The sequence below is a fragment of the Sorex fumeus genome, unplaced genomic scaffold, assembly GCF_029834395.1.
Source record: "Sorex fumeus unplaced genomic scaffold, SorFum_2.1 ptg000098l, whole genome shotgun sequence".
Classification (NCBI taxonomy): Eukaryota; Metazoa; Chordata; class Mammalia; order Eulipotyphla; family Soricidae; genus Sorex; species Sorex fumeus.
Genome location: NW_026606155.1, coordinates 45,929,709 through 46,000,406, shown reverse-complemented (window position 1 = coordinate 46,000,406; position 70,698 = coordinate 45,929,709). Strand labels below are relative to the sequence as shown.

The 70,698-nt window shown below is 43.7% G+C and overlaps 5 protein-coding genes across 6 annotated transcripts; 2 read left to right on the top strand and 3 right to left on the bottom strand.

Annotated features, from left to right (window-relative positions):
- Nucleotides 1-32,156: 32,156 nt before the first annotated feature.
- On the bottom strand, nt 32,157-33,727 carry RPS29 (ribosomal protein S29). Its single transcript, XM_056134163.1, has 3 exons — nt 33,569-33,727; nt 33,221-33,320; nt 32,157-32,255 (listed from the first exon to the last, which is right to left on the bottom strand). The coding sequence occupies exons 1-3, from the start codon at nt 33,628-33,630 to the stop codon at nt 32,247-32,249; spliced, it is 171 nt and encodes a 56-aa protein (XP_055990138.1). The 5' UTR covers nt 33,631-33,727; the 3' UTR covers nt 32,157-32,246.
- A 2,901-nt stretch (nt 33,728-36,628) lies between these two features.
- On the top strand, nt 36,629-48,767 carry LRR1 (leucine rich repeat protein 1). Of its 2 annotated transcripts, XM_056134112.1 has the most exons (4): nt 36,629-36,893; nt 42,239-42,337; nt 45,211-45,932; nt 48,503-48,767. In XM_056134112.1, exons 1-4 carry the CDS (start codon nt 36,699-36,701, stop codon nt 48,741-48,743), a joined length of 1,257 nt encoding a protein of 418 aa, XP_055990087.1. In that variant the 5' UTR covers nt 36,629-36,698; the 3' UTR covers nt 48,744-48,767. The 2 variants fall into 2 exon arrangements, with proteins under 2 accessions (XP_055990087.1, XP_055990088.1); XM_056134113.1 differs by lacking the exon at nt 42,239-42,337.
- A 3,305-nt stretch (nt 48,768-52,072) lies between these two features.
- RPL36AL (ribosomal protein L36a like) lies at nt 52,073-53,401 on the bottom strand. The gene is made up of 3 exons (XM_056133696.1): nt 53,370-53,401; nt 52,785-52,867; nt 52,073-52,663 (listed from the first exon to the last, which is right to left on the bottom strand). The coding sequence occupies exon 3, from the start codon at nt 52,648-52,650 to the stop codon at nt 52,330-52,332; it is 321 nt and encodes a 106-aa protein (XP_055989671.1). The 5' UTR covers nt 52,651-52,663; nt 52,785-52,867; nt 53,370-53,401; the 3' UTR covers nt 52,073-52,329.
- Nucleotides 53,402-53,510: 109 nt separating this feature from the next.
- Nucleotides 53,511-56,080, top strand: MGAT2 (alpha-1,6-mannosyl-glycoprotein 2-beta-N-acetylglucosaminyltransferase). The gene has a single exon (XM_056133695.1). It carries the CDS (start codon nt 54,064-54,066, stop codon nt 55,384-55,386), a length of 1,323 nt encoding a protein of 440 aa, XP_055989670.1. The 5' UTR covers nt 53,511-54,063; the 3' UTR covers nt 55,387-56,080.
- A 1,784-nt stretch (nt 56,081-57,864) lies between these two features.
- Nucleotides 57,865-68,231, bottom strand: DNAAF2 (dynein axonemal assembly factor 2). Its single transcript, XM_056133820.1, has 3 exons — nt 66,393-68,231; nt 60,117-60,260; nt 57,865-58,744 (listed from the first exon to the last, which is right to left on the bottom strand). Exons 1-3 carry the CDS (start codon nt 68,151-68,153, stop codon nt 58,238-58,240), a joined length of 2,412 nt encoding a protein of 803 aa, XP_055989795.1. The 5' UTR covers nt 68,154-68,231; the 3' UTR covers nt 57,865-58,237.
- Between the last annotated feature and the right edge of the window lie 2,467 nt (nt 68,232-70,698).

Below are 70,698 nucleotides of genomic sequence, written 5' to 3'. Positions count from 1 at the left end.
CAGAATCTGAAAACAACCCAAGTGCCCAAGAACAGACAACTGTTTAAAAAAAACTATGGTACATCTACACAATGGAATACTATTCAGGTGTTAGGAAAGATGAAGTCATGAAATTTGCTTATAAGTGGATGGACGTGGAGAATATCATGCTAAGTGAAATGAGACAGAAAGACAGGATAGACTTAAAATGACTAGACAGGATAGACTTAAAATGACTGCACTCATTTGTGGAATTTAAAATAATACAGTGAGACTGACACCCAAGGACAGTAGAGACAGGGCCAGGAAGATTGCTCCATGGCTGAAAACCTGCCTCATGAGCTGGGGGAGAAGGCAGTTGGGCTAGAGAAGGGATCACTAGGTCAATGATGATTGGAGGGATCTTTCAGGATGGGAGATGTGTGCTGAAAGTAGACTAAGGACCAAAAATGATGGCCTCTCAGTATCTGTATTGCAAATCATGATGCCCAAAATTAGAGAGAAAATAAGAAGGAAACTGTCTGCCATAGAAGCAGGGGGTGGGGTGGACTGGGGGTGGCAGGAGGGGTACAGGGGACATTGGTGGTAGAAAATGTACATTGGCAGAGGGATGGGCATTCCATCATTGTTATGACTGAAACTCAATCATGAAAACTTTGTAACTGTATCTCACAGTGATTCAATTTTTTAAAAAATGATCCTTGAGCTCACGGGGGTCACACCCACCAACTGGCCCCCTGGCACTGTGTAATCCCATCAACGGCTAAGACTCAGAGACTATAAAAACCAGCTCCCAGAAGAGAACAGTGCAGTCTTCTGCCCCCGCGCCTGACTGCCCTCGCCGGGGCCCCTTGGAGGGGAGCAGGTTGAGCTTTCCTCCCCGCCCCGACCAGGGCTCCGGCAGCCGAAGACCTCCAGGACCAGCCACCACCATGCTGAGACCACTCTCCGCACACATGAAGGTACTGGCAGAGGGACAAAGCCACGTGGGTTCCAGGGCCAAGATCTCCAAGCCTACTCGGATTGGGGCCAAGCATCCTCCACCCAGATCCTCCAAATTCCAGTAGGCGGGGGTCACACCCACCAACTGGCCCCCTCGCGCCATGTAATCCCACCAACGGCCAAGACTCAGAGACTATAAAAACCAGCTCCCGGAATCGCACGGCTGCAAGGGACATCTTATTATGACATCTTATTATCTCATTCCTACTTTGGACAAACTGGTAGGCTACCGAATGTAGCCTGCCCACACGGCAGAGTCTGGCAAACTCCCCGTGGCGTAACCAATATGCCAAATACCAGTAACAATGATGGGTCTCATTCTCCTAAAGAGCCTGAATATAATCTCAGGGCTAGGATTAAGGAGACGTTACTGGGGCCTGCTCGAGGCAATCGACAATCGTGATTCGTGATTCGTGATTCATGATTCGTGATCCTTGAGCTCAGAGCAAGAAGTAAACCCTGAGCACAGCCAGATTTGGCCTGCTCAAAACAAAACAACAAACAAACAAATGCTAACAGCAAAAGAAGATAGATTGGTTACTAACTTTATTCTATTTTTTAAAAAAAATTCAGAGGCAGGGAAACCAACTAAGAAAAGACCCTGCTTCCCAATGACAATCTGGGGAAGACAGATCACTGAAAAACAATCTCCTATTTCTGACAATAGTTGCAACCAAAACACAGTCCACCAATACAGATCAAAAACTAAAACTGAGACATAGTGGTTAAATTACTCAGTCCATAATGTCCTCCGAAGTGACCGAAGTCATGTGCCAAAGGATTGATCTTTACTATCCAGTCATGACTGAAGTCTACTTGGTGACTTCCCTCTCCTACCTCCTACCCTACACTCTGATCACTGAACCCAGAAGGAGGCAAGATCTAAAAGCCTTTGGTGTAGTACGTACCAGTGTCCCAGGGATGATTAGGAAGAAAGAAGAGTGAATCTGGAAGAGGAAACAACAAACACTCAGCAGAGTTAACAAAGATGGAGAAGAGCAGTGGTAGGACCCCAGGACGAGTCTTTAGCTCTGACACACTGGTTTAAAGACCCACAGCTCAGCAAGCACACCGAACCAAAGCAAAAACTCAACCCAGGGGACTAGTTCAGCCTGCTGACAGCTTTTGTTTGGACAATAGAACACATGCTTATTTATGCATTCCACTCAAATGGTCCATGTTTCCATATGCTTTCCAATTAGGAGAGATGACATAAAACTGTAAATATGCCTTTTCTTTAAAACTTACAAGATCTAAAAACAACAGATTCTTCTTAAGGTGCCTTTCAGTTATTGTGAAGTAACTGCAGCTCTTTATATAACTTGTTCAATTTTCCTCAGGCCTAATCATAGTCAAGAATGAGTTTTCACACCAAAGTTGTTAATCAGTTGTTCAGGAATGTTCTCTTATGATAAAAAGTATTTTTTAGGGCCAAAGAGACAGTACAGGGGCCCAAGCAATAGTACAGCAGGAAGGATGCTTGTCTTGCATGCAACCCATCCTGATTCAATCACCAGCATCCCATATGTTCCACCAAGCACCACAGGAATAATTCCTAAGCATCACCAGATGTGACCCCAAACTGAAATAAAACAAAGAGTACAGCAGATACTTCTCTTGCAAGCAGCCAACCTGGGTCCAATTTCCAAGCCCCACCAAGAGTGATCTCTGAGTAGAGAGCCAAGAGGAAGCTCTGAAAACTATTGGGTGTTGCACCAAAACAAATAAACAAAAATTATATTATATTTTTGCTTCTACATAGAAGACGGAAAACAAAAGATAGATTAAGAAGGCAGAATTTTTTCAGTTGGGGGGTGGGTCCCCTCAAGGAAGAGAAAACTATTCTTGTTTTTCATATGTACACAGGGCCTCTGAGCATAGGAGCATAAATTGAGAGACCATCTTTCTTTTATTCTGCCTACCTCATTCCGTTATGTCACCTGTCATGGAACAGTGTTGGGCATTGCAACTTGAAAATTTGGATTACAGATGTACAAACAGAAAACAGGAAAATCATCCAACTTCATTTCACTTACCCACAGTATTCTTTATATGTATTGCTGTTTCCTGACACTGGTGCTAAATCAAGTATCTCTCAGCCTAGATCTCCACTATAGGAGAACTTTGTTCCTTCACTTAGCCCAAGGCAGCTATATCTCAAAGGTTTTGAAGCTTCACCAGGTGAGAACAAGCTCAAAAAGGCAGAAAAATCATACCAGAGACAAGGGTCTGTGAGACAGAGATGTTGATTGAAGGCATAAATTGGTGAGTTTACTTGATTGAAGGAGGAAAAGGGCGAAGGTAAAATATAAGCTACAGACATCAGAGCTATAATATAGCAGCTAGGGTATTTGTCTTGCAGGCTGCCAACCTGGGTTAAATCCACAGCAACCCATGTGGTCCCCTGAGCACCTCCAGGAGTGATCCCTGAGTACAGAATGAGAAGTAATCTCTGAGCATCATCGGGTGTGGTCCCAAAACCAAAAATGTTTAAAAAAATATAGCTACACGGCTTGAGAGATAGTACCAAGGTTAAGGTACTTGTTTTGCAAAGAGCCAATCCTGATTAGAGTCCCTCCAATGCATGGGCTCCCAAGCATTGCCAAGAATAGTTGTTAACATCGCTGTGTATGACCCAAAAACAAATAAACAAGAAAGAGCTATGAGGCACAAAAAAAAAAAAAACTAAACTTGAGGGAGGCAGAAAAAGCAGGAATCGAATATTAAAAAATCGGTATGCAAGTACTGCAAAAGCTAAAAGGACAATAAGGCAACATACAGATTAGCAAGAGCAGATTTTATCCTTCCTCAGGCTGGCAGAACACACAAAGGAGATGCTGATCTGGAGCCCAGAAGCCAGAACTGCCAGAGAGGATTAGAACAGGAGGGAGGTCATCAATCCTGAACAGAGCCTACAGGGAAAGAGCACCGTCTGCAGAATCTAAAAGGACGGACGAGACTGAGGCGCCACCTGAGAACCATCAGAAGTTCCTGCCACCTGCCAAACTCAGTAGAATGCAGGCTTGATACAGAAATAACAGGAAAGTAATAGAGAATAAATGTGGAAGCAATCATAAATAACCAGGGGGAACTCAGATTCTAGAGGACTTAGAAGGAATGGAGAAATGGAATGATGAGAAATGGAATCAATAAACACAGACCCCGCACTGCAGTTGTTTGTGCTCTTACAGGGTTTGAAGCAAACTTTGCCCTGTTTGCATTTCTGAGACTTTCAGGAAACTCATTTCCCAAAAACTTACAATTAAATAGTTCCATTTCAAGTTACTTTTCCCCAGATGGGATAACTTTTCCCCTTGTTTCTCTCTCCTCCTTTACTGCTAAAATTTATCATCTGTTAACCTGCAGTTCCCTTTCTTCCAGAATATTAATGAATATAATAAATAATTGTACCATTTTCCCCAAACAACATGCCAAATTGCCTCCATGCGGAAGCTCTTTTTTTCCATAAGTTTTACTTCTGCAATCAAGAATTTAGCAGCAGGATGCTCTTCGTGTTATTACTTTGCAATTGCAAAACAGTAAAGCCTTTCATTTGAGAGATAGCCAGATTAAACTAATATCTAGGGGCCAGAGCAAGACTACAATGGGAAAGACACTTCCCTTGCACCAACAGACTGGGGTTCAATCCCAAGCAGCCATGGGGTCCCCACCTCCACATCAAACCCAGCAAGAGTGATCCCTGAGTGCAAAGCCAGGAGTAAGCCCTGTGCACCACCAATGTGGCCCAAAAGACAAACAAAAGAGTAAACTGTAACCAGAGCAATAATACAGAGGGTAGGGTGTTTGCCTTACAAGTGACCAACCACTGTTCAATCCACAGCACCCCATATAGTACCCAGAGCCTCACGAGAAATGATCACTGAGTACAGAGCCAGGAGTAAGCACTGATAAGTGTGACCCTTCCAAAAAAAATAGTAAATAAATGAATAGCTAAGTAAAATCTAGAGTAACTCCCTTATTGACTAAGTAAGGTTTCCCATTTCAGTTGTATGAATAGCTTAGAGTATAAATATATGTTTTAAGTTAAATGCTCCTGAATCAAGTGATACTGTTTTAGTCATATGATTAGTGAGACAAACTCTGGTAAAGAGAACAAGACATTGTAGGATAAAACCTATCCTAGAGGGTCTGGATCAATAGTTACAGCAGGTATGGCATTTGTCTTGCACACAACTAACCCGGGCTCAATCTCCAGGATCCCATATGGTTCTCCAAGGTTGGACAGGAGTAATTCCTGAGTGCAGAGCCATGAGTAACCCCTGAGCATCACTGAGTGTGACCCAAATACAAAACAAAACAAAAGCCTAGCCTAGAGACTCTGGAGAAATAGTAGAGTGGGTATGGCACTTACCATAAACACGGCTTGCCTAAGGCACCACATACAGTCTCTGAAAACCTAAGCAACACTGGGTGTAGCAAAAAACAAAAAACAAAGAACACAAAACCTGATCAAGATTTTTTTTTCCCTAATACTAGGTCTATCAATCCTGGTACCACACAATTCCACAAACACCCCTGAGCACACAGCAGGGAGTAGTAGCCTAAGCACCACCAGGATGGCCCCAAAACACTAGATAAAAACTTCAATTTTCCCATCTGGATAATAAGAATAACCCTGTAATTCTGACTATCTCAAAGAGTTTCGAGAGGGGACCCAGGATGCAGCTCATCTGAAGAGTACTTGCCTTGCATGTATGAGGCCCCGAGTTCAATTCTTGGCACCACACACTCAAAAATAATATTAATAGTTTTGGGGTGGTAAATAGTTGAGTATTCCTTACAAATGTAACATAAAAACAAATGCAGAGGGCCAAAGAGATATCACAGAGGGTTGGGCATTTGCCTTACACATGGTCAACCCAGGTTCCATCCCTAGCATTCCATGTAGTCACCAAAAATCCCCAGGAGTGATTCTGAGTGCAGAGCCAGGAGTAAGCCCTGATCACCACCTGGTGTGGCTCAAAAAAAAAAAAGTGCAGAGCTGGAATGGATCCAAAGCTTAATCCCACCACTTTCTGATCACTGAACTTGAGCAAATGGAAAGAGTAAAAGGACCTTCACCATGATTTATAATTTTTTTTTGTTTTTCATGACAACTGGATTTATTTATTATGCACATGTTTAACACCTGGCTTATATTTAAAAGGCCAACCTTGAGGAGGGGATGCAGAAGCCCTGCTCTTCCTCAATGATAAGGTAAGGTACAATTACAATTCCAAGCAAATCACTTGAAATCCCAAGAGTATAATCTCTTTCCAACTACATCTCTCCCTCACCATTTTTTATTGTTTGGTTGATATTGGGACCATACACAGAGGTGCTCAGAGGCTTAGGGCCTGGTCCAAGTTCAGTACTTAGAGGTCACTCCTGTGGTGCTCAGGGAATCATGAGGTTACCAGCAATGGAACCCAAGTCTCCAAGCATGCAAAACAAGGGTTTTAGCCCTATGAACTTTTTCCTGATAAAGTTCCCCAGCAGTTTTTCCTAAAAGCATCTTCTTAATAGTCATGATAATGATTGGAAATTATTCTTCTATCCCAACAGGTAAAGATCTGAGCTTGCTCTTCAAACCTGTGTTCTCCTTTGAACTCACATTTTGTTTATTTGTCTCTCTTTCTCTGTTTGCCTATTTCCACTCTGGAGAAGCTTATGTTTTCTCTTGAAACACACACTTCTAGCTTCCTATTCCCTCACATCTTTCTAAATAAGTTTCAACAAAAAACTATATTGCTTCAAGAAAAAAGCTGCCTAAACTGAAAAATTAATAACTCCTCTTAAGTGTGTAGGATTTATTATCATACAGAACAAACCATTGTCCCCTAAATAGGAGAGATGGCAGAGAATCACAACTTAACATAGAAGAAACCCATAGGCAGAAACCTCTGTGAAAACCAAGGGAACAAGCGTAATTTAAAAAGTGATGTACAATTCCCAGAAATTTAAATTTAAAACAAAAACAAAAGCCAAACATACTTCAGGGGACCCAGTTACAAAGGGGAAGTGAGGATGTGGATAAGAAATATTTTGTCAGTTTCACCTTCAAGAACCCTTCCAGGATCACACAGACAATAGAAAAGTCTCTGGTTTTCACTGTTCCTTTTTATTTTTTGGTGGGTCACACCAGGCAACGCTCAGGAACTACTCCCCATTCCATGCTTGTGTTAGCGAGAAGGTATATTTTCTGTGCTGGAGGGTCTCTCAAATTGAACCCATTGTTCCTGTCATCAAATCCCAGCTTTCCTTATCTCTTGCCATGACAGTGGTGTGCATGAGTGAGATTCCTGTGATCAGCACCTTGTCACTACCTGGGTGTCTGAGCCCTGCCTGAACCTGGGCTTTCCTGGGCATCTGAGCCCTGCCTGAATTCTGCCCCCATCTGGGCCTATGAGGCTGCCTGTACTCAGCCATCTGCCCAGGGATGCAGCCCTACCTGATTCTGCAGTCAGCCCGGGAGTATGTAGAGAAAGTGCAAAGAGAGAGAGAGAGAGCACAAGAATGATTGGGGACCTCCTTCTGTCTGCTACCATCTCCCACCCTTAGACTTCCCTTTAGCTCTTTTGATTGGCTACCTATTCCATGGGTGAGATTTAAAGTGATCGACTAAATTCACCTGGCATTCCACACTTCTGTATGCATTGCATCACTTGGAGCTCACTCTCAGAGGTGCTGGGGATGGAACCCATGCCTCTTGCATGCAAAGCCTGCCCTCCAGTCCTTTGAGCCATTCCTCAGATCTCCCTCTGGTGTTTTCTGCAAGAAGAAACTAAAAAAAACCCTTGTGATATATACCTGCGAATTCTGTTCTTCCTCACAAGGCCTGCCCTCCAGAGGAGCTATTTTGCCAGAGTCTCATTTATTGGGCACTTATCAAAGCCTGAGACAGCAGAAAGGCAATGCCCAACTCTAGTCTCCTCTGACCACTCTGTCCCCCACTAAGCTGGGCCAGGAGGACTGAGAACCACTGGTGACAGTCACAGCCCAGGGATATAAGCTCCTATCACAAGAGTGATACCTGATCATGGGTCCAGTATCCTGACCCTTTTACAGCACCTCTGGTCCATTTACCCCGTGCCTCTCACACAGTATATCATGAATCACTTTGAACGGAAGAATTACCAGGTATACTGGAAAGCCAAAAACACCAGTCTAAGATAAGAAAAAAACTGCTGGAGTCATCCAACCAGAAATTGAAAACCAGAGTTAATATGTTAAGCACTTTAATATAAGGTAGTCAACATGCAAGAACAGGTGGGAAATGTGAGTGGACAGGTGGAAAATCTAAAAATCAAAACGTGATCAAAACACAGTGACAGAAATGAAGAGTGTCACCCATGGGCTTATTAATAGTAGTAGGTAGACTGGACACAGCTGAGAAAGAATCTCTAAGCATAAGAATGACATTGAGGACAGAAAGATAGGCCAGAGGTGAAGGTGCTTGCCCTGCATACAGCTGAGTCCAGTTCAGATTCACATGGTTTCTGAGCATCACAGGGCACAGCCCCTGCATCTCCCAGCATCACCACCCTTCATCAAGCCCTTGCACTGAACCACTGTCTCTGGGCTATTGATGCAGGTGACGTGGTGATGGCAGATCTCTGTTTGTTCACGATTCCCAGATTCTTCAATATTTTCAAGAATGAAAATATTGAATAATAGATGCTCAGGTTCAGAGTTGGAAAGTAGGAAAGTGTATTGGAAAGTAGAAGAGAAAAGAAAAGAAGGTCTCCAAGTGGGAAGGAACTTCGTATCGGACCAAGTTAAGGGAAGGGAGTTTTGTGGAGGCCTTTTTAAGTCTCCTGGCATCCTTTATCAGTTGGCAAGTATTTACAAAAGATACCAGAAAATTACAATGATGTCTAGCTGGTCTAAATTTGGGGGGGAATTTTTGCCTCTTGTCTTAGTCTCCCTGTCAGCCTAGGCTCCAGCACAGAGTTTTATGTTTCTGGGAAGCCCTGGGAATGCTGAGACTGAACCGTGGGGGTGAATATGTGTCAGGTTGATGGGGGAGAGATGGAATATCTAGAGAGAAGAAACTTTGGCTTTCCCTCTCACTCGCAAGGGGAATTGAGGCTTCCTGTTTCACTAAGAATTACTGGAAGGAATCTCCAGGACCCCTCAGTACCACCTGGGAGATTTCCCCACCACACACAAAAAAAGGAATAATAACCTGAGGGGCTGGGGAGATAACTCAGAGGGCTGGAACAGAGGCTTTGCCTGCAGGAATCCTGGCAATCTCTGGCACTTCATGAAACCTTGAGCACCACCAGGTATGCCCCCCACCACGAACAACCAAAAAGTCTCTTTGAGAGTATGTCAATAGGAATTTCCAAAACTGAAAATCAAAGGGGAAGGGGGAGGGGAGAGAAGATTTTTAAAACCAGAGCATGGGAATAGATTGCTTATTTTAGGGGGGGGAAAGAAAAAGGTTTCTATTTTCCTCTAGCACCTGTGCTCCAGATTGACTAAAAAGCGTCAGCTACCATATCAGACTTCCAGGCTGACATTAGTAGAAAACTAGAGAAAAAATAAGTTTCTGAGAGTGACTCAGGGGAAGCAGGAAGACTGTGAACGGGCTGGGCTGGGCTTCAAGTTACTTGTATGTATCTGCAGGGCATTCACAGACACCCATGACAATATGCAAACATCAGCATGGAAAAAGCAGAAGTATGAATCATAAACTACAGTGCACTGGATCCAAACTCACTGAACTGGCTCTGTTACAGCTGGGAGGAACAGAAACTCAAACTTTTTCTACAAATGCCAAGTGCTTTTTATTAAGGAGAGAGTGAAAACAGTGGTATAGCTATTTATCCAAAGCACTAACTCAGATCTAAGCTGCAACCTCTGCACTTTGTAATGTCATGGTAAGGGAAGTGTGGGGTCAACGAGTCAGAGCATGGGATTCCTGGTGGAGGGAAGCTCACACTGGCGGGGGGATTGTTGTTGAAATATCGGATGCCTAGCACTCAATTATCAATAACTTTGTAAATCAAGGTTCTTTAAATTTTTTTAAGTGTTAAATAAATGTTTAATGTCTCTTCCTTTGGGAAAAAGGAGAAAAGGCTTTTTTTCTTTTTTTTTTTTTTAGAGAGGCCGAAGTATATTTATTATTTTTGTTTTTTGAGTCACACCCAGCAATGCACAGGGGTTATGCACTCATGCACTAGGAATTACACCTACTCCTGGCCGTGCTTGGGGGACCGTATGGGATGCTGGGAATTGAACCCGGGTGGCTGCGTGCAAGACAAATCCCCTTCCCGCTGTGCTATCACTCCAGCCTGGGCTTTTTTTTTTTTTTTAAGAAAAATTTTCCCCCAAGAATGAATGTTTTACCCTTATGCTGCTAGAACATGGAATATCAGATCAGTCAAACTCTGTATTCAGGATTGCTTTTTCTGATTGCCTGAATATAAATTAACAAGATGTGTCCTTGTGAATGCAATCATACCTGGAAGGTTTTTCAGGAGATTTTCTAAGTTATCATACACTGACTCTGCAGGCATTTTCTACAGGGTTTAACTTTTCCACAGCTCCTTTCCCAGCCACAGAACATTTTGGGATCACCCCTCATGAGCATCTGGCCCTATCGTCAGACCAAAGTATAACAGGATTCAGCTCTAGTCTGGGTTCTCTCCAGTCAGTCATAGGACCTCAAAATAGGTCCTGAAAATGAAACAAACTTCCTCTGTTGTCACTGGTGAGGCTAATGCCACACTTCACAGCAGTAATGCCAAAATAGAACCTAGGTTTAAAACACATGTGTATACACACACACACACACACACACACACACACACACACACACACACATACACACACACACACAAATTGTAAAGCACTGGACTAACAGAAAAGGAAAACCCCTTTTAGCAGTCAAGTTTAAGAAAGAAGAGTGCCTTCGGCTACTGTCTACTCCTCAGTCATTTCAGACCTATTATTAGCAAGAAATGCTTCTCTCTAAGCTAGCCATCTCTTCAGTGAGAGCAGTAACAACATTGTTGTGTTCTCAGTGCACCAGCCCACCTCCTTGTCTGGCCTGTGGTTCCCGTTATTATGTCTGCAGCTGCTGGCTTTCTTTCACTCCCGCTCTGCAGTCCTTCACCTGGGAGATTTCTCTCTGCAAATGTTTCAGCCCTGCCCTTGCGGAAGATGCCTGGAGTTACTCTGTTTTCATTTTCTGGAGCCAGGCTACCTGCTGAGCAGGGCCTCATTCTCCAGTATGTGGTAGCCCTCAGTATCAGCTCGGAATTGCCAGTGCAATTCTGGGCTACCTGAGAACCAGGGACTCAAATTCTAAACAACACTTCAGTTTCCTAAAGCACCAAAATTCCCTGTGTGCTCAATTTTAGGATATTTTCTCTCTCACCAATCTGTTCTACATCCCTTTACCCCAGAGAGACAGAAGTTCAGAACATGTTCTTCCAACCTGTTAGTTCCCCCCGAAGTATGTAACGTAAACCCCCGAGCTTTGTGAGGACATGCAGGTTATAAACAAGCACTACAAGGATAGAATTTAAAACTCATGCCAGGCAAGCTGGAGAGACAATCAGCAGGTGGGGCATTTGCCATGCACACAGTCAACCTGTGTTCAATCCCCGCATTACAAATGGTCCCCTGAGCACCTCAAGGTGTGATACCTCAGTACAGTCAGGAGTAAGCTTGGAATATCACCAAGTATAATTCACCCTCCCCCCACTAAATAAATAAATAAATAAATAAAATTATGCCAGAAGGGGCAGAAGGGCAGAGAGGTGATACGGGATCTGGGGATTAAGGGTTTGGGTTAGGGTTAAGGAACTTGCTTGTTGTGCAACCAACACCAGTTTGAATCTCTGGCACCACATATGAGCACTACCAGAAGTGATCCCTAAATAGCCCCCTGAGCACCATTGAGTATGACCAACCCTACCACCAAAAATTTGCCAGGCACAGATAGGTTCAATAGATGTTAACTATTAACCTATTATCTCCTGTGCAACTCCACAACTTCCCCTTCCTGCCCGTCCTGATGGGCCCAGCAGGACCTTTGCATGGCCATTATCAATACCCTCCCTACCATGCCCAATCATCTTCCTCATTCAGACACCAATAACCCTGTCTCTAACACTCATGGATGGAGAACTGTGGCATTCTGTTGCATGCACTATTCATTATATTTCTATGTGTGGAGTCGTTCAGGCCAAGCAGGCTTTATTTGCTGACACTGTGATTTATTATAAGTCACTTTACCAAACTGACAGTTTGCAGGCCCAGTAATCTGAATGCTGAATTTAAAACAATGTCAATCGGTACCAATGAATAACCCTTGCAGGAGAATTGTTGGTCATTTACAAGGTGCAGGAACAAGCCCAAAACTAACCTGGAAGCTCCCTTTGTACTTTCAGAGATGTTCCTTTTAATGAAGAGGATACAGTTGTAATACAATACAACTTTATCAGTGAAAGTATCAGAAATTAAAATAAAGTGAGCGATAAAGAGTTGTGTATGAAAAGGTGGGGAGAGGAGTCTAGAGTGAGAAATCATTAGATAAGAGTCATTGGATTCCAATTAAGGTAAGGTCAACTAGTGGGCATTAGAGGCAGAGAAAAGCTGAGGTGATATAAGTAAAGCCAAATAAAGGCCAGCCATGGACAGCAAAGACGGGCAAGTGGGGAAGAGAAGTAAGCCACCCCCCCTTGGACCTGTGCCAGGACAAGATGAGATCCAGGTGTGGATTTGCAGACGTTCACAAAGCTGGTTCCCTCTAGAGGGGAGACTATCCCTTCCCCTCTCTGCTGGCCCTGTCCAGAGACCAGAGAGGATTGGAGAGATAGAACAGCAGGAAGGTATTTGTCTTGCAATTAGCTGAGGGCTGTCAGCTAACTCCCAGCGTTACAGGTGGTTCCCCCAGCACAAGTCAGGGCTCACTACTGAGCACACAGCCAGCAACAGCCCCTGGGTACCACTGGGTTGGTCCAAAAACAAAACAAAAACACACAAACCAAAGAGACCAAATAAAGGGCAGCTGAAGGACAATAGTGAGGTAATGTGATTATTGAGGTGATCAGGTGACCCAGAGAAATCTCTTCCTGCCAGTCTGCTGGTTCCCAACGAGTCGTTCTTTGGTAACTAGAGATTGAAACTTCAAAGGTGAATGCTGTTCGAAGCGCTGACTAGATTATCATTTAACAAATGTGATTATGTCATCCCTTTAGGGGGTTATCTGGGTAGAATGGAAACCAGAAAGATCACCAGAAAGACAGGGAGGGCCTGGTAAGGACCCAGCAAGAAGTCAGCCAACCATCTGCACACCATAAAGAAAGAGACCTCACCAGAAACCCCACTAATCCTACTCCCTCTTTGACCTTCAAGTTGAAGTCTCCAGAACTATTTCTTTTAATGTTTTGCATTTAAACCACCATTCTGTGGTATTCTGTTATATACACAGGAACTTATAATACACACACACACACACACACACAACACACACACACACACGCACACTCAGAGAAAGAGAGAGAGATCCACCAGTGGTGAGGTAGGTAGAAGAGAAGAGAGCAAAATTGCAGGCATGTGTGCGGTCCCAAACACAATAACAGCATAAAAAATTAAAAATTACACTTCGAGAGAGAGAGAGATTACACTGGACAGTAATAGAGATACACTTTTGCTTTTTTTTAGGTTCACACATAGAATGTTCAAGGGCTATTTCCAGCTCAGTACTTGAGGGTTGCTGGCAGTACTTGGGGGCCTATATGAAGCTGGGGATTGAATCCAGGCCTGAATATAAACCACGCCTGTGCTCCAGCCTGTTAAGCTATCTCTTCAGCCCTGAAGAATTTTTTTTCTGTTTAGGTCACAGCTGGGTGATAGTCATGGGTTACTCCTAGCTCTGCACTCAGGAATTACTCCTTGCAGTGCTCAGGGGACCACATGGGATGATGAGGATTGAACCTAGGTCGGCTGCATGCAAGGAAAACACCCTACCTGTTGTACTATCACTTCTGCCTCAAGAATTCTTTTGATGATTTCCAGGGTCCACCTATGTGCTTCAACAGAAGTCCACAAGAGTCGTAGTAATTTTTATCCCATTCCAGTACAGTTGTTATAATAGATGGACTATCTCTTCCTAAAGTTTTAATGCACAGGGGTCCACAAACACTTAGGCACTTATTACACCAGTTCTAGGTTTATAGGGGCCAAAGATGATGATGTCTGCCTTCCAGCAGGCTCACCAAACACCAAGACCAAGAACACCAAACTGGCTGAACTCTTTCTGGTTACCTTTTGCTCACTGCACCTGTTGGTTGCAGATTACACAACTAAATGATAGGTTAAGGCACCCATTTTGCATACTGTTGACCTAGATTCAATCTGAGCACCACCAGGAGTGATCTCTCAGTACAGAGCCAGGAGTAAGCCCTAACCCAACAGGCCCCCAGATTTCTTGATGGATTGGGCATGAATATCAAGCCAGTCTTGAGATATTTTTATACTAGCAATGTCCAGATTTGTCTGCATTTCCAAAAGACTCCAAAACTCATTATTTGCGGTTGTTTTTATTTCTAGAAAGCAGAATAGTGACTGAGAAGAGTCCTGAATGTGAGATTTAAGTAAATTCCATGCCACCCCACTTTAAGCAAATAACCCAGTCTGGCACAGTGTCCACTGTAGATAAATGAAAATGATAACGCCTTACTTCAATGAATTCTGTGAAGATGTAGAGAAATGTGTGTATTTATGTGTATAGCTATATAAATAAGTCAGAAGTAATCATAAATATATACAAACTGTCTGCTATGCACTAGGATATATGCCAGCCCTCACAAAAGCCATAACCATAGCAACTCTGCACCATGGGCACAATTATCATCCTCATTTTACTAATAAGAAAATCAATGCTTTGGGGCTGGAGAAATTGCACAGAGGTTAAGATACTTACCCTGCATGCAACTATGGACAACAGTTTGCATCCTGCAACCAGACATGAACTCTGAGCATAGAGCCAGGTGTGCCATCCCCCACCCCCTCGCAACAGCATCTCCAGATGTGGAAGAAAGAAAAGAACACATGGAAGGAACTGAAAACTAAAGAATAAAAGAAGGAACAAAGGAAGAAAAAGTCTTAAGAAGCTACACAAGTCAAGGCCAGAAGAGTAAGAATTTAAACCTTGGCAGTATGTAGGGTGGGAGTGATAGTACAGCAGATAGGGCATTTGCCTTGCATGTGAACAACTGGGTTCCATCCCTGGCATCCTATGTGGTCCCGTGAGCGCCAGCAGGAATAATTCCTGAGTGCAAAGCCAGGAGTAATCCCTGAACAATGTTTGTGTGGCCCAAAGACAAAAAAAAAAAAAAACCTTGGGCAGTGTGACTCACAGTCGGTTTCAGGATATTAACCCTCCCAAGGTTCCCACAGTTTTTTGATCATTGCCTTTCAAGTCATTGGCATTTGTTAGAATCACAATTTAAAGGAGTTAATGCAAACTTTAGAGTTGATAGTTATGAGAAAGAGAAAGGGATGGATAGAAACTTAAGTAATGTTGATCTTTAGAAGGGCTTGAAAGACAATTCTCATCCAGGATGCTGCCAAGTCTATGCCTCTAAACATACACCTCCTCCGTCTGTCAAAGAATCCTCATGCACTGAACTGACTATGAAGAACAAATCTAAAGAAGTTTTCTTGACTTTTTGCTAACTTTAAAATTTGTATCAGGTGAGTTGTAGAGATAGTACAGCAGGTAGGCACTTGCCTTGCAACGAAGTCAACCCTGGTATGATCCCCAGCACCCAATATGGTCCCTTGCAGGAGTGATCCCTGAGCACAGAGCCAAGACTAGGCCCTGAGCACTGCCAGGTATGGCCCATAAACCAAACAAATTAAATTTGTCCCAGGTGCCATAGAGATAGTAGAGCTGATAGGGCACTTAGTTTGAAAAAGCTGGCTTTGGTTTCATCCCTGTACTGCATATGGTCCCTTGAACACAGCAAGCAGAACATCCTGAACACAGAGCCAGGATACATCCCTGAAAACAATCAGGTGTGGACCAAAGTACAAAAATTGTAATTAAAAAAAAAGAAAGAAACAAACAAAATCTGTCCCTAGACAAAGAGGTGGGCTGGAGCGATAGCACAGCAGTAGGGCGTTTGCCTTGCACGCAGCCAACATGGCCGACCCGAGTTCGATTCCTCCACCCCTCTCGGAGAGCCCGGCAAGCTACCGAGAGTATCTCGCCCGCACGGCAGAGCCTGGCAAGCTCCCCGTGACGCATTCGATATGCCAGACACAGTAACAACAAAGTCTCCAATGGAGACGTTACTGGGCCCGCTCGAGCAAATCGACGAACAACGGGAGGGCCTTTACCTTTACCTTTAGTCAAAGAGGTGGCACAAAAGGCTGGGCTTCATGTTTTGCATATTTGAGCCCCAGGTTTGATCCTCAGCACCACATGGTCCTCCAGTAAGAGTGATCCATGAGCTCTTCAAGGTGTGGTCCAAAGAACAACAGCAACAAAATGTTTCTCTTAGGGATCAAGGGCATAGCTCATAGAGTGCTTGACTTGCATGTGTCAGGCTCTAGGTTCTGTCTCTAGTACTCCCCACAACAGTTTCACCACAAAAATCATTCCTCTTAAGAACAGGATAGAGAGGAACCGGAGAGATCATACAGCAGGTAGGGTGTTTGCCTTGCATGCAGCTAACCCAGGATTCATCCCTGCCACCCAATATGGTCCCCTGAGCCCACCAGGAGTGATCTGTGAGCATAGAGCCAGGAGAAAGCTCTGAGCACTGTTGATGTAACCCCTGCCCCCACCCCTCCCCACCCCCAAAACACACACACACACAAAGAAACAGAGGATAGAGAGCAGTGGGCATACCAGGAATTGGGGGGTACAGAAATGACAAGCTATTGATTGAAGGGCACAAACTTCCAGTTAAAAAGATTAGCACGTATTAGTATATTACCTGGTGTTATAGCTAATAACATTTTCAAATATTTGAATGCTGCTCACAGAATAGAATTTAAGTGTCCTCCTCATTTGTGGAATATAAAATGACATGAGACTAACACCCAAGCACAATAGAGACAAGGACCAGGACGAATGCTCCATGGTTGGAAGCCTGCCTCATGAGCTGTGGGAGAAGGCAATTGGGCTAGAGAAGGGATCACTAAGTCAGTGATGGTTGGAGGAATCACTCAGAATGGGAGATGTGTGCTGAAAGTAGACTAAGGACCAAACATGATGACCTCTCAGTATCTGAATTGCAAACTATGATGCCCAAAAGTAGAGAGAGAATAAGAAGGAAATTGTCTGCCATAGAGGCAGAGGGTGGAGTGGGCTGTGAGGGAGGAGGAATACTGGGAACATTGGTGGTGGCGAATGTACACTAGCGGAGGGATGGGTATTCCATCATTGTATGACTGAAACTCAGTCATGAAAGCTTTGTAACTGTATCTCACAGTGGTTCAATAAAAAAAAAAAAATTAAAAAAAAAATTTTAGGGGCTGGAGCGATAGCACAGCGGGTAGGGCATTTGCCTTGCACACGGCCAAGTCAGGTTCAATCTCCGGCATCCCATATGGTCCCCCAAGCACCGCCAGGAGTAATTCCTTAGTGCAGAGCCAGGAATAACCCCTGAGCATCACTGGGTGTGACCCCAAAAAAAGTAAAGTAAGGCCCTCCCGTTGATCATCGATTTGCTCGAGCGGGCCCAGTAACATCTCCATTGGAGACTTTGTTGTTACTGTGTCTGGCATATCGAATACGTCACGGGAGCTTGCCAGGCCCTGCCGTGTGGGCGAGATACTCTCTGTAGCTTGCCGGGCTCTACGAGAGGGGCGGAGGAATCGAACTCGGGTCGGCCATGTTGGCTGCGTGCAAGGCAAACGCCCTACCGCTGTGCTATCGCTCTAGCCAAAAAAAACAAAAAAAAAATTTTTTTTTTTAAATATAAGTGTCCTCTCACAGAAATAAATGATCTTGACATAATCTGTCAAGGTAGTAGGTGTTAAGATGTTAATGCTACAGTGGTAATCAAAGTAATCAAGTAACATGAATTGTATCAAATCAACATTACATATCTAAAACTTATCCAATGTTATATGTCAATATTATGTCAGTAAAGGTGGTAAAAAGAATAATCCTCTTAAATCCCCACGAAAGAGTACCTCTTTTCTATCTTTCAGACAGGTAAGCAGGAAAATTTTTTTCTCTTAAAAAAAAACCAGGTCGTTGCTTCTGTCTGCAACAGCCACAAAAACCTCGAAACTGTGTGATGACTCTGCCATCTAGCTTCTTAAGCATATATCGCTGTTCACGGAAATCTCCAAAGGACTTTAGAGTTAAGCATTGTTCAGATTTTAAATTCTTTTGCTTGGGGCTGAGAGAGCTCCAGGCGAAGTGCTGCTTTGTTTACGGATGCTCAGCACAGAGTCCCCCTGCCTTCACCCAGGGGAGCAACCCCAGGGAACAGAGCTGGTAGTAGCTTCCAGCAACGCTGAATGTGACTCACAAAACAAAAATGAACAATAAAATGTATTCCATTAAGTTTGGGGGATGAGGGGATGTGTTGTTTGGCTTTTTGCTCATTTGTTTTTATTTTGATTGTTTGGGCCACATCCTGGTGTGAGACCATAAGTAGTGCTGTAACTGGGACTGAACCTGGTAGTTCTCATGCAAAGCAAATGTCTTATTTGCTGCACTGTCTCTCCAACCCTAGTTTTAAGTTTTAGCTCACTTAACAATATTTAGCGAGCTGTCTCACACACAAACAGCAATAACAGGAAGCATGATTCTCCTCAATAGAAACCTGTCCTTGTTTGAAAGGTCACTCTACAGTATTGAGAGACACCTGGTCAGTTGACATTTCTGCTTGTTAAAAAGTCAAGATAACAGCACTGTTAGTTTGTGTTAAAATCAGGAAATTACAAAAAAAAAAAAAAAGTGTGGGGGGGAATTAACACAAAGAGGAATGGGAATTTACTGTGCCCTGTTCCCAGAACAAAGGAACTTGCAGCACCTGTTTTCAGGATAAGGTTCCAGTAATTACGCAGTAACTGAGTCTGCTTGGGTCAAGATGAAATTCTTGCTGCTATTTCTCGCTTCTGTAACCTGCTTGCTTGCTTAGTAAAATTCTAGGATGTGGTTTTGCCAAATTAAAAAAACCTTGCTTTTTACTCTCAGGGCTCCCTTTCTCATCTAGGCTGCGTTTGAGAGAACAGTTACTGGCCAGCTTATAAAGACTCCATGACTTGAGACAAAAATCTTGACTCTGTGGAGTATTTGGGGGTGCCTGCCTAACCTATAGCATTTGTTTATCAAGAACCTGGATTGAGGGGGCCAAAGAGACAGCACGGTTTTCTTGCACACAGCACCCTGTATGGGCACCCAAATCCAGCCAGGAGAGATCCCTGAGAGCTGAGCCAGGAGTTAGCCCTGAGCACCCCAGGGTGTGCCCCCCCACCCAAATTATATTATCATCATGTCTTTATTATAATTAGTCTACACCTCTTATATGTGAAACATATAACTATATCTAAAAATAATAGAAAGCATAGCCTGTGTTTTTTTTAAAGAAAAAAAAGATTGATCAAAGATACAAAAAATAATAATAATAATAAGATGGGCTAGAGAGATAACTCAGTGAATTGACACATTCTTTGCATGTAAACGAACCCGAGTTCGATTCCTCCGCCTCTCTCGGAGAGCCCGGCAAGCTACCGAGAATATCTCGCCCGCACGGCAGAGCCTGGCAAGCTCCCCGTGACGTATTCTATATGCCAGACACAGTAACAACAAAGTCTCCAATGGAGATGTTACTGGGCCCGCTCGAGCAAATCGATGATCAACGGGAGGGCCTTTACTTTCACTTTACTTTGCATGTAAGAGTCCCCAGATCAATCCATAGCACCTCATGGTCCCCTGAACACCACTGCCCCTGTCCCCAACACAGAGCCTTCCAGCATTGCTGGGTGTGTAAACACAAAAAGGGGCAGTAGCGGTGGTCTATCTCTCCCGCCGCCCGCGTTTGGTAGTTTCTGGCCGCTTCCCCCATCCCGGGGAGGTCGAAGGCGATGGGCAGGTGAAGGAAGGAAACAAGGGCCAAGCTGGTTGGTGTCAGTTGCAGTTTATTCCACTTTCCTCTCCATTCTCCTCTGATTCTCCTCCTGATTCTTCCTCCCCCATGCTACTTCATTCTCTTTCTCTATCCCCCTTCATTTTCCTGCTTCCCTCATTCTCCTTCTCCTCCTAGCTCTAGAATCTGAATCTGGATCTGGACTCCCCAGCTCACTCTTACAGTCTAGTTAAACCCCAAAACCATGAGGGGCTGGGCTCACACATAGGTGTGGTCACAATCAATAGGTCTAAAGTTCTTTCCCTCAAAATAAATAAATAAATAAATAAATAAAGTTCTTTCCCTCAGGGGATGCTTCTAGGATAAATTCTCATTCCCCAGGATGACCCACCCTAGAGCAGAATCCTGTGGATATGTTTCTCCTCTCCTTGTCCAACAGACATATAAGCATTTTTAATATTAATCATTTTGTATGGACACAGTAAGAGAGGCATTAAGCTTATAAAATTGCTCTCCTGGGGTGATCTCGATCTCAGTCTACAGTGCTCAGGCCATATTAGTCTTTCCTATCCCTAGCAGGGTCATTACTTTTGGATCATGACAGCATTTGTCCATGATCAAGCTCTTAACTTATAGTTAAGAATCATGGCACTTTGGCCTGGCCCATTTCGATGCCAGGGTAGCTCACAGCTTGCCCTGGGTCCATCCAGTCCCTGATTGGGACCATGCTTTTGAGGTGCTAGGAACTAAGGGCAACTGCGGCTTAAGTCAAGAAAACAGATGCCCAGGAGTGAATGATATTCAAAGCCAATTAAATCCAAAATTACAAAATCATAAGATTAACTGTCTTCCTGTATCTATACAAAAGGAACTTTGCTTTAAAGTAACATTGTCCTGTCCTGTCCTCCCATTGTTCATCAATTTGCTCAAGCGGGCCCAGTAATGTCTCCATTTTTTGAGACTTGTTACTGTGGTTGGCATATTGAATACATCACGGGTAGCTTGCCAGGCTTTGCCGTGCGGGCGAGATACTCTCGGTAGCTTGCCAGGCTCTCTGAGAGGGGCGGAGGAATCGAACCTGGCTTGACTGGGCTGGCTGCACACAAAGCAAACGCCCTACTGCTGTGCTATCAAAGGGCTGGGCTGGAGCTTTAAAAGTAAACTATTCAAAAGATATAACGAGAGGAGAAAGGCAATATTAGCTTATGATACAAGTTCAGTGTCCTAGAAGGATCTGACCTTACCGATTAACAGAGTCTGATTAGGAGGAAAAGCTAATTAACTGGTTGGGGAAGAGAGCATAGAGAAGTGGTTACAGATAAACAAAGGAATGGGAGTGACTCGGGAGCACTGTGATGGGTGTAACCTGTTAAACCTAAGCTCCTTGTGGCAAGGGAGAAAGGGCAAATCAATTGTTATCCTACAGCTGGGTACGGCCACCCAAAAAATAAAAACAAAGATACCAATATTAAAAACTTTGGGGGGAGGGTAAGTTTTGAAGCAACACCTGATGATGTTAAGGAAGTGCTCAAGTGATCATAATGCTCATGGAACTATAGAAGGAGAACACAGAATTCAGATATTTTAAGAAACTCTGTTTGTTTGTTTGTTTGTTTTAATTTTTTTCTTTTGGCAGTGGGCACATCCAGCAATTCTCAGGGATTACTCCTGGCTCTGTGCTTAGGGATCACTCCTGGAGGGGACCATATGGGATACCAGGGATCAACCCCAGTCTTCACTGTACTATATCACTACATCCCCATCTTTGAAAAACTCTTAAGGAGTCAGAGGGATATATTAGACTAGGTGTAAGAGGAAGCAATCCCATTTCCCTGTGAGAACAGAGAGACAGAAAACTGCTGGTATTTGGGGGAGAAAAGAAAAAAACGCTTCCTCTATTGTCCTAGATTCAGTGACTGGAACTACAAATCAAACTGATAAAAGATGTATTCACAAGAGAAAAAATAGATTTATTTGTGTACATAAACGCACAGGAGTTCACAAAGAAAAATGTGGTTCAAAGAGGCAGCCAAACCTTGAAAATTTATATATGATCTTGGACTACACAAAGGGAAAGGCATTTTTTTGGCTAGGGTGAGAGGATGGGAGCATAAATTATGGGAAACTGGCCAGGAAATACACAGTAAAGAAGACTTATTCAGCAAGGATTTTAATAAAGAATTAATCAGTGCCTTCTGTATTGGTAAGCGTTGAGTCTTCTTGAGTCTTCTTCCTCATTCATAGCATGGAAGAAAGAAACACCTTTACACATAGTTATTTCCCTAATACCTGCAAATCTCTCTCTCTCTCTCTCTCTCTCTCTCTCTCTCTCTCTCTCTCTCTCTCTCTCTCTCTTTCTCTCTCTCTCTCTCTCTCATGTTGGATGGAGGGAGTATACCCAGCAGTGTTGAGGACTGTTCCTGGTAGGGTGCTCAGAATCCACGCCCAGAGGTACTCTAGGGACTATATGGTAATAAAAAGGCATTTTCTCTTTTGAGGATGAGGGTTGTGGGGGGTGGGGGCAGGCACACCCAACAATGCACAGAGGTTACTCCTGACTCTGCACTAAGGAAATACTCCTGGTGGTGCTCAGGGATCCACATGGGAGATTGGGGATCAAACCTGTGTCAGCAGCATGCAAGGTAAGTACTCTACCCATTATACGACGGCTCCAGTCCCTCTGATTTTTGGATTTTGAGCCACTGTGATATTCAGGGATTATTAAGGAGTCTGTGTTCAGGAGACACTCCTGGCAATGGTGCAGTGATTTACAAGGTAGGCCAATGCAAGCAAAGCAACTTAACCTCTATTATCTCAGGACCCCCGGGTTTTTTTTTCCAAGAAACTTTTGTGTAAGAGGACCAGAGGTATAGCTCAACTATAGAGCTATATCTTGATATAGCTATATCTATATACAAACAAAAAAACCACAAACACTGTTCTCCTGTTGTTCATCGATTTGCTCAAGCGCGCCCAGTAACATCTCCATTTTGAGACTTGTTGTTACTGTGTTTAGCATATCAAATACGTCACCAGTAGCTTGCCAGGCTTTGCCATGCGGGCGAGATACTCTCGGTAACTTGCTGGGCTCTCCGAGAGGGGCGGGGGAATCAAACCCGGCTCGGCCAGCTGGCTGCGCACAAGGCAAACGCCCTACCGCTGTGCTATCGCTCCAGCCCATATCTATATAACTAGAACTATATATTGCCTTGCCTGTGTGAGGTCCTGGGTTCAATTCCTAATGCTGCAAAAATAAATAAATAATTGTTGGGGGCTTGACCACTAATACGGCAGGTAGGGACCTTGCCTTGCAAGTGACCTACCTTGTTTGGATCCCCAGTACCCCATATGGTCCCCTTAGCCCGCCAGGAGTGATTCCTAAACACAGAGTCATGAGTAAGACCTGAGTACCACCGGCATATTCCCCCTGTCCCCCCAAAACAAAAGATTTCTGTTAAGCCTTATGGTAACCACAGAGATATGTTATATAGATATATAATCTACAATAGTAGATTCACAAAATATAAAGAGAAGGAAATCCAAGCATAGAACTTAGAAAAATCATCATTATGAAAGAATGTTGCAAGGGGATGAAAGGTACAAAATAGAAAACAATAAATGGTATAAATGAATTCTTATCAATCATTATTCTAGAAATAAATTAATTAACTTTTCAAATCTAAAGGTATAGAAGTCTTGAGATGTGTCTTAGCAGTGGAGCCCATGTCTTTTACATGTGAGGCTCTGGATTCCCTCACTACCACAGCAGAAAAAAAATAGGAAAAAAACATTAAATGATTGAATTAATTGAAAAAACAAAACTGGGCCAGACAGATAATAAAGGGGTTGGTTAAGATACTTGCCTTGCATGCAGCTGTTCCCAATCCAATCCTCACCAGGAGTAACCCCTAAGCATGGCAGGGTAGCACTGTAGCACTGCCCTCCCATTGTTCACCGACTTGTTCCACCCAAACCCAGTAACGTCTCCATTATGATACTTGTTATTACTGTGCTTGGCATATTGAATACGTCACGGGGAGCTTGCCAGGCTTTGCCGTGCAGAGGAGATACTCTTGGTAGCTTGCCGGGCTCTCCGAGAGGGGCGGAGGAATCGAACTCCGGTCGGCCATGTTGGCCGCGTGCAAGACAAACGCCCTATCACTGTGTTATGCTTTGCATCTACCCTAAGATTCAAAACTAAACTAATACAGCAGCACATGTTTGGCATAAAAGATAGCAAGTGATAGTCCTGTCTTCAAAGGCTGGGTGTAAGGAATAGAGTGTTCTGAACTTCTAACGGACTTTTGTAAAAATCAATTTAAGACTTGTGGAGCTACACCACAAACTTGCAAGGTTCTGTGGATTGGTGGGGGATGGGTTGGGGGGGATTTGGGGGAAGCGTGGGGAGAAGGGGAAAACTAGGAGATGGTAAGAACATTTAGATGGTAGAAGTTTGAGGGACAGAAGACCTAATTCAAAATAGGAAATAGGGGTAGGGGAACACAAGAGAAAGGGTGGCTCAAGATCCCCATTTCAAGAAGGGTCCCCAAGCTTGCTTCAGATCCTTTTACCTGGTGCAGAACCTTGTGTCAAAGATGCTTTGACTATTTTTCTTATACAAAAGTTTTGTAAACAATAAAACCCCAAAATAACAAGGAGAAGACCAACACATTATATTTACACAAACTAGGCTACCTAGAAATCACCAAATTAGCTACTCATAAGTTCTACAAAGTACAGACAAATACAATAACTAGAAGGGGCTGCAAGTTGGGGGAAGACAAGAACCCAGGATCAGACATGAAACACCCAATGCAGTCTATTGCATTTGCCCCTTTCAATACAGTGAGGTAGAGGTTTGCAAGTGCTTCTTGATGTCTCCTTTTTGGGGCCTAGAGTCATTGTCCTGCCCTGCAGTATCAGTGATTCACGTCATGGTAGCCAAAGGAGAAAAGGGCGGGGGGGTTCATTTAAGTTCTGTGATCCCTGCAAACCTCTACACGGCAGGGTATGGTACAAAATTCAAAAAAGATAAAGACGTGGTGGTGGGAAATGGGCACTGGTGGAGGGATGGGTATTTGATCATTGTATAATTGAAACCCAAGCACAAAAATGTGTAAGTCTGTAACTGTACCTCATGATGTCTCACTATTAAAAAAATAAAATAAAATAAATTAAAAAAAAAAAAAAGATAAAGAAAAAACAAGACCCAGTCCAGAAAAATGGCTCAAAGGGCTAGAGTACAAGTCTTGCAGAGGTAGCTTGGATTCCTATCCCATCTCCTCATGGTCTCCCAAGAGCCATATTGGGGCCATTCGTGGAACCCTTCCAAGTATGCCTTTCCCCAACAAAAAACTTACAGTGTTTCATATGAATTATATTTCTATTCTTTTCTAATGAAGCCTGAATGAAATTGAAAAGATAAAAGGAAATCATGACAAAACAATTAAATTCTTGTAACAGCTATCTTCATTACTAACATTTTCAACTCTAACCTTTTACAGTTTGGTGTTAATTTTTTCATTTTTCCTCAGTGTGCTTTCCTGTGTGATCAGTCAACTTGGTATGCGAGAACTACTCCCTCTTTTTGCTGGTCTAGTCCCCATTCTCTGGAGTTTGCATGAAACCCTGCACCACCACAAATCACATAACTCCCGTGCATTTTTTTTGTTTTATTTTATTTTTATAAAGTTGTTCACAATAATTCATTACATTTAATATTCAAACACCAGTCCCACCACCATGCACCTTCTTACCATCGTAAGAGGAAAGTGTGTGAAGATTATTGTGTTTCATCCTGGAGCCATTTAAGCCCTTGTACAGATTACAAGCAAGTATGTTAAACCCAAACAAATGTGTGCTACTTTTGGTACATCAGTAGGCCAGAGGTTGCTCCAGGAATTCTGAAATTTAGAATATGATTATAGAGCAGATTCACTCATGGATAAGGCCTATGTCATGCTCTTCTTGGCTGTTGATGAGATTATATGGCACCAGGGGCAGTTTATAGGTGTGACTGCCAAACTACTGGAAAACTTGGGAGCTGGAGAGAGGGAACCCAGTTCCACTCCAAGGGAGCGTGGAGATTTCAGTGTCCTGGGCATTTTGGTCCTTTAGTTCATTTTGATTCAGACAACATTTTAGTGAGATAGACACTATGGTTATGCTTATTTTCTAGATAAAGTTATTATCATATAGGTTGGTCCACATTTTATTATGGAAAACAATCTAATTAATATGTTTAAATACGAGTGGAAATTTTTCACTAGGTCAGCAAGAACCCACGCCTCCATTCGGAGACCAGACACAGTAACAAGTCTCAAAATGGAGACATTATTGGGCCCGCTCGAGCAAATGGATGAACAATGGGGTGACAGTGACAGTGACAGTAACAGCAAGAACTAGTTTGAATAATCAGATAAGCTGTAAACCAACTATTCCCCACATATAAATGAAAGAAAAACTGAATCTCAATATTAATCAAGAAAAGCTTTGGGGAGTGGAATTGTTATTTTGTTTAATTTTGAGGGGTCATAACTGACAGTGCTCACGGGACCATTACATGGAGAGACTTGGAAGCTGCCGCAGCTAGATTAAACACTGACCTATAATTCCTTATATGCTCTCAAAAAATGAGCCAAGGCTAGAGAGATAGTCCAAGAATCTGCAATACATGCTTTGCACGTGACCCAAAAACAAAAGAGGAAGAGAAATATGGAAGGGAAAAAATACAACATATACACATACAACGCAACACACACATAAAAACACAGCAAATACACAACACACAAAAAAGCACATAACACATACAACACAACACACAAAATATACAATGCATAGCAAACAATGCACACCAAAACACACCAAACACACACAACAGTATACAACACACAAAACCACACAACAGCACACAATAAAACACACACAAAAAACACACCGAAACACCACACATATACAAAACACAACACAAACAATAAATAACATAAAACACACAACATAGCACATGCAAAACACACAATATACAAAGCACACACATATAATACAACACACAAAACACACAAAAAACACCACACAACACAAAACACATAGCAAAATACAAGACACAAAATAAAACATACAACACAGCATACAACACACAACACACAAAACAAAATGTAAGATAGAATGTGGGGATTCAGAAATTCAAATGATGCCCCCTTTGTTAGATGTTTATTATTTCTAACTCTTACATAATTTTCTCCTCTGCTACTTCTCACTGTTCACATTTCTGTTTCTCCATCAATTGTCATAATTAGATGGATTAATAAGTGATTAATCCACTAATAAGTGACTTACACTTTAGTAACTGAACAGCCAAGTTAGGTGGTCAGTGGTTGGGTGGTTCAGGAAGCACTTTATGGTAAAAACACATGAAGCAAAGTCAAAAACACTGGTTGAGAACTGTTCTCTTAAGAAGACAAGTCCTCAAGGGGCTGGAGTGATAGCAGAGCCAGTAGGGCGTTTGCCTTGCATGCGGCCGACCTGGGTTCTGTTCCCAGCATCCCATATGGTCCCTTGAGCATTGCCAGGAGTAATTCCTGAGTGTAAAGCCAGGAGTAACCCCTGTGCATCGCTGGGTGTGACCCAAAGAGAGAAAAAAAAAAAAAAGAAATCTTTTAATTATTGGAGTGGGAGTGGATATTGAGTCCTTGTCTGTAAGTGAATTCCTTAAATCATCAAGAGTTGCAGATTTGGGAACAAAGGACATGGAGACTCTCAAAGGCACTGCTGCTTCCTACCTGCCACATCTTTCCTGAAAACAAAAGGGTAAAGTTGATCATTTTCCTGAAGAGAGAAGAAAGGAAAAGATGAAATATCCATAATAAAAAAAAATTGCAAATTGTACCAAACTAATAAAAAGTGCTCTTAGTTTTCTGTGAAATCTACTTTTGGAACACATTTTATATTACCCATAGCTATTTAAAAAGTAATTTCAAAGTATTTCTAGGAAGGTACACTGAACAGAGCGATCACGATCATCCTGTTGTTTGTCGATTGCCTCAAGCAGGCCGCAGTAACCTCTCCTTCATCCTAGTCCTGAGATTTTAAAAAGTGCCATATTCAAGGCTCTTTCAGGGTTAGGCGAATGAGACCCATCATTGTTACTGGTATTTGGCATATTAGGTACGCCACGGGGAGTTTGCCAGACTCTGCCGTGTGGGCAGGTTACATTTGGTAGCCTGCCAGGTTGTCCAAAGCAAGAATGAGATAATATGTCGCACGGCCGCAAATGCAGCTGCGAGCTTCTGGGAGTTTTGTTTTAACTGAACAGAGAATCAACTTTAATGCTTATTTTGTTATTACTATACTTGTATGGTAAGTATACTTGGGATATATAATTACTTGGTCATGTTCAACAATAATGCTCAATATAACCTACTGTGCCGTTATTTTTAGTGTTCTGAATAAAGATGTTTCCCTTATTTTTCCTGCCACATCCACCGGACTAACCTTACACTATTGGCATATCCTCAATATTTTTAAAATGTTAATTCTTAACCAACAAAAAATTTTAAGCTTTAGGATGTTGTGACTGTGGAACTTCGATGTATTTAGCTTTCTAGTCTCCGCAATACACATGTGTATTTCTCAATGTCTCCTAACCTTGGAGTGCCCAGTATAAATTGGGAGTGGGGGGGTGGGGGTTGAAGTCTGATATAGTCAAAGACCTGTTCTAGAGCCCTTTTCCTATCATATACCCTACTTAAGCTGACTTTTTTTTTAACTTATTTATTGAATCACTGTGGGAAAAGTTACAAAACTTTCATGTTTAAGTCTCGGTAATGCAAATATCAAACACATTTCCCTTTACCAATACTTATCTTTCACCACAAAGAACCCCAATAAACCACCCCCTCCCAAACCTCCCAATGCCTGTGAGGCAGATGAATTCGAGCTAACACTCTATCTACTTTGATTAGATTCATTGTTTTGACAAAAGATGCACCATTATACCTAGAGTTTACACCCCCCAAATCAGACATGCTGAAATGGCATTGTGAAATAATTTGTTTTCTACAACTTGTCACAAGAATCAATTGATATCATACAGCCACTATTGCGGCCGTGCGATTTTGGATTTCTGGTATTTTACTTATTAAGCCTGGAAGTATTTCTGCTGAGAGTCAGATAATTATGAGATTGGTTTCTGTGTTCTGGAGCCATGGCCGTGCTGGAGAGCTGCTCGTGGGGGGCAATTTGTGACCTCGGTAGGGCGTGAAGGACGAGCCAGGAACGACCCCCGTTCCCATGAGGTTTCAGTCGCCCCATCACGACCAGCTCATACCTGGCTTTCCATAAAGCTCCGAAGCGGATGCCATCTTTCTTTCCCAAGCTGACATTTTTTTAAACTCCTTTTTTTGCGTGTATATAAAATCTTTTGCCCTGTAAGCCTGTAGTTACTATTCAGGAGCAAGTATTTTAGCTGTTTGACATAGGTGTCCTCTCAGCTTTCCTATGAAGATAAACCTAGTATGTAGACATTTAGAGATGAGACTTCTTTGCTGGCTTGAGGTACTTATAGAGTTAACTGTCTAGCGAGCACTCTACAGAGCTATCAGCAGGCTGATAGAACAGAAATAGCTGAATTCTGAAAAGGAAGCCATGGGTTAGAATTGCTATGCTGGTATGACCCAAATGAGACTAAAAAATTTCTGTCTTCCCTGTCATTACTGTCCCATAACCAGAAGTCAAACACACTCCGTTCTGGTACTCACACAGAATTTTAGTTGTCATGATTGTGATACAGTGAAGATCTACACTTTTTTATAGTGCCAGAATCACAAACAGTACTAATGAGAATGCACTCTTTGAACTCATGGCCTCATGCCTAGAAGGCAAGCACTCTACCACTGAGCCCAATGGGACCTGTTGATCGGAGATCACACAACAGTTCAACTTGCTTCTTTAGTTCCTCCAATACTCCTACTGCTTCCAATACTGTTGCTCTTAATTCTGAGGTTACTCCAGAAGCTCTCAATTCCCATCAAACTCTGAATAGTTATATTGCTGCTCTCAAGATCAGCATGAGTTTTGTGGCTAAATGGGATTTTCTCACCATCAACATTCAAGTTACCATCTTCCACCCATTATAGGCCCCAGGATGCTAAAGACACATCAATATGGAATCATCAGAATTGTATTCAAATGAGTCTTGCAACTCAATGAGCATTCATGAACCAGTTACCAAAACAATCTGTCATTATTCCTTCACCTGTAAAATGAATACAAACTTACAGGTCTGTAATAAACTTCAATATTTTGTATTAGTGACACCTGTTGCACATTTTAGTACTAGTAATAAATTTTATTATAGCTGCTATATCCTTGAGAAAAAAGTTCCTGACTTTATTTTCTTCACTACCACACTTCATTATATACAGAAAGATCCTAGTGCCTTGCTGTACCATTCAATTTCTCAGATTTCTCTAATATAATTTCTAAATAGATTTAGACATGACTCTCAGATGTTTTTTTTAATTGAATCACCATGATAGTATATTACAAAATTGTTAATGATTACAATGTTACATCCATCCATGTAATTTCCCAGACGTAAGTGTCTTGATGGTGCTCATAGTGCCGTTTGGGGACTTAATCAGGCAACCGGAATTTTCCTCTTTAGTTAGTGAGCATCACAGAACTCATGTGCCTTGAACTGAAACTTTTGCTGTTAATATTCTAATTCTGCTATCCAACCTACACGATGCACAACAAAACATTAAAAATGAGAAGAAATGAAGGCAAGTGTTAAAAAAAAAGTAAGCTAAAAATATACTAGTTTCCAGACTTCTCCAATTGCGAATAGTGCTGCAAAAACAATTTAAAGATTTTAAGTTCCAACAAAATTTTTCACAAATTTGAGAAAAACATAGAATTACCAGTGAATATACACCTGCAACCCAATTACAAATAAGCTGGTAATTCACAGCAATTCAATAAATTTACAAATTATCAACGGGGCCAGAGGCAGTAGTGGATAAGGCTTTTTGCCTTGCATGCAGCTGACTCAGATTCAGTCCCAGAAATCCATATGGTCTGCTAGGTGTGGCCATAGAAGCATTTTTCTTCTTAGGAGAAAAAATCCTGAGAAGCGTCAAATGTGTGTCAAGCCCTCAAAAATAAATAAGCAACAGTAGAGTTGCAATAAGTAAAGCTAGTAGAATGAACATTAGTTTTGAGGAAAGATGGAGAAAAAAAGTATGACAAATCTGCAAATGCAGAATTTAAAGACAAAAAACCAATAAATGTGGAGATAAATGAGGTAAAGGCAAAAGCAGCTTGATAAATTATTGCCGATTCATATTTTCCCAAAACCGGTTTTGTATTAGCCTAGCATTCCTTCTTGCCTTTCAGTATGCTCCGGTCAAAAAACCTTTAGAGCTACTTCTCACTTTCAAGCAATGATCGGTAGCCTAGATGGAAAACTTTTCCTATTCTTACCACTCATTCCCAAATGTAAACTCATCTCAAATCATTTACTTTTATCAGCACTGGTAACAACCAACCTAGCTTTCAGGTTTTCAATTGTTTTACTGACCATTCTGAATGCTAAAGGTTTCAGGAATTCTTCCCACACTGCTGTTGCCTGATAATGAAGACATGTTTTTACAATCTTTATCACTGCTTTCAAACCCATCTTATTCAATATAAAAACTCATCTTCACTCCACTCTCAAAATGCTACTTCTGTTCTCAGAAATTTGATGCCAAGAGTCCTTCAATGCAGCCATAATTCCCTTTACATACAAAGGAGAAATTTCCATCTCTATTAAGTAGCCCATTAGCCAGGGTGGATTAACTTCTAGAGCAGGTTTTAAAGGATCCACCCTTCACACACACCCCTCCCTCTCCTGTGCCAAATCCAAACACACACATACACACACACCCCTCCCGCTCATGTGCCAAATCCAAATTTGCAAGTTTTATTCTTGCTGCCACCACTGATGTTTTTTGATCAGGAGTCTGTCTGAAACTATATGCTAAGATTTTCTATACAGCTTCCGTTAACAGCTAACGAAAGATAAAACCATCCATCACACCATACGTAATACGAACACACTGATAACTGAAGTCACTTTATTTTATGTACAAAGAACATCTGTTCCTGCTGCCGGGTAGATGTTTCTGATGACCAACTCCGGAAGTTCATTTAGTCCAACTAGGAGGGGAAAGCAAGTGAAAACAGAAATTAATTTAAGATGCTTTAATATTCCTTCTATTTTTCACATAATTGACTCTTGGAGGAACTGAGGCTAAAACTGGAGATTTCTTCCACCCCAACTATCAACACTACAGCCTAGTACACAACTTGCTGTGCAACCACCCAATTGTAGAACGAATATGGCAACGTTCCCTTCCCATGCAGTAACTGCCCATTAGGCTCAGTAAGTAGGCAAACTAATCATATGGCAAGCGTTCTGTTATCCACTATCCTCTACCAGTCCCTGAGATTGGGGGGAGGGGACTTCCTCCTCCCAACACCCAGCAAGAAATCCCAAGCCGGATCCGACTGCATCCCCAAAGGACGGCGTTGGCGGTACCTATCTTCAAGTTGGTTCCACTGAATATCCGCAATAAATTATGAACCAGGAAGTAAAGAGTTCAGACATTCAATACAAGGAACTCACGCCCACCTTTTTTGAGGTGCCCTGTCCTACTCTGCGCTCGGGCCTCACTCCTGGTGGGCTAGGGGGTGGGTCCTGGAGTCAGCGGCCGTGCAAGACCAGAGCCCGACCCGCTGTTCTATCACTCCTGCCCTCACTTCCACTAAATAAAGGGTAGAAAACCCAGTATCTGCCCCAAACCTCAAGCTCACATTCCACCTATACAACGCTATCAAAACATTTCGGGCTGGGAAATGGTGAAACACATTTACTCGGGTTTAAAAATCTCCCAAGACTACAGGAGATATCGGAAGACCAAAAAAAAAAAAAAAAGGTACTTTATAGGTGGCGGGTAAATTTAGAAAAAAAAAAAACCACGTTTCAGCTAAACCAGTCAGAGGAAAGGCGCGGCCGGAAGCACCTCCTCGAAGGTCTCTCTCCCTCGGCCCCCTCCCCACTCCCCTGGTCCGCAACCTCCCCGCGGCGCCCCCAGATAGGGACACGCGCCCGCGGGCCGTACCTTGATGAAGCCGATGTCCTTCGCGTACTGGCGGAAACACTGGCGGCACATGTTGAGGCCGTATTTCCGGATCAGGCCGTGCCGGTTGGAGCAGACGCGGCTGCGAGAGCAAAGGCGGCGTCAGTTCCCGGCGCGGAGCCCGCCCGCCCGCCTGCCCGCTCGCCCGCCCGCCTGCCCGCTCGCCCGCCCGCCTGCCCGCTCGCTCGACCGCCCGCCGTGATGGCGGCGGCGGCCCTCAGGCTCCTAGTTGGCCCCCACACACACCGCCACACGCCGCGCTCACTGGGCTTCCTTCACAAGAATCCCTCCCAGCAGCGGCCCGGGGCACCCCGCTCAACTCTTACTCACCAAGAGCGCGACCCCTGGCCGAATTTTCTCGGATGGCTCCAGTAGAGCTGCTGGTGACCCATCTTGCTCGCTCAGAGGCAACGACGCAAAAGGAAGGAGTGGGCCCACGCGTGCGCTCTTGAGAATTCTGGGCCCGGGATTTTACCCAGAATGCAGCGATGACAGATCACGCATGTGCAGTGCGGCGACCCAGTGAGTGCTGCCGCGCGGAAAATTGATCTAGAGTCCAGGGAGGGAGGGAGGGAGGCGGGGCGGAGCCGCGGTGACGTCACCGCAACACTGCCTTTAGAGCACTAATGCGCGGCAGTTCCCTCGCCGGGCGTGGTGGCGCGCGCCTGTAGTCCCAGCTACTCGGGAGGCTGAGGCCGGAGGATCGCTTGAGTCCAGGAGTTCTGGGCTGTAGTGCGCTATGCCGATCGGGTGTCCGCACTAAGTTCGGCATCAATATGGTGACCCTCCGGGAGCGGAGGACCACCAGGTTGCCTAAGGAGGGGTGAACCGGCCCAGGTCGGAAACGGAGCAGGTCAAAACTCCCGTGCTGATCAGTAGTGGGATCGCGCCTGTGAATAGCCACTGCACTCCAGCCTGGGCAATATAGCGAGACCCTGTCTCTTTTGAGCCCCAGAGTGGAATCGGAGATAATTTCTATCTAGTTTTTTTTTTTTTTTACTTTTAATAATTTATTTATAAATTTAAAAGAATTTATTTATAATCACCGTGAGGTACAGTTATGGACTTGCAAACTTTCGGGCTTGCATTTCAGTCATACAATGATCAAGTACCCTCCACCAGTGCCCATTTCCCACCACCAATGGTCCCAGCATCCCTCCCACATCCCTCCCACCACCCCCACTAACCAACTTTCGTTCTTTTACTTTACATTTACTTTGGAAAAAAAGAATTTTTTCTACCGGACTCAGCACTGACACCTACTGGGTACATTTATAAAATAACTTAAAATAGATTGTAATCGTTAGGAGCCAACAGTAGGGGGCTCTATGTTTTTTTAAAAAGTACTGTTTTCAATTTTTTTTTTAACTTGACACAATATTTGAAATAAACACACCATTCCAGAAAAGTAAAGGTGTTCTATATGCCTTCCCCCACCACTCTTGGCTTCGGGGCCAGACCCGGGGTTGCTCAGGGCAGTCCTGACAGGTTCCAGACCATATTAAGATTTTGCCATAGCAGCAGCTGAGGTCCTGGGGCCATCTTCTGGTAAACTATTCAGCTTTCCTCTGCAGCAACGCTACTGCAAGATCAAGATTGCTCAGATACACACAATCCTTTGCAGGCTGGCCAGTCACTGTGGTTCTGTGCTTGTGGAGCCTCATCCCTGTACCCAGAGGCATTGGCATAGTCTTGGACCCTTTGTCCAAGAGTCTATTGCTGATGGTTGGTACAACACAGCTGCACTGTCGCCCTGGAAAACTTAAACAAGGCCACCTTTGATGTCATCTTGTGGAGGACCTCTGAAAGAGTTGGCCAAGTGCCCTAGGAATTCACTAGCCACTCTGTGAGAGTCTCCGTGTAGGAGGCTTGAGCTCCATTTGTAGCCAGCACAGTTTTTATAGAAGAAAAATGAAGTAAATAAAATTTGTTTTTTAAAAAAGTGTCTTGTTTATTTCCATAATCAGTTTGCATGCAGGTTTACTTGAGACCACTGAAGGTTGTGACGTCAGAGGTTTTATTTGTGTAAAGAGTACAACTAAGTATTCAACTCCTTTGGTTTTTAGATAGTCAACTATGACCAAAATGAATATCAAATCCAAGTATGTCAGTCATTGAAAGTGGATGCACTAGAGAAAGGTTAGGATGGGAGGATATCAAAGTGTTACTTTCATTTTACTTTCAGCTCAATGTTATCTTAATAGTCAATAAAATATCTGACTTGAATAATTTGTGAATCATGTATTTATTTTCATTTAGTTATTAATTTTTGGAGACTGGTAGTTTGGGAGGTATTTTTTGCAGCATATATCATTGTACCACTCTGAAATCAGGTTGTTTGTAACTTGTAACTTTCATCCATTTAACACTTAATTTCTGAATCTGTGATAAATCACAACCCATGCTATAAATACCAAATAAAGGTTTGAGTCCCTCCTCGTGTATTCTTGGTTTTTCTATGTTCTTACCAACAGTCCAAAGATTTTCACATTTAAGAATTTTTCCAGCTCCCAACTATCTATCCCTAGTAGTTTAAAATACTTCTAGTTTTATGTTGATTTAGGCTAGTGTTCTTATTACAACTTACTCTTCTACATTACCTATTCAACAAAACACAGGCAACATAGTTGTTGCAAATTCTAAACTGCCAATTTTATTTTGCTTCTTTCTAGCCATTGATTAACTACCCTTTGTTAGATGCAGAGTAGTGTTGTCATGCTCTACATGCAAAATACCAAATGGGGGGGGGAGTAATTTTCATTACCTTTATTATAACAGTCAATGACATAGACCCAGGGTAGGAAATCAATGGATAACACTTTCAGATTCAGTAGCTTTAACAGGGATGCTTATTTAAGGGAAAACTTCACTCTGTCACCGTTGAACTGAAGATCGTTATTTCTGGGCACCATTTCACAAGCACGAAAGCCCAACCCAGGCAAAACAGAGTGGTAAATGCAAGGCCTGGGCCAATGTGGGGTAAGGTGCTCCCGGGTGCAACGTTTAAGGCATGACTAGCACCCAGGAGTGAGGAGAAAAGGTAGGGCCGTGACACGGGAGCTTTCTTTTCGACTCCGCCCCAACTCCCACTCCCGTTCCGCGCGCTCCCGGAAAGGGACGTTGCGCCCGGTCGTTCGCCTGTTTCGGAAGGTGCAAGCCGGGACCTCGAGCGGCGTCTCCGCAGGCCCGCACGCAGGGCCAAGACTCGGCTCCGCCGGGGAGAGGGGACGTTATTGGTCTCCGGAAGACGCGGAGAGCCAAGTGTCGGGGAAATCGAGATGCTTTGCGCCGATAGGGCAGGCACATCCGTGGACAGCTCGAGCTCCAGGACCCCGGCGGCGGCGCGGCCGGCCGGAAGATTGAATTTTCACCGCCTTAGTGGGAGCCGGCTGCCAAAAGAGGTGGGGACGAGGCGCTTTCACACTCCCGAGCTGGTGTCCCTGGTGGCCCGAGTTCCAGCATGAAGCTGCACTGCGAGGTCGAGGTGGTCAGTCGGCATTTGCCCACTTTGGGGTTACGGAGCCGGGGTAAGGGCATCCGGGCGGTGTTGACTCTGTGTCAACCGCTGTCCCGCGCCGGTGCGGAGCGCGGCGACCCTCACCCCGCCTGCCTGTGCATCGCCACCATGAAGGACAAGCGCGGGACCCGCTATGAGGTAAGGGGTGAGCGGGGGAGGCGGGTGATGCTCGGGGCGCCTCGGAGGCGGGCTGCTGGGGCATTCTGAGTGGCCAGCTCGGAGCTCCTGGACGGCTTCTGAAGCGCACTTTTGCTAGTCTAGTTCCGCGCCCCCCCCCCACACACACACACAACACAAAACAGCACACCCAGACTGTTCATAGATATCGTACCTTATTCCTTTATGTTTGAAAGTTACTGATCACACACACCCCCGACTGTTCATAGCTCTCCCTTTGAAAGTTACTGATCGTTCGACCTGCCTACACACACACACACACATACACACAGCGACTGGGAGTGACGTTCACGCACACACACCCCGACTGTTCATAGCTTTCTACCCTCTCCCTCTGAAAGTTACTGATCACACACACGTACACACACACACACACGACTGTTCATAGCTCTCCATTTGAAAGTTACCGATCTTCGACCTGCCTACACACCGCACGCACGCACACACGCACTTTTGAGGAGTAAACTATCTTCCTAGATTTTTTTTTAAAGACGCTAAGACTTTTGGAGTATGAGGAATGAATACAGAGATAAAACAGTAAATGCTGTGAGTTGCATGGTGATATTTTAAAATTTCGATTGCTTAGTATCCTTTGTCTTTTTTTAAAACGTCTGAATCTCGGGCTTTTTTTTTTTTTTTTGGTTGTTTTGTTTGGGTCCTGGGCTCTTTGCGATCTGTGTAACAGCGGGAAACTCTAGGAGCCATTGAAATTAACTTACAGGTGTGTGTGTGTGTGTGTGTGTGTGTGTGTGTACCTTTGGAGTATGTGCACCACGCTGCATTATATCGCGGTTTGTAAAGACCACCAGGGCTGCACCCAGCAGTGCGGGGGCTGGAACTCAGGTCTTTGAGTGGAGGACATGCAAATGGAGAGAGCCCTTGGAGCTCTCTCCAGCCCCAACACCAACATAGAACTTTGAAGGCAAAAGTATTTTGGGGTTTGTTTGTTTGTTTTTCTAGAGATGCATGTATGGTCCAACATATAGAGAGTAATTAATGTATTCCATCATAAATAAAAGGAAAGCGGACATACATATACAAACAGCAATAGATCCATTGAAAGAATTTGACAATATTCAGCATCTATATCTAACAAAAACTCTGAAAACTTGGAATAGAAGGAATATACTTCAGCAGATAAAGACAATATACACAAACCCATAATGATCAGATGAAAATACACAAAACCAAATGTCTAACATTCTAATGACAAAGATGAATGTTTTCCTGTCAGGTTGGGTATAAGGTGTGCACTCTCACTAGTATTAAGCAACATGGTAAAAGAAGTCTGAGCCACATTAATTGTGGCTAATAATAAAAAGCAAAGACAATAGAGGAGAAAATTGGAAAGGGAGTGAACGATTAGTATTTGCAGATGATATATATGATATATGTAAAATTCTTAAAGACTTCACCAAAAACCATCTATTTGAAACAATATATTTTTATACTCAGTTGTAGCCTACAAAACCTATCTATATACAAAAATCTGTTGCATCCTAATGCAAATTAGAGGAGAAAAAAACAGAAAAGTAGTCACTTTCATAATGTAAAAAATAACTATAGATTGGGGACTGGAGCGATAGAACAGCGGGTAGGGCGTTTGCCTTGCACGTGGCCGACCCAGACTCGATTCCCAACATCCCATATGGTCCCCCAAGCACTACCAGGAGTAATTCCTGAGTGCAGAGTCAGGAGTAACCCCTGAGCATTGCTGGGAGTGACCCAAAAAAGCAAATAAATAAATATAGAAATAGATTTGAACCATTAATTTTTTTTTAAGTTTTTCTTCGATATCAAGATTTACAAAGTTGTTTGCAATAGGATTTCAGGTATACAATGTTCTCACTTTCAATCTTGTGACCCCATCCCTCTACCAATACCCCCAGGTTCTATCCCTAACATCCCTTTCATACCAGGCATTCTGACAGGATTCGCTTATATTAAATTGGAGTATTTCATCACCCACACTTGCATCAAGGTTGAATTTTTTTAAATGACTTTTCAGATTCTTCCCCTTACGATGCATACTCTTTAAGACAAGGAGGTTTTACCCAGAGCTAGCTAAAATTGAATATAATTAGGTTAAAATCTGTATTAACTTCCCTCATTCATGGACTCAGTGTTTCAAATTCAAGTAACTTAAAATTTGCTTTCCTCCCATCAGCACAGCAGAGCCTGACAAGCTACCTGTGGCGTATTCAATATGCCGAAAACAGTAACAATAACAGGTCTCATTTCCCTGCCATGAAAGAGCCTCCAATACTGCAGCGTTGGGAAAGATGAGTAAAGAGAGGCTGCTAAAATCTCAGGGCTGGGATGAATGGATACGTTACTGGCGCCTGCTCAAGTAAATGGATGAACATCGGGATGACAGTGATACAGTGAACAACCCTTAGCAACCCTAACAACCTGCTATTTCTGGTAGTATTTTATAAGCCATTACATAGTATTTTACTCTATCAGAAAAACTAAATCTTTGTCTCCTCAAATCCAGTATACTGTTGAATCCTTTCCATTCTACTCCTGGGAATCTTTCAGGTTGCCATCCCCTCCTTCTGTCCCTGCCACCACTATTCTTTTCCTGTCTGTTCTTTTAAGGGATCTCCCTACCTCTACATTTGTCTTTGTCTCATCTCAATTTTCCTCTCACCAAAGTTCTTTACACTGAGTTAAAGGGAACTTTTCATTTTTTCACATGTTTTTCATTTGGGGCCACACCTAGCAGTGCCCAGAGCACTGTGCTCAGGGGCTCAGGGACCATATGTGGTGCTGGAGAATCAAATCCAGGTTGGTATGTGCACAGCAAGCACTTTGTCCCCTCTATTATCTTTGGCCCCAAAAAATATTTTTCAAAATGTAGATATTATCTTGTTTCTATCTTGAAGTCATTTCATGGATTTTATTGTTCTTAGGATAAAATCTTGATTGTTTTGTTTTGTTTTTTGGTTTTGGAACGTACACTTGACTATGCAGGGATCACTCCTGGCAGGCTCAGGGAATCATCTGGGGTGCTGGAAATTGAACGTGAGTTGGCCTCATGCGGTGCAAGTCGCTATCTCTGGCCCCTAAAATCCTGTATTCTTAACTTGGTTTACTGATTGCTTGCCTGTCATGTTACTTCTGATTCACCTTCTCCTTTTACTGCCTTACAGCTCTTCAGAGCTACCAAGCTCTGTCTTGCCTTCAAGGCTTTGCGCAAATTATTCCCTCTTGGAATTCCATCACCTCCTTAGTCAGTGCTTTGGAAATATGTAGTGCATAGTACCCAGGATTGTGGTTATACCTCTGACTCTGAGCTCTCTCACCATTTAAGGTCACCTTCATAATCTTCACTTGTCTTAATCTTTTCTTAAATACCTTGCAGTGCTCAGGGCATACTCCCTGATCTACACTCAGGGTTCACTCTTGGTGGGCTGCTGAGAGACTGACCATATGAAATGCCGGGCCAGTCACATGCAATGCAGGCTTCCTACTTGCTGTACTGTCTCTCCAGACCTCTGTTATGCTTTTGTTTTGTTTTGGTTTGGTTTCATTTTTTTTGGGGGGGGGGCCACACCTGGTGGTGCCCCAGGCTTACTCCTGGCTCTTTTTTCGGGGATCATGCCTAGAGGGCTTGGGGATCATATGGAATGCCAGGAAGGGAACCTGGGTTGGCTGCCTGCGAGGGAAACATCCCACCTATCATTTTAATTATATGTTCAATAATTATCTTTTCATAAAACTGACAACTTTAGAAGTATAATTTCCAATTGATATTTGTCACTATTGTTCCAAGTTCTCTATCATGCTACCTGGAATAGTGGTTTCTCAAATAATTGTTGAATTCTGAAACTGAAGCACCATCAGTTGTTTCGTTTTTGGGGGGGAGGGGGTCATACCCGGTGATGCACAGGGGTTACTCCTGGCCTTGCACTCAGGAATTATTCCTGGCAGTGCTCAGGGGACCATATGGGATGCTGGGAATCGAATCTTTGTCAGCTGCGTGCAGGGCAAATGCCCTACCCGCTGTACTATTGCTCTGACCCCCACTTGTTAAAAATTTTTGAGCACCTATTATGTGTGAATCACTTTTAACACCCTGGGAAACTTTGTTTGCAATAGTGAACAAAAGGAGGTGCGATTCCTTTCATGGAGTTTGTGATTTTGTGGGAGATGTAAGAGTGAAGTTAAGAAGGTAAGCCACTGCTATTGACAGTTTTTATGATAGCCATATAGTTGTGTGGGTAGTCAGGGGACACACACTTCCATTTTTCCCAGAAGGGAGGAGGAGAAAGGGGATATTCTGTTCTCAGTAGAAGAATGTTACCAGATATAATAACATATACCACAAACTAGATAAGGAGTGTAACCATTTCGATCACGATCACGATCATCCTGTTGTTCGTCAATTGCCCTGAGCAGGCACCAGTAATGTCTCCTTCATCCTAGCCCTGAGATTTTAAAAAGTGCCATATTCAAGGCTCTTTCAGGTTTAGGAGAATGAGACCCATCATTGTTACTGGTATTTGGCATATTGGGTACACCACAGGGAGTTTGCCAGACTGCCGTGTGGGCAGGTTACATTCGGTAGCCTGCCAGTTTGTCCAAAGTAAGAGTGAGATCATAGATGTCACATTTGCTGCCGCGCGCATCTGGGAGCTGGGTTTTATAGTCTCTGAGTCTTGGCCGTTGATGGGATTACAGGGGGCCAGTTGTTGGGTGTGACCCCTGCCTACTGGAAGATGGAGGATATGGGTGGAGGATGCTCAGCCCCGATCCAAGCAGGCTTGGAGATCTCAGACCCGGTACCCGCATGCCTTTGTTCCTCTGCCGGTACCTTCATGCGTGTGGAGAGTGGTCTCAGCATGGTTGAGGCTGGTTCTGGAAGTCTTCAGCTGCCGGAGCTCTGCTTGGGGCTGGGAGGGAAACTCAACCCGCCCTCTCCAAGGGGCCCTGCCGAGGACAGCCAGGCGTGGGGGCAGGAGACTCTGCGCGGTTCTCTTCTGGGAGCTGGGTTTTATAGTCTCTGGGTCTTGGCCATTGATGGGATTAAACCCACAAAACAAAAGTGCCTGCTATAAAGGCAGTAATGGGGAGCGGAGGTTGGGGGTCAGTGCGCTGGAGAAACTGGGGACTTTGGTGGTAGGAAATGTACAGTAGTGAAGGGATGGGTGTTGGAACATTACATGACAGGGCGGGGGAGCACAAAACAATAAGTGTAAGGACTAAAAACCAAACCACAGACTGGCAAAGTGATTGGCACATCCTAGTTGTAATAAATATTTCTGGTTTTGTCCTTTTTCTCAACCCCATGGTTTAAACAGCTAAAGGAGAACATTGAGCAATTCTTTACTAAATTTGTGGATGAAGGGAAAGCTACTGTCCGGTTAAAAGAACCTTCTGTGGACATCTGTCTAAGTAAGGTACGTTGTTGCATGAATTAATGTTTATCAGAGCAAAGAAATAACCCAGAGGACTGGAGCTCATGCTTTGCATGTGGGAAGCCCGAATTCAGTCCCTAGCACATGCGTTCTCCTGAGCACTGCCAAGGGTACCCCAAATCACAGAGCAAACAAAATTAAGTGTTGTGGGATTTTTTTTTCATATTTTAAAAAAATAAAATGCAGGGCTGAAAATACAGAACTGTTGGTAAGGCACTTGCTTTCTACACAGCTGAACAAGGTTCTATCATTAGTACCATAAATGGTCCACCAAGCACCACTTAGGAGTGATACCTGGGCACAGAGCTAGGAGTATTCTCTTAGCACAGCCATGTGTGGTGCCCAAATAAATAACAACACGTGAGTTTTGGGAATGACAAGACTAAATTTATGCTTCTACTTTCTTGGCATCTTTGACCTATATTTTCATTGTTTATTCAGTGTATTACCTCGGAAGTCAATAATCTTGTTTGTTAATCATATTGCTGTTGTTTCTCATCCTTTTGGAGATGTGGGAATGAACCAAACCTGATGGTACTGAGAGTGACTCCTGGTGGTGCTCAGGGGACCATCTGCTGCCAGGGATCAAATTCAGTCTCAGGACAAAGTGTGCAGTCAGCCTTTTGAGCCTATGGAGCAATCTCTCTGACTTTGCACATCTATGGTGTGCGTGCATATACACACACAGACACCCCCCCTCCACCCCATTTAATATTTTAAAATTTGTTTTGTGGTGCTGGACGTTGAACCTAGGAACTTACACATAATGGCTAGTGTTCTTAGCACAAATTTCCATCCTGAACATTCACCCTTCTCCCTGGCATCCTTTATTCTATACCAATGTATTATTCCAACTAAGCTTTTACCTGTTTTCATATTCTGCCTTCCATATCCATAGCTCATTCTTCACTGCACTCCCAAGTCTATAAGCCAGTTCCCAGAACCTCCAGACTTTACTCCACTTGTATATACTGCTACCAAAATTATCTGCTCCTGACATGTAATTCACATGTTCAGCATCTTTCAGTGATTTCTCACAGTGTTTTCCTCCCTCCATTTCTTTCTCATTATTTTAATTTGGGGGGAGGGAGTCACATCCAGTGGTATTATGGCTGACTTCTGATTCTGAGCTCAGAAATCACGCCTGGTGGGGCTTGGAGCATCATAAGAGATACCAGGATTGAACATGGCTGGCTGTGTGCAAGGCAAGTATCCTACCAACTGTACTATCATTCAGGCACCTTTTCTAAAATAAAGCTCATCCAATGTATACTCTAATGATTTAGTCTTTTTCAAAACTTCCATATTCCATCCAAATAGTGTCACACACTTAGCTTCCCAGATTTACTGAACATTCATTAGTTCTTTATATCTAAATTTTGGGAAACTTCTAAAGTATTCTTCAAGCAGTTTTTTTTTAATTTTTATAAGGTTGTTCACAATAATTACATTCAATATTCCAACACCTTACCCACCGCCATTATTTCCAATTTTCCCAACCACCACACAAGCCTGCCCCAATAGCAGGCCCTAAATAATTTATTTTGTATTGCTTGTTGTAAATAATTCTCTGGAAATGATTTTTTTAAAAAGGGTTTCCTTAGAAGAAAGTGTGTGAAAATTGTTGTATCTCACCCTGAAGCCATTGAGCTCTTATACAAGAGATTACTAACATGTTGTTACAGGTTGAAACCTGTGTGCTAATTTTTTTTAATTGAGATTGGTTTCCTTCTACCTACATCCAGTGGGTGCTATTCCTGGTACATCAGTGGATTAGAGTATGAGAGGTTGCAGCCACTTGCTCCAGGAATTCTGAAATTTTAAGTAAGGTGATACAGCTGGAATAAAATTTTAGCTGGATGGTTACTTTGGGGTGTGAGGCATCTCTGCAGCTTGTTGATCTCTTCTGAGATTTATTTGTGAGTCTCTGGATTATGGCTGGTTAATGAGTTTATATGGCACCAGAGGCAGTTCATGGATATGACTGCTAGTCTTCCAGAAGAACAGTGTGGTGTGTGTGTGTCTGTGTGTGTGTGTGTGTGTGTCTGTGTGTGTGTGTGTGTGTGTGTCTGTGTGTGTGTGAGTAAGGGGGGCAAGGTTGCCCATCCCTGACTGTGAGAGCCTGGGGGGGTGGGGGGGCGTGTGTGTGTGTGTGTGTGTGTGTGTGTGTGTGTGTGTGTGTGTAAAAAGGGTGCGAGGTTGCCCATCCCTGGCTCTGAGACCCTGGAGATTTCAGTCACAAAATCCGCATACCTGAGTTTTTCAACAGATTTACTCATGGATGAGGCTTGTCCAAGCCTTTGGAGATTGGCCATGAGCATGGCAGCGATTGGGTTCTGGAGGTTTTCAGCTGCCAGGTCTTTGTTAGGGCAGGTGGTGGGATTCACTCACCTACTCTGGGGTGCCCCAATATGAAGTTCAGTCAGACATAGGGTCTGGAGGCATCTCTCCTTCAAGCAGTTTTATGTATTTACTTATAAATAGATTTGAGTCACACTTAGTAGTTCCAGCCTTTTGTGCTGCTTCCTTGGCTCATAGATTTTTATGTCTGTAATGAAAGCTACTTAATTTTTTTGTTTTTTGGGCCATAGCCAAATGTACTCAGGGATCGCTCCTGGCAGGGCTTGGAGGATTGGTGCTGGGAATCAAATCAGGATAGGCTATGTGCGAGGCCTTTACCACAGTACTGTCTTTCCTGACCCCTCTTGTGTTGGTTTAATCAAAATAAAATTCTGAATGGTTTATATTTGCAGCCATTTTCAATAAATGATTGTATCATTTGTATTTTATAGACTTGTATGAATTGTCATTCTTGCTTTTTCTAAAACAATTTTACAACTTATTTCTTTATCCAGGCCAACTCCAGCAGTTTAAAAGGTTTTCTTTCAGCTCTGAGACTGGCTCATAAAGGTTGTGATTTTGATGCACCACTTTCAACACAAACACCAGTGAAGACTTCAGAATTTGAGAAATTTAAAACTAAAATGGTTATCACATCCAAAAAGGACTATCCTCTAAGCAAGAATTTTCCATATTCTTTGGAACATCTTCAGACTTCTTATTGTGGTCTTGTCCGATTTGATATGCGTGTTTTGTGTTTAAAAAAACTTAAGAAATTAGACTTGAGTCATAACCATATAAAAAAGCTTCCTGCTGGAATTGGAGATCTTATTTATCTTCAAGAACTTAACCTGAATGACAATCACTTGGAGTCATTCAGTGTTGCCTTATGCGAATCTACTCTCCAGCAATCACTTCGGAGTTTGGATCTCAGCAAGAACAGAATTAAGGCACTCCCTCTGCAGTTTTGCCAGCTCCGAGAACTGACAGATTTAAAACTTGATGATAATAAATTGATAAGATTTCCCTTCAAAATCGGACAGCTGAAAAACCTTCGTTTTTTGTCAGCAGCTCGAAATAAACTTCCTTTTTTACCTAGTGAATTTAAGAATTTATCCCTTGAGTACTTGGATCTCTTTGAAAATACTTTTGAACAACCAAAAGACCTTCCAGTTATAAAGCTGCAAATGCCATTAACTTTATTGGAATCTTCTGCACGGACCATATTATATAATAGGTAAGACTTTACATGTCTTAAAATTTTAGGTAACATTCTGGTATCATCATCGGTATTGGAGTAGGAACCAGTATGCAGGTTTTTTTTGTGGTTGGTTTGGGGGCTATACCCAACAGTACTAAGGGCTTACTCTTGGCTCTGTGCTCAGAATTTGGGTGGAACCTTATTGAGTGCTGGGGATTGAATTTTGCTCAGCATGCCAGGCCAGTGCCTTACCTGCTGTACTATTGCTCTGGCTCCCAGTAGTTTTTATTACTATGTTTTGTTCTGCTGTACTGGGGATTGAATCTTGGAAATTATGCATGCAAGGCAAGAGCTCTGCTGCTAAACTGTATCCCAAGTACCATATCTTGCTTTTTCTTTTTTGTTTCTAGACTACCCTTGGCATTGCTTAGGGGCAACTCCTGGCTCAGTCAAGAATCCCTATGAGCACTGTAGCACTGTGCTCTCGTTGTTCATTGATTTGCTCGAGTGGGCCCAGTAACGTCTCCATTGTGAGACTTGTCGTTACTGTGTTTGGCATATCAAATACGTCACGGATAGCTTGCCAGGCTTTGCCGTGCGGGCGAGATACTCTCAGTAGCTTGTGGGGCTCTCTGGGAGGGGCAGAGGAATTGAACCCGGGTCGGCCAGGTCAGCCACTGCAAGGCAAACTCCCTACGCGCTATGCAACACATGTGGTGTGGGGATCTAACCCAGGTCATCAGCATGCAAAGCAAGCTCCTTATCACTGTACTGTCATTCTGGCCCCAGTAGGAGAAGAGCTTTTGAAGCATGGCCTAACTCAGTTTTTTTTTTCTTTTTGGGTCACACCCAGCGATGCTCAGGGGTTATTCCTGGCTCTGCACTCAGGAATTACTCCTGGCGGTGCTTGGGGGACCATATGGGATGCCGGGGATTGAACCCAGGTCGGCCGTGTGCAAGGCAAACGCCCTACCCGCTGTGCTATCGCTCCATCCCTAACTCAGTATTTTTAAAGTATCAAGGTATGAGGCCAGTAATCTTCTATCCCCGACATCCCATGTGGTCCCCCATGCACCGCCAGAATTCCTGAGCACAGAACCAGGAGTAGTCCCTGAGCGTCGCTGGGTCTGGCCCAAATCCCTATGAGGTGTAAGTCAATTGAGCCCAGGCCTTATATATGCAAAGCATATGCTTTAACGTACTGAATTGTATCTCTTGTTCCACAATCCTTCTTTTAAATTGCTCAGGTGATTATATTATACAGTTCTGTTATAGCTCTACACTAGGGTTTCTCAAACGTTAATTAAATATCCATTCAGAACAGCTGAGAATCTTATTAAGTACATTGTTTTAAGTCCAGGGTGAAAAATCTGCATTTCAAACTAGTTTCTAGGGGAGCCTAACTGAGCGTATACTAGCAGTCCATGGCATACCACTTTGAATACTAAGGATCTAGAAATGAGGGTGTAACTATTGTTTTTACACAGTGATTCTCAGAATTTGAGAGTGTATTTATGACTGGAGAAACAAAGTATGTCAGAGACAGAGAACATGTTTGTGTTCAGGGAGTTGGGTAAGCAATCTCAAGACATTCTTAACATCTTATGGGGAAAAGAGACTTGATTATGATTGCATTGAGTGGGTTAAAAAGAATACAGCAGGCAGGGCCAATCCATTTTCCATCCTCAGCACCCTATATGGTTCCCCAAGCCCCACTAGGAATGATTCTTGAACACAGAACCAGAAAGTCCTACGCACTTCCAGGTTTTCCCAAAAACAAACCAAAATAATAAAAGCAGGAATTCTGAATGGTATAGGCAAGATGAAATCAATCTTCCTTACCCAGTCAAGAAAATACAAATAAATTTGACAGCTTTGGGGTGTGTGTGTGTGTGTGTGTGTGTGTGTGTGTGTGTGTGTGTGTGTGTGTGTAACTATTGCTTCAGCCCTGAATTTGACATTTTTAAAAACTTAATTCTGAACAGTTGATTTCTAAGGAGTCTTTATGGATTTTTTTAAAGAAATATGTCTTGCAGGAAGAACTCAGTAATTCTCCCGTTAGTCTTAGGAGAATTAGATGACAGCTTTACGTTTAAGTTGTTATACTGGCCAAATAAAATAGTGGGTTTTTTTGTTTGTTTGTTTGTTTTTGAGAAAATGGAATGAGAAAAAGGACTCGTTCTGTTCAATAGGTAATGGTAGCTTTACTAAAAGAAACTTTATGGAGGAATATAGATCCTTTTTAAAACACAATGTATATTATTTTCAGTGTTATTTTCTCCAGTCTTATCATTTGAAAGATAATATACCAAATCATTTCATCCTTAGAAAAAGGAATTCTAGGAGTTAGTGAGATAGTACAATGGGTAAGGTGCTTTTGCCTTGTATGTGGCCAATCTGGTTTGATTCCTGGCACTCCTGTAGTCCCCTGAGCCCACCAGTTGTGATCCCTGAGGGTAAGAACCTTAAGCACAATCCAGGGTTGCTGCCCCCTCAAAAAAAGGGTTTTTATTTTCCTGTGGTTATTCACTGTCAAATAACTCATATCCTATTAAAATCCTGAATCTAGTGAAACTTTTTTTTATTTTCCAAACTTCTTTTAATAGGATACCATATGGCCCTCATATCATACCTTTCCATCTTTGCCAAGATTTGGATGCTGCAAAAACTTGTGATTGTGGAAGATTTTGTCTAAACTCTTTTATTCAAGGAACTACTACTATGAATCTACACTCCATTGCACACACTGTTGTCTTACTGGATAATATGGGTAGTACACAAGCACCTGTTACCTCTTACTTCTGTTCTCTAGCCTGTTATGTAAACTCTTCTAATATGTTGAAGTAATAAATGATACCACAAAAATAAATTAATTTTATGGAGTTCATAAAATTGTATAAAATTCATTTATTTCATTTTATAAACCACTTAAGGAATAATATGTTTCAACAATGTCAAATTGAAGAGAAGAATGTGTTCCATGAGACCTTGACGTTAAGGCCTTAATTTTATTATAACCTAATTAATTTTGTTGTGAGGGTAATTTTGTTACTTTTATTATACACAACTGTTTTATTATACACAACTGTATAACTATAACACAGTTGTTTTATTGCAGTTGTATTTATTTCAGCCTAGGGTTTTTGAATGTGGGATTATCTTTTATTTTCTTTATGATTTTTGGGGGGGCTAGAGCAATAGCAGAGCGGTAGGGCATTTGCCTTGCACACAGCCGAGCCGGGCCGACCCCAGTTCGATTCCTCCGCCCCTCTCGGAGAGCCCGGCAAGCTACTAAGAGTATCACGCCCACACAGCACAGCCTGGCAAGCTACCCACGACATACTCAATATGCCAAAAACAGTAACAAGTCTCACAATAGAGACATTACTGGTGCCCACTCAAGCTACCCATGACATATTCAATATGCCAAAAACAGTAACAAGTCTCACAATAGAGACGTTACTGGTGCCCACTCGAGCAAATCGATGAACAATGGGAGGACAGTGCTACAGTGTGATTTTTTTTTTTTGGGCGGGGGGTGTCTGGGGGACACATCTAGCACTGCTCAGGGCTTATTCCTGGCTCTGCACTCAGGTATTATTCCTGATGGTTCTCGGGGGATTGTTTATGGTGCCAGGAATCAAACTCATGTTCACCATGTGCAGGCAAGGACCATTCCACTGTGTGATAATCCCTTGGGCTTATCTTTTAATGTTAAGCAAGTATTGATCCAAATCACTTTTCAGACAGTGCTTAGCACTTATTCTTGGCTCTGTGCTCAGGGATCACTCCTGGTGGATGCTTACCTTCATGAGGTGGGATACCCTTTTTTTTTTGGTGGTGGTGGTGGGGAGCTTTTGTGTCACAACTGGCGATGCTCAGATTATTCCTGGCTCTGCACTCAAAATTACTCCTGGTGGTGCTAAGAGGACCATGTGGAATATAATGAACATAGCGCCTCAGCTACTTAAGCCACATCACTAGGGGCTTACAGAAAACATGGTCCTTGTGGGACAATGATGTGACACAGTGGTAGAGAACTTGCCTTGAATGTGTGAGGCCCTCCCTGGGATTCATTTCTAGATATACCCACCAAAAAAAGGTGAAAACAAAGTAATTTTTGTTCTGTGGCATATATAAAAAAGTCTACTTAACCACATCTGATTTTCAACAAATTTAGACTGTTAAAAATGTGTTGAACGTGTATTGCTACTCCTACACTGTACCCCTTGACATTGTGTTCTTACTCAAGTTGAGCCACCCCCATCTTAGCCAACTTAAAATTCCACAAAAAAGCTGTGCCCTTTATCCTAATCTCTCCTTTATTAGTTTATTTTTTAGTTGATCATAAAATTGTTTTCATTTCACAGGAAATTATTAGGTTCACTTGAGTTTCAACCTTCCACTGATTTCACTCATAATTGTTTATCGAGTATGTTCTAAAAGATGAGAGGGGGGATGTGGTGAACAACATTGGGTTGTCCTTGCTCTTCCCGCAGGGAGCTTACAATTTATTGAGCTACTCCCACAACAGTGCCCCTGAGGTACACCCAAATCCAACAAGCACTGTAGCACTGTTTTCCCAGTGTTCATCGAGTTGCTCGAGCGGGCACCAGTAACATCTTACAACAAATTGTGAGGCTTGTGTTGTTACTGTTCTTTGCATATTGAACACATCATAGGTAGCTTGCCAGGCTTTCCATGCGGGTGAGATACTCTCAGTAGCTTGTCAGGCTCTCCAAGAGGGGCAAAAGAATCGAACCCAGGTTGGCTGTGCAAGGCAAATGCCCTACCCACTGTGCTACTAATAATCTTATATTGCTTTTCTCTTTCCTTTATATGTCTTTTGCATGGTTTATTTAGCAATGTCCTTTTTGTATAGACACAGGAAGACAGTTCATGCTATACTTTGTAACGTGGGAGTTAACTACAAAATAATACTCCTGGACATCCATATTTAATTGACTTAAGCCTCAGTTGTCCTTAGTTCCTAGCACTCCAAAAGCAGAGTACTGACGAAGGGACTGGATGCAAGACAAGCTGTAAGCTACCCTAGCATCAAAAAGAGACAAGCTAAGCTCCATAAGCATAATAAGAGCACAGTCATGGAACAGATTCTGTCATGACTCAAAAAGAAGTAACTGAATAAGGGTCCTGCAGGGGTTAGGAAAGATTAACCTGGCATGAGGACTATGGTCTGGAATATATAGCGAGATATCCCCAGGAAGAGCCAACCTTTAGCTTAATATTTCTCACTTAGTATCTCACTCAATATCATACAAAATGACTGGAAATATAAGAAGTAAATTTATTATGATTGTTTAAATGGATTACTAGCCGAGGAAAGGAGAAAGCAGTACACCCTGGATCACTTCTATAGGTATTCAGTGGACCACATGTGTTGAGATGTAAAGCAAGTACCCTCCTATCCAGTGTACTATTTCTCCTGGAACCAGGAACTGTATTTTAATCTTGCATGGCTAGTAGTCTTTACTGAACAAGTGCATTCAGAAAAAAGTAAAAGCTCTTTTATTCAATTTGGATTCTGCCTACATAATCACAAGCCAAAGTTAAAAGTCTTCATTTCCTTCCCCCAATTCCCATTAGGACCTATCCCAGAAGCTCTTCAGACACAAAGTCATCTAACATCTGTAACACCATATACCCTATTTTAAAAGTATTGAGACAAATGCAATATATATTTTCTTTTTTGGAGCCACATCCAGCAATGATCAGGGGTTACACCTGGTACTGCGCTCATGAATTACTCCTGGTGATCGGAGAACCTAATGGGATGAGAGGGACTGAACCCAGGTCAGCTGTGTTCAAAGTAAAAGCCCTACCCACTGTCCTGTCACTCCATCCCAACATTCCAATTCTTCTGGACCTAAATGAAAATGAGGGTTTCAGGTTAATAACTTAAAACTCCAGTTAATCACTTAAAACTTTACTTTGGGAGCTAGAAAGACAGGAGTATGGTGATTCACAGTATGGTGCTTCAGTGGCTGACCCAGGTTTGGTCTCCTGAGGTGCCAGGATGATCTGTGAGCACAGAGCCCCAAACACAAAGTGTTGCCCAAAAGACAAACTCCCCCAAAAAGGAATTTACACTTATTTCCTCAATTACAAACCACAGTAAGGTGTTGGGAGTCCGTACCTGAAAGAAAAGATTCGAGTAAGAAATCAGTGCATTTATTTTCATACAGGTAAAACAACTCTTAAAACATTAACAATATCCACATTTTTACACTCAAAAACAAGATCGGGACATGAAGAGCAAATAAAAAACAAAACAAACAAACAAAAAAGAACAAGACTGGAATAGGAGTGTGGCTCAGGGATACAGGAGGCATGCCTCGAACTGGGTGATATACTGGGTTTGGTCCCAGGCATCTGGAACAAAAACATGACAATAAACCAAGGAATGGGCAATTTAGAACTGGATCACTTGGCCCTTTCTTTTCTTATCTCCTCCCAGTTCAAAATGCTTGCATCTCTTAATGGCCAGCATCCTCTTGGATCGGCAGTTGGAGTCCACACACTCCAGCCGCAGCACGATCTTCTTGGTGGTCTTGGCCTTCTTGCGGAAGATGGGCTTGGTCTGCCCGCCATAGCCACTCTGCTTGCGATCGTAGCGCCGCTTCCCCTGGGCGTACAGGGACTCCTTGCCCTTCTTGTACTGGGTCACCTTGTGGGGCTGATGCTTCCCGCACTTCTTACAGAAAGTCCGCCGGGTTTTGGGTACGTTGACCATCGTGGCAGCTGGACTGTCGGCAGGATTAAAACTGCGGTCAAACACGTTCAATATGTGCCACACTCAGGAAAAACAACGCGCTTTCCCGAGTGAGAAACCCCCTCCCCGCCACGGGCGCATCCACCGATTTTCACTTACTAAGTGGCCACGCGCGTGTACGCCGCTTGGGGGTCCGGGACTCTCAGGAGCAGCGATGAGTCTTTCCTAAAAAAACCGCCTAAAGGAGCGGCACAGACACGCCCCGTAAGGTCAGTACCCCGAGGCTCGGTTTACTGTCGCGGCGTCCCCCTAATTTTTGTGGGCGGAAAGAGGGCCGGGACGCTTCCCTGGTCAGCCCTCCGCTCTAGGCCCCCTCCCCCTCCAGGCTCCGGTTGCCGGGAAGCGGGGTCAGTGCGCGAGGTGGGGCGACTGCGTGGGCCCGCCCCAGCGCCTTCTCCGACAACCACCCTCGCAGCACCATCTCCGTGAGCAGCCCTGAAGGCTGACGTGTCCTTAATTCGGGTGCCAGCCGACCCGGGGGCCGCCATTCGTCAGGCGCTCCCCCCTCTCCTCCGCCCCCCGCGCCCTTCCAGAAGAGAAAGGCCAGCTGTTGCGTTCTACCAAGAAGGTTGCGGGCCCCGCCTTCCCTGGCCTCCCAGGTGGTCTGGCCCCTGTGCCCCCGTTTCGGAGCCTCGGAGGCCCTCCCAGCGGGAAGTGTCACCAACGCAATCTCAGTTTACCTGAAAATTCGGGTCTTTAAGCTCCACTCCCCTCTGAGCGCTTCTAACCGGAAAGGGAGGAAAGCAGCGGAAGTAGAAGCGACCTCTGAGTGACAGGACCACAGTCCAATAGGCTGCCGACAGCCACTGCCTGGCGTCTCTGGGTGCGTCCGGAGACGCCAATCAGCGGCCCGAGGGGCGGGCCGGAGGGGTGTGGGCCCGAGGGCCGCGGTGCTCCGCGGGCCAGTCGCGGATTGTCAGAACGGTCGGCGGCCGAGCAAGCGAGGCAGCGCCGTTGGGTCCTGCCGGATTCCCGGCCCGCGGAAGGATGAGAGCGCGGAGGACGCCGGGCCCCGGGCGTCGCAGGTGGTGAGACTTGGGAGCTGTGGGGGCCGTGGCAGGACTTCTTCCGGGATCCGTGCTGAATGGAGAGGACCGAAGCGACCCCGAGCCGCAGCTCCTAGCGGCGGGGCGCTGCCCCGCCTGGCTCGGCCAGCCTAGGATGTGTGGGTGCCGGGCGGCGTCTGGGAGTTGAGCGCCTTCGTGCCTCAGGACCCCCCCGGGGCCCCGGGATGAGTTAGCGAGAGCCGCCGCGGGGGTCGGTTGCTCCAGCCCCAGGCCGAGGCAGCGGCAGCTGTCCACCCTCCCCCGGGCCGTGCCGGAGCCGCTCGTTCCCTTCCGCGCCCGCTCGCCCGCGGCGCCGGCCCGGGAGACCATGAGGTTCCGCATCTACAAGCGGAAGGTGTTGATCCTGACGCTCGTGGTGGCCGCCTGCGGCTTCGTCCTCTGGAGCAGCAATGGGCGACAGCGGAAAAACGAGCTCCTCGGCCCGCCGCTGCTGGACGAGCCGGGGCGAGGGGCGGGCAGCCGGGCCGCTGAGCATCCCGCCGTGTCCGTGGGCATCCGCCGGCTCGCCAACGAGTCGGCGGCCCCGCAGCGCGAGGCGGACAACCAGACGCTGCGGTACCGGTCCTTGGTATACCAGCTGAACTTCGACCAGACGCTGAGGAACGTGGACAAGGCCGCCGCGTGGCCCCCGCGAGAGCTGGTGCTGGTGGTCCAGGTGCACAACAGGCCCGAGTACCTGCGGCTGCTGCTCGACTCCCTTCGGAAAGCCCGGGGCATCGGGGACGTCCTAGTCATCTTCAGCCACGACTTCTGGTCTCCGGAGATCAACCAGCTGGTGGCCAGTGTGGATTTCTGCCCAGTGCTGCAGGTGTTCTTCCCTTTCAGCATGCAGCTGTACCCCAACGAATTTCCGGGCAGTGACCCCAGAGATTGCCCCCGAGATCTAGATAAGAGAGCGGCCCTGAAGCTGGGGTGCATAAACGCCGAGTACCCTGACTCTTTCGGCCACTATCGAGAAGCCAAGTTCTCACAAGTGAAGCATCACTGGTGGTGGAAGCTGCATTTTGTGTGGGAGAGGGTCAAAGTTCTTCAGGACTACGATGGTCTCATGCTTTTCCTGGAGGAGGACCACTACATGGCCCCTGACTTCTTCCATGTCTTGAAGAAGATGTGGGGATTGAGGCAGAAGGAGTGCCCTGAGTGCGATGTGCTCTCCTTGGGGTCCTACACGCCCGTGGGCAATTTCGCAGGCATAGCGGACAAGGTGGACGTGAAAACTTGGAAATCCACTGAGCACAATATGGGCCTAGCCTTGACCCGAGAGGCCTATCAAAAGTTGATCCAATGCACAAACGCTTTCTGTACTTATGATGACTATAACTGGGACTGGACTCTACAATATTTGACTGTCTCTTGTCTTCCAAAAGTCTGGGAAGTGCTGGTTCCTCAGGTTCCTAGGATTTTTCATGCTGGAGACTGTGGCCTGCACCACAAGAAAACCTGTAGACCATCCACGCAGGGTGCCCAAATTGAGTTACTCTTAAACAATAATAAACAATACATGTTTCCAGAAACTCTAAGTATAAGGAAGAAATTTGGTATGGTAGCCCCTGTAGCAGCTAGGAAAAATGGAGGGTGGGGAGATATTAGGGACCAAGAACTCTGTAAAAGTTATAGAAGATTGCAGTGAGAAAAATCAGTTAACAAAAGCGAAAGTGACAGTCAAGTTTTGATATTTGTCTGAACAGAATATACAGTTTAAAAAGGGGGTTTAGGGACTGACTTCTGCTTTAATTTTTTTTAAAAAAATTATTGTAAAAGGTATTCAGATATGTAATATTTTCCAGTTATGTCTGATTAAGATTTATTACACAAATCTTCATTTGAAAAATTTTAAAAAATCTATCTGCTAAAGGTAATTATTGTTAATTGGATTAGAGGAAAGGGAATTTTATTTAAATCATATTAGTCTTTTTATCTGGAACTTTATACACTTTTCCACTTTCAAAACATTTTAAGTACAGCAAAATTTAAGATTGTCATAGCAGTAAAAAGTATTACAATGAAATTGCTAGAGTATTAATGAAATAAACCCAATTTCACTATTGACACAGTTATAGGGATTGCTTTACAGGATTTATAATTCAGAAGTTGTTATTTGCTAAACACCCCAGCAAAACAGCCATTTTCAGTATTAAGGATTCCTGTATTACTGTGTTAAGATTTGCCTGTGCTTTGGAAACTTCATAGACACACTTTCTTTTGGAATGTATTTGATTGTTAAGAAAGTTTCAAATTTACACCTCAATGTAGAAATACAGTGGTTTCATTTTTATTTTCTGTTAGTGCTGCCAAAATAAAATATTCATTTTTGCATAAAAAGATTCCTTATCGTTTTGCAGAGTAAGTTGTTTACACCAAATTTCAATTCAAAGCATTCTCAAAGTTTTAAAGTTAGTATTACATACTCATATTATTTGTACATTGTATAACAGTACAGGAAATAAAAGGAACCCAGCTCTCTAAGATTAGCAAGATTACACAGATAACAGGGGGGGAAAAAAAGCCCTGTAAAGTGAAAGAACAGTCTAAATTGTTTTCAAATGATACAAAGTTCAGTCATGCCAAGTGAAACATACTGTGGTGCTTGCTGTAGTTTAACAGAAATCTTGTGTTCTGTTGCTTTTTGGGCCACACCCTGCTGTGCTCAGACCTTAACTCCACTCCTGGTGGTGCTTGGCCACCAGGAGTGCAAGGCAAGCACCCTACTATTGCTCTCCCTCCGTGAAATCATACTTTTTGAAAGGACACAGTAATTGGAAGCAGATGACTGAACAGTCTCCCAGTTTGGGGGTCACACTCTTTGATGCTCAGAAGTTAAATCCTGGCTTTGCTTGGGGGGAGGGACCATATGAGATGCCAGGGATCAAACCCAGATGGGCACCTACCTGCAAGGTAAGTGCCTTACCTGCTTTATACTATCTCCAGCTTCTTTTCTATGTATTTAAATGTTTTCCTTAGCTGCATGTAAGTTGGTTCAACCAAAAATCCAAAACCAGTTTGTGTAGATCCATTTCAATCTGAGAAAGCAGCATATTAGTCTCTTTTCACTGAGTTAAGTCTGGTTGAAATATGTATTCTCTAAGGTGAGGCAAATAAAATTCTGTTTTATGTGCTACCTTTATATTGCCCCCAGCTCCATCTGGCTTCAAATTTTACCAAAGTTGTAAATGAAAATCAATGAATTGTCAGACTTTGTACCACTTTTTTGTGTGTGCTCTAACCTCCCCAGTTCAAAGGACTAAAAAAGTTACAGGATATCCAAGACTAAAGTAATTGTTTGAATCAGCACATGGCCTTGAGTTTAGCAACCAGGTCAGCAAAGATTTTACTTCCTGGGGCTGTAGTGATGATAGCGCAGTGGATAGGGCATTTGCCTTGCACTCAGCCAACATGGTTTAGATTCCCAGCTTCCCATGTGGTCCTCTGAGCACCACCAGGAGTGATTCCTGAGTGCATGAGCTAGGAGTAACCCCTGAGCATTGCTGAGTGGTCCAAAAAGTGAAAAAAAAAATTTACTTCCTGTTATCTTTTAGATGATCTAAAACTTACTAGATTGTATTTAGGGTGCTTTGGCTATTCTCAGCTGTTCTTGGTTGCTCCTCTCCAAAAATCTTTTGAGAAATCTAGGATTATCTCCTGGTTACAAAACTTATAATTTAACCAGTCACAGAAACTACCTGCAGCCCTTTTAAGGTGTTATAAAACAAACTGTTTACAAAACAGGCGTTTTGTTGTTTTTGTGTGATATATAACAATTTTGCTATGTGTACAGACTTCTAGATTTCTTTACCCTGTTCTAAACTTCCTATAAGTATTCTATAAAATCAAGATGTTTTAGAAATGTAAGTTTCAAAAGTTTTAACTAAATTTGCAGTCATTACAGAATAACCCGTATCACATACTATGTTTTGTATGACAAAAAGATTGAAAGAGTTGAAACAAAAATAGTTTAATTCAGTGTATTTATATTATTATTGGTTGGGCTGCTAGTTAGTAAAGTTCATTTCGCTAAGAATTTTAACATCCTGGTGACATTCATAAATATTCTGAGATTCTACTCTTCCACGTAACACAGTATTTCTAGTGAACTGCATTCTTAGTGATTATGTGGTACACGCCATTTAGGGATGTTCTAAAACAAAGGAAGCGAAGACATACATATAAGTTAACTTTATTAAATAGTGAACTCCATTTTATCAATATATTAATCATAAAATATCTTTATGATCAGGAAACTTTGTATAAACCATCTAGATCCAAAATAAAAATTAAACATCTTGTTTCCCCTTTAGAATAATACAAATTTTAATTTTTTTAGCTTTTGGGTCACATCCAAGTAGTCTTATTCACTATACTCTATCCAGCCTCCAAATTTTAATTTTATACTTTCTTGCACATCTCATTTAAAAAATACTTAACAGGACTTAACAGGACCTATTTTAAGTTTTATTCTTTTACCTTTCTAGACATATATAGAATTAATCCAAGTCATACAGCAGAGAATTCTGAAAGCTGAATGCACAGTTGGTCACATGATCCTTAATAATTTGCACACTACCGTCCAGCATGTTGGTTTCTTTAATTGTGTCAAAACCAGGTATATTGTGAACTCTAGTTTTGTTTGGTACTGAAGATAAGTAATCTTCATCAAATTCTTTCTCTTCAGTTATTTCTTTTCCTTTCGAATTATCTTTTTCATCCTCTGAGTAAATAGCATATTTTTCTTGTTTATATTCTGTTTTCATTTCTGATTCAGGTTGCTGAGACTTTCCAGACAGTATTTGAGAGCCATCAATAGATTCTTGTTGCAAGCATGCAACTGAATCACAACCATCTGTTTGTAGTACTTTAACAATAAAGGATGAATCAGAATTACTTTTTGAGGTGGTAGGAAATTCTGTATTTTCTTTTTCTGCAAGATGACTTTCTTCATTGACTGTTTCTTCTTTTTCATGAAGCTGATCAGATTTACTGTTTTCTTGCAACTATATTAAGAGAAACAACAAATATTTCTTTGATACAAATCGAAAATTAAATTGAAGGACCCATAGAATTAAGTGTTCAGGGGCTGGGGTGTTTTTGTTTGTTTGTTTTTTGGTATTTTTGTTTTGAAGTCACACCTGACATTGCTGGGGCCACTCCCCACTGAGGCTTAGGGGACACTCTAGCCGGGTATCATACCTTGGACTCCAGTATATAAAGCATGAACTTTAGCCTTTTCAGTCATCTCTCCTCCCCATAAGATTTCAGATATGAGGGAATAAATAACCCTTCCAGACCTACAATAGCTTCCAAGCTTCTATCTCAAAAGTTACTCTACAAATGCATTTAACAATGCAAAAAATAGAAACCTGGAAATTCCAATAAAACCCTTCCAAATAACTTATTTATTTATTTTTGCTTTTTGGGTCACATCCAGCGATGCTCAGGGGTTACTTCTGGCTTGGTGCTTGAAGTACCATATGGGATGCCAGGGATTGAACCCAGGTCTACTGGGTCAAGACAAATACCCTACCCACTGTTACTATCACTCTGGCCCCCAAATGACTCATTTTTATTATGAAATAATGCAAACTTTGAACATAGTCACAATAATTAATCATTTTTCATTAAAGACATTCTGTGACTCTCAGAGGTAATACCCCCACCCACATTCATACATCAAAGTCAGATCGTGCTTTTACTATATAATTTTTTTTTACAATATTGAATTTTGGATACAAAATTAAGACTAGAGGGAGAAGTATAGTGGTTAAGATGATTGTCTTACATGTGGCCAACCCCATTTTATCCATGGCACTACATAGGGTCCCAGAACACCACTGGGAAAGAGATACATGAACAAAGCCAGGAGTATGCTTAGAGCACTAATATGTGTGGCCCAAAACCCAAAAACTTTAATTAAAAAAATTAAACTTAGGATTCAACTAAGAAAGAACATACACATTAGATGATGTGCTTTCTTTAGTTTAAAAGAGTCAATTATTTACGAACTTCTGAAATGTTAGTTCCTTTCCATTTTTAATTGAACACGAGATTTAATGAGATAACACAAAAATGAATTCACATGTTAAACTGCTAAACTTAAGTACAAAAATTTAAGTGATTTGGGGGCCGGAGCAATAGCACAGTGGGTAGGGCATTTGCCTTGCATGCGGCCAACCCAGGTTGGATTCCCAGCATCCCATATGGTCCCGTGAGCACCGCCAGGAGTGATTCCTGAGTGCAGAGCCAGGAGTCAGCCCTGAGCATTGCCAGGTATGACCCAAAAAGCGCAAAAAAAAAAGAAAAAAATTTAAGTGATTTGATAGCTTTAATCATGTCCTAAAAATCATTACTCTTCATATCCATTCATACCTTTGCATGAATTTCAATTTTGCTGTCAGTAACCTGTAGAACTTCTATTAATGGTGGGGTTAGAGGCTTTGTCTGTTTGAATGGAGAGCTCATGACTTCTTCAAGAAACTCATTAACATTATCTTCATTGACAAAAAATCTTTCCTAAAATAAAAAGGGAAAAAGTAGTTTGCCTTATAAGCCAGATTTCACACAGTTGTACCTAAAAACATACAATTTCTCATGTAGTTCAGGATTACACTTTTTTTTTTCTTTTTGGGTCACACCCAGCGATGAACAGGGGTTACTCCAGGCTCTGCACTCAGGAATTACTCCTGGCAGTGCTCAGGGGACCATATGGGATACTGGGAATCGAACCCGGGTCAGCCGTGTGCAAGACAAACGCCCTACCCGCTGTGCTATCTCTCCAGCTCCCAGGATTACACTTTTAAAAATACTGTTTTATGTGTATATCTTGGGAAAGGTTGAGGGCACACCCAGCGGCGTTCAGGAGCTATTCTTTAGTTCTGTATTTAGGGGTTCTGTACCTGCTATGCAATTTTCCCAGGTGAAGTCTTTTTTTGTTTTTTGTTGTTTTTATTTTTTTATTATATTTTTTATTATTTTTTTATTTATTTAATTTTATTTATTTTTTAAATTTTTATTAGTGAAACACCATGAGGTACAATTGTAGACTTACAAATTTTTGTGCTTGGGTTTCAGTTATACAGTGATCGAGTACCCATCCCTCCACCAGTGCCCATTCTCCACCACCAATGATCCCAGTATCCCTCCCACCTCCCTATCCCCCCCCCATCCTGCCCCGCCTCTGTGGCAGGGCATTCCCTTTTGTTCTCTCTCTCCTTTTGGGTGCTGTGGTCTACAAAAGCAGCATTGTGTGGCAATCATGTTCAGTCTATAGTCTACTTTCAGCATGTATCTCCCATCCTGGGTGGATCCTCCCAACACCCTTTACTTGGTGCTCCCTTCTCTTTCTGAGCTGCCTTTTCCCTGCATGTGTGGCTGGCCTCCAAGCCATGGAGCAAACCTCCTGGTACTTATCTCGACTATTCTTGGGTATTAGTTTCCTATTTTGTTACCTTATATTCCACAGATGAATGCAGTCTTTCTATGTCTGTCCCTTTCTTTCTGACTTATTTCACTTAGCATGATACTTTCCATATAGTACCACTTGTATGTAAATTTCATGACTTTATATTTTCTAACAGCTGCATAGTATTCCATTGTGTAGATGTACCAAAGTTTCTTTAACCAGTCATCTGTTCTCAGACACTCGGGTTTTTTCCAGATTTTGACTATTGTTAACAGTGCAGCAATAGAAGTGCAGATTTCATTTCGACTATACTTTTTTGCCTCTCCGGGATATATTCGCAGGAGTGGAAGTCATATTCTTAAAGGGATTTTTCACCCAAAGAGAATTAAGAAGCAGTCTATCATGGCAAGGTTTTAAGCTGGCAAATAATATTTTACATGCTTATAAAGTAAATATTTTCAACTATGTACTACATAGTTCATAGATAGGAAAGCAAACTCAGAGTCAGATGTGAATTTATTTAGTTTTTTAGGCACAACTGATGCTCAGGGCTTACTCTTAGTTCTGTGCTTAGGGATCCCTAATGGCAGTGCTCAGGGGACCATATGGGGTGCCAGGGATCAAACTTGGGCCTCCATGTGCAAGGCAATCAACCTACCTGCTGTATTATCTCTCCAGCCCCAGGTAAGGATTTAAATATCCAGCTCTGAACTGGGGCTAGAGGAATAAATAGCATGGCAGGTAGGGCACTTGCCTTGCATCTGGATAAGGATTTAAATACCCAATTCTGAACTGGAGCTAAGGGAATAAATAATTCGGCAGATAGAGCGCTTGCCTTGCATTTGGCAGACCTGGGTTTTATCCTGGCACCCTACATAGTTCTCTGAGCTCTGGCAGGTGTGATCTCTGGATATAAAAAGCCAGAAGTAAGCTCTAAGCACCATAGATGTGACAACCCCTCCCCCAAAACATCCCAAATAAAATTAATATCTGACCCGGTCATACAGTGCTGCTTATGTTCCTGTTTTTGGTTTTGTTTATGGGCCACACTTAGCAGTTCTCTGGTCTTATTGCTGGCTCTTGAGCTCAGGAATCACTCTGGGAAGTTTTTGGGAAAGAAATGGGGTGCTGGGGAAAAGACTCTAGTTAACTGTGGGCAAAACAAGCACCTTACCTTCTGTATTATCTCTGAAGCCTCCCCTAAAGGCAATATTTAAACTTATAGACAGAGGTCATTTTCCGTTTCGTATTCTAGCAAAATATCTTACCTAGGCTATCATTTTGACTTATTATTATTTTGGGGCCATGGAAGGCCAGAGCCAGCGGTGCTGAGGGGCTACTCCCAGTTTTATGTATTAGTTTAGTCTTTATTAGCATAAGGGAAAACAGTATTTATAATGTAAATGGTAGTTGTCATTAAAATACAAAGTATTGGACAAAACTGTTATCATTCTAATGGTTGATACTATTATAGACACACTGAAATTCAGTGGTCTTAGAGCTCTAGGAAAGTTCCCAGTAAATGTTTAAGGGTAATAAATATATTTCTATTTGCTATGCATAAGTAATAATTCTGATCACCATAACCACAAATCAGTCTCTTTACATTGTAATTATTTTCACATGATGCATATACTAATTCTGGGATTGAAAAGATAGTACAAGTACAGTGACTAAGGTGCTTCCTTGCATATAGCCTACCCTGATTCCATCTCAGGGACCATTTAAGATTCCCAGAGCAGAGCCAGGAATAGGCCTTGAGCACTGCTGGCTGTGGTTGCCAAGAACCCTGCAAAACTGTGTAATATATTAATTCCGTATCTATTCACCCCCTTACTCCTGTGATTAAAGAACAAAACATTAGTTTTGGACCAAAGAAAAGAGCTCAAAGGGCTGGTCTCATGATTTGCAAGCAAGAGCCCTGAATTTGATCCCAGGTACTGCATAGTACCCCCATCACTTTTAGGGAGCACCCCCATCCTGCTACCAGCACCAAGTTAGGAGTAGCTCTTGGCAGTATAGGCACAAAAAATAAAAAATATTCAGTGAACCATAAAAAGAAAAAAAAATGAACATCAATCTTAATAAAAATGAAAATTGGGGGACTGGAGAAATAGCATAGCGTGTAGGGCATTTGCCTTCCACACAGCTGACCCGGGTTCGATTCCCAGCATCCCATATGGTCCCCTGAGCACTGCCAGGAGTAATTCCTGAGTGCATGAGCCAGGAATAATCCCTATGCAAAAAATAAAAATAAAAAATGAAAATTAGGGACACAGTGATAGTATAGCAAGTAAGGAACTTGTCGTTCAGAGAGCTGATTCAGGTTCAATCCTGAATCCACATAAGGTTTGTGGTTATGTAGTTTCCTGAGCCCCACCAGGAGTGATCCAGAAGCACAGAGCCAGGAGTAAGGGCTGAGCACCACCAGGTGAGGACCAAACAATGAGTGCCCCCCCGAAAAGTGATTACAGAAGTAATTATAAATCTGTTTCAGGTTTCCAAGATATAAACAAAGCTGCCTAATTGTAGAAAATTGGATTAAAATATATATTCCTTACTATTTTGGGGGGGGGGGGAGCTACACCCTGCTAGCTTAGGGGTGACTTCTGGTGTGATCCAGGGGATCATATGTGACACATAAATTGAACCCAGGTCAGCTGTATAAAGGCAAGCACCTTACCTCTATACTATCTTAGTATTATTCCTTAGTGTTAGTATTCTTAGTATTCTTTTGTTGTTGTTGTTGTTGTTGTCTTTTGGGCCACACTCAGTGTTGCTCAGGGTTTACTCTACTGCTTGCTCTGTGCTCAGAGATCATTCCTTGTGGTGCTTGTGGAACTGACTATATGTTGTGCTGCCTGGGAACAAAACCCAGGTTGGCTTGCATGCAAGGCAAGCACCTTACCAGCTGAACTATCTCTTTTTGCTAAGTATTTGCTTTTTTCCTCAGTAGTATTTTCTGAACAGTTTATCCATAAAGCTGCTTTTCACAGTGTTATTTTATTTATTAAAATAATTACAGGAAAATGACTGCCCTTTCCTTTAATTTCTCCCTTTTAAAGGATAAACTGGGGCTGGAGCAATAGCACAGCGGGTAGGGCGTTTGCCTTGCACGCGGCCGACCCAGGTTCAATTCCCAGCATCCCATATGGTCCCCTGAGCACCGCCAGGGGTAATTCCTGAGCGCAGAGCCAGGAGTAAATCCTGTGCATCGCCGGGTGTGACCCAAAAAGCAAAAATAAATAAATAAATAAAGGATAAACTGATGTCATTTTTCTATTTTATATTCTCACAACATATCTTACCTCGCCTGGCTATTTACTGATAGTTGAGTTTTAGGCATATAATATTCAACACCAATCCCACCAATGTCAACTTCCCTCCACCAGTGTTTCCATATTCCCTCCCCAATCCGACCCTCACCCCATCCCCACCTGTCAACTTGACAGGCATATTACAAAGTTTCAGTGGGAACAGTTTAGATCTCCTTTTCATTTTGTTGAGTCCCTTTCAGAGGGATAACTATTGTTTCCTCTCATGCTGCTTATCTTTTTTACCAAGAGCTTCATTGTGATGTCAGGCTGGGACTTCTGAGAACTCTGCTATTTCACTCTCCCAATGGAACACATCTGGCCTCACATTCTTTTGTCTGTTTTCAGCAAGACAAGTATTCATGATGCTTTAGCTCACTCACACCAAGGACTAATCAAACAGTTTTGCAGCAATTTTGTCCTGATCCTTGACACCCAGCTCCTTGTAAACAGGATATCTGGATTTCATCTCTGGTACCAGAAATTAACCTGCTGAAAATTTGGGTGTGTGTCACAAAGACCTGGGACTGACATCTCCAGGCTTTCTCCGAGTGGGGAAACCTCCTAATTACCATTTTGTTTTATTATTTTGGGGGAGGAGCGAGAGTCAGCGGTACTGGGGGCTACTTCCAGGTCTGTGCTCACAAGTGATGCCAGGGATCCAACCCAGGCCTTCCACATACAAAGCATGCACTAGATTCCTTGAGTTGTCTTTGGCTATTTTACCATTTTCAGAGGGTTTCAAATTGCCCAATCCTCACAGAAGATACCATCATTATAAGAAACAATTTATTAGCCAACTTTCTAGCGAAACAATAAATAGGGATTGACAAGTAGTACAGGGTAAAGCACAGCCCAACTATATTCCAATTCCAAGTAGAGTGATCCTTAGGCACAGATCTTGTAGTAGCCTCCAGCAACATTGGGTTGGACCCAAATCTCACCTCATTCCGCAAAAAAATGAAAACAGTGTAGTGAAAATTTTGACATTTTTAAACTCAAGTTAAATTTTTTTTTAATTTATTTATTTTGCTTTTTCGGCCACACCCAGCAATGCACAGGGGTTAATCCTGGCTCTACCTACACTCAGGAATTACTCCTGGCGGTGCTCTGGGGACCATATGGGATGCTGGGAATTGAAACCAGGTAGGCCACGTGCAAGGCAAACACCCTACCGGCTGTGCTATCGCTCCAGCCCCCTAATTTTTTTTTTAATCTGTGCAACTAATGTTTCTAAGAATATACCCCCTGAATATTGGTATGTATTTTTTCCAAAAGCTAAAAACGCTACATGGAACAAGATAAGAACATCAATTAAAATCATCAACTGTTCACATTAGTTTTAAAAGTTACTTAACAGGGGCCATAGTGAATATGGCAGGTATGGCCTTGAGCTTCATGCAACAGATACAATTTGGTTCCCAGCACCCTCATGTAATGTCCCCATCCCCTTCAGAACTGATCCCTGAGTCCAGAGTCAGGAGTTAGCCCTGAGCGTCTCTGGGTGTGTTCCAAACATCAAAAAACGTTTTTAAATGAAAAAGTGACTTCTGCAAAAAGAAAAAGGCCTATTACGTATTTATTGAAGGAAGTGCCCTCAACGTTCAGATCCAGCTTCAGAGATCTGAATCCCCAGAAATCCAACGTAGTCCTCCTTAGAGGTCAAGAACTCCAAGGAAACAGCTATATTAAGAACAAACACCTTGGGAGATTTTTAATCCCATGCACTTGAGGAGATATATTTGAGTCCTTTGTTTTTCTCAATACAATACCCAGATGTATCATCTACAAGTCATTATGAAATAAATTACAGCGGAAAAGGCTCTGCTTAAAATAAACCGCGAGGGGGTGTGTAAACACTGCAAAATTTAAGAGACGAATGAAACACGCATTCCGAATCTTAAGATTTTAAAAAGAACTGCAAGTTACCTCCAGAGACTCGTCGTTTAAACCGTAATACCACTCTCTCCAATGTCCATGGCTCTCTGGAGATTTGGCCAGCTCGATCACAGCATTGTTTGAAGAGATGTCAATGACCGGTTCTTTGGGGCTCAGTTTATTCTCTGGAGCAAACTGCAACAAGAAGGAATAAGACACGGAGTCCTCTGTGGAGAAGCCTAGTTTGTACCGTTGGGGGCTCAAGTCCCCTTGAAGACTTTGCGGCTGGATGCGGGGCACTCGAACGAGCAGAGTCAGGGACTCTCCGTCCTGGTCACACTGCAGAGGGGGGCACAAAGCTACCCCGCGACCGGCGTCGGGGCCGCCCATGGCTCCATCCAGCGGCGCCACGTGCGTCTCCGAGCCCAGATCGCCGCACACGTTTACTCGTGGGTCCGCAGGAGAAAGGCACGGGGAGCCCCTGTCTCCGGGGGGCGCTTCCTCCTGGCTGCTCGCAGCGGTCCCTACTCGCTCTCCACTGTCGCGTCCCTCCGGCGCGGAGACGAGCGCCTCTCCGGCTGCGGCGGGCGAGTCGGGGATCGCGGCGTCCGCAGGCGCGGCGTGGATGGGACTCGAGGCTCGATCCCCCACGGACCCCCCGTCCGGGCCCGCCTCCCCGTCGCCGGCGGAAGCGCAGGGAGCGCCGTCAGTTCCGGGCGGCTCTTCCGGCTCGAAAGCGGGTCCCCGGCGCGCGGCCCCCGGCGCCACGGGCAGCGTGATCACCAGCTGCCGCCGGGCCTTGTTGAACTGCGCTTTGCCGCGGCTGTCGTCCACCGCATAAGGGAGCGAGAGCCGCAGCCGGTAGTCGGGTTTCCTCGAGTCGAGGCTCAGAAGCTTCCCGGTCACTTCCAGCGCCGCCTGCTCCGCCGAACGGAGCAGCGGCAGCTCGATGGTGACCACCAGCTCCTTGGGCACCGGGCTGGGGGCCGAGTCCCGCGAGCAGCGGTAATCCTGGAGGTCCACGTGATGGCGCTGCACCACGCTGTAGCGAGGCTCGGTGGGGGCGGCTGGCGGGACCGCCTCGGGCCGCGGGGGCGCGGGCTGCTGGCGGGCCGTGGAGTCCCCCGCCGCTGCGGGGTAGGGGTAGGGGAAATCGGGGAGAGGACTCTCGGGCTCCCCGTCCGGCCGGGCAGGGGCGCCCCCAGGCAGGGGCGTGCGGAGCACGGCTGCCTCCGGGGTCCCCTTGTACTTGATCTTCAGGGTCTTGGCATTCCGGCGGTCCAGCTTCACGTGGAACTGCCGCTCAACAGCATCCAGGGCCGTGGCATCCAGCATCTGGCGGAAGGGCTCGTGACGCCGGGCCAGCGCGAGCGTGTCCGGGTGGTAGACCACGTCGTAGACGGTGTAGCGGGTGCCGCCGCGCCCGGCGTACTCGCGGCCGGGGGCCAGGCTGTAGGGCAGAGACCAGTGGCTGCCGGCCACCGCGGCCCCGGCGCCCGGCCGGCAGCTGGGCGCGCCCACCAGCGCGTTGCTGCACACATTCACGAAGCAGCGCCGCGCCCCGTCCAGGCTGGTGCGCAACACGTGGCCCGGCTGCGGGTGCACGAACCGCACGTCCACTCCGCGCTCACGCTCCAGCGCGGTGATCTCCTCCTCGTAGCGCCGCCGGTTCTCCGGGTCCGTGAGTTCCTCGGCGTACTCGGAGAAGAGGCGCCGGAACTCGGGGTCCCGGAAGGCGGAGGTGAGGCGCCGGACCTCCTCGCCGCTGAGGTCCAAGTCGTCCAGCGGGGAAGGGACGGTTCCCCGGGCCATTCTGCACCGGGGCTCTTCGCTGTCCGCCCGAAGGAGGTCAATGTAGGGTGCCAGTGGGGTCGGGACAGACCGCGGAGTCGTGCGTCCGCCGAGAGCCGGGTGCGGGTGGCTGAGTTCTGTAACCGCCGCGGCTGTGTGCTTGTTGCCATAGTGACAGCGACGCCACCCGGGAGGCGGGGCCGGAGTCATGGGAGTTGTGGGAATGCGGGAAACAGCCTTGCTTGCTTTAAACAGGATTCCTGCGCCTTGGCAGCTGCTTGTGCAGAATATCTATCACCTTGCTACATGATTCCCTGCATTGTGTGCGTTTTTCATTCCAAACCGTACTTGAAGGTAGATCTGATCTCTTCCCCCTCCTCCACTTAAGACGTGCAGAATCACATGGCTAATGTGTTTGAGGGCAGTCTTGAGTGGCAGTGGTGGGAAAATTCAAAGTAATGGTGGTGGGAAGGTATAATAGTGGTGTTTGAATATTGAATATAATAAATTATTGTGAACTTAATTTTTTTTTAAAAAAAGCTTTGTTTTGGTTTGGGGCCACATTAAGCTATGTTCAGGACATACACCTGACTTGTGCTCAGGGATCACTTCTGTTGGGGTTCAGGAGACTGTGGTGCTGGGGATTGAACCCGTGTTAGCCACCTACAAGGCAAGCACCTTATCCACCATACTACACTCTGGTCTCTATTTTAAAAAAATGTTAAAACCTCTATCATATAGGTCTTACAAATTTGTCTAAATCACTTTGAGTGGGCATGCTTTGGGAGCCACACTCAGCAGTGCTAAGGGGCTACTCCTGGATCTATGCTTGAGTCACTTCTGGTGGTCCTCAGGGAACCAAAGGCAATGCTAGCAAAAGAACTGGGATAGGCAGTATGCAAGGCACACACATAAACCCCTGTACTATCTCTGTGGCCCATGAAAATACAGTATAAATTCTAGGCAATCTTTTTTTTTTCTTTTTGGGTCACACACGGCGATGCACAGGGGCTACTCCTGGCTCATGCACTCAGGAATCACTCCTGGCAGAGCTCGGGGGACCATATGGGATGCTGGGAATCGAACCCAGGTCGGCCGAGTGCAAGGCAAACGTCCTACCCACTGTGCTATCACTCTAGCCCTTCTAGGCAATCTTTTAAGAATGTGAAAGAAATAAAATTTCACTCTTCCTTTGTAAGCCTCATACACAATGATTGGTTTCAACATTTTTAATTGAATCATTGTGAGATAAGCCTTTACAAAGCTATTCATGATTAGGTTTCAGTCATACAGTATTACAACATCCATCCCTCCACCAGTGTATATTTCCCAGCACCGGTGTCCCTAGGTTCCCTCCCATCACCCCATCCTCAGCCTGCCTCTATGGCAGGTACTTCTCCCCACCCCCCCCCATGCTGTGTGTGTGTGTGTGTGTGTGTGTGTGTGTGTGTGTGTGCGCGCGCGCGCGCACACGCGTACACGTCTTTCTGTCTGTGTTTCAAGTTGCTTTCGTAACTTTAAAATTATGGACTTTCCTTGTCCTCCCCTACCCCAATGAGACCAGGAGTCGACAGTCACTGCCCACAAACGGCCCCTCCGGCTACTTATTAAGCTGCTTAATGGCCATGATCCCAGAGACACAAAAACAAATCCCAGAACCGAACGGTTTTTGATAGAAATCCCTCCAGACTTAATTATTAAAGTTTCAGAAATCCAAAATCACGCGGCTGCGATAGTGCGACATCACATGCTATTCATAATCAGCAATAGAAAACAAATTATCTAATGATGACTTTTCAGCAGGTCTGAGTGTTCGAGGAAAATACCAAATAATAGTGATGGGTCCGGTGTCAAAATATTGAATGTAATCAGAGTAGAGAGAGAGTAATGTGGAAATCATCTACCACACAGGTGGGGGGAAGGGGGTATACTGGGGTTTTTGGTGGTGGAAAACGTGCACTGGTTAAGGGATGGGTGTTACATCATTGTATGACTGAGACTTAAATCCGAGGCTTTGTAACTGTTCTCACAGTGATTCAATAAATAAATTTATAAAAAAAAAAATTACAGACTTTTTACCCCTTGCAGTGCCAGGGATAGAACCCAAATGAGGCATGTCCTAGACAAGTTTCAGCTTAAAGACCTTATCAAACACGAACACATTATACTATTCAAATGACAGTGGTTTATACCTGCTGTTTAGAAATGAGAATATCATTTAGAATTCCTATATCTTGTTGACATTATACATCAAATTATGCACTGAGGTAGGTTCATTTTGTGGTTTTTCTAAGTAAAGGCCCTGTGCTTTCATTGGAGTCAGTGCTCTCCACCTTGCCAAATGTTCTGCCATATGACGTATTTTTTCCCAAAAGGTGTTCTTTTGAAAATGATAATATGGAATTGTGGAAAAGCCCTTCCTGAAACAAATTATTTCATTGTCTAAAATCAATCCACTGGGAAAAATCTATTATTCTTATTGAAAATATAAATGCTTTATTAGGAGGAAAGATCATGAATATTAAGTTCATTATCAGTTATTAATCTCTTAGCACAAACTGTTACT

What these genes read in the sequence shown, in the direction of transcription:
- RPS29 (XM_056134163.1), bottom strand. Translation starts at nt 33,630, where the DNA reads ATGGGTCACCAGCAGCTCTACTGGAGCCATCCGAGAAAATTCGGCCAG. An exon ending in GGCCAGGGGTCGCGCTCTTG is followed by an intron (nt 33,321 to 33,568) that starts GTGAGTAAGAGT and finishes TTGCTCTCGCAG; the next exon opens with CCGCGTCTGCTCCAACCGGC.
- LRR1 (XM_056134112.1), top strand. Translation starts at nt 36,699, where the DNA reads ATGAAGCTGCACTGCGAGGTCGAGGTGGTCAGTCGGCATTTGCCCACT. An exon ending in AGCGCGGGACCCGCTATGAG is followed by an intron (nt 36,894 to 42,238) that starts GTAAGGGGTGAG and finishes TGGTTTAAACAG; the next exon opens with CTAAAGGAGAACATTGAGCA. An exon ending in TGGACATCTGTCTAAGTAAG is followed by an intron (nt 42,338 to 45,210) that starts GTACGTTGTTGC and finishes TTCTTTATCCAG; the next exon opens with GCCAACTCCAGCAGTTTAAA.
- RPL36AL (XM_056133696.1), bottom strand. Translation starts at nt 52,650, where the DNA reads ATGGTCAACGTACCCAAAACCCGGCGGACTTTCTGTAAGAAGTGCGGG.
- MGAT2 (XM_056133695.1), top strand. Translation starts at nt 54,064, where the DNA reads ATGAGGTTCCGCATCTACAAGCGGAAGGTGTTGATCCTGACGCTCGTG.
- DNAAF2 (XM_056133820.1), bottom strand. Translation starts at nt 68,153, where the DNA reads ATGGCCCGGGGAACCGTCCCTTCCCCGCTGGACGACTTGGACCTCAGC. An exon ending in TAAACGACGAGTCTCTGGAG is followed by an intron (nt 60,261 to 66,392) that starts GTAACTTGCAGT and finishes TTTTTATTTTAG; the next exon opens with GAAAGATTTTTTGTCAATGA. An exon ending in AAATTGAAATTCATGCAAAG is followed by an intron (nt 58,745 to 60,116) that starts GTATGAATGGAT and finishes CTCTTAATATAG; the next exon opens with TTGCAAGAAAACAGTAAATC.